Raw genomic sequence first — 60948 nt, 5'->3', positions numbered from 1 at the left:
TAAGGTGTTCGACGTTCCATGGGTGGGGGAGGTCTCGACCTTCCATGTCCTGAAGTCGGTAAGTGCCTGGTCGGGGTCGGGCTTTCACAATGTAAGGTCCCTCCCACTTGGTTGCCAATTTACCCTCAGTCGGATTTTTGGTAGCAAGAGTTGCTTCTCTCAAGACAAGATCCCCTACATCGAACTTCCTCGGTCGGACCTTGCGATTGTAGTGTGTTCTCATTTTCTGTTGGTATGAGGCCAGTCGGACAGCGGTGGTCTCTCTGAGTTCTTCAATTAGGTCGAGGTCAGCCCGACGGAGTTCTTTGGTTAGTGCTGGATCCGGATGTGAAACCCTGGGAGTAGGCAAACCGACTTCTACTGGGATAACCACCTCAACGCCGTATGTTAAGCGGAAAGGGGTTTCCTTAGTGGGAGTCCGAGCTGTAGTTCGATAAGCCCAGAGTACATTCGGTAGCTCCTCAGCCCAAAGTCCCTTAGCAGCTTCTAGCTTAGTTTTGATGATCTTCAAGAGAGAGCGGTTGGTGACCTCAACTTAGCCATTGGCCTGGGGATGGCCAGGGGATGAGAAACAAGGTTGAATCTGGAGGTCGGCACAGAACTTCCTGTACTTGGCGTTGTCAAATTGTTTACCGTTGTCGGAGATGATGGCCTGAGGAATGCCAAACCTGCAAACGATCGACTGCCAGATGAACTTGGTTGTGTTCCGCTCGGTGATGGTGGCAAGGGGTTCTGCCTCTACCCACTTGGTGAAGTAATCAATGGCGACGATCGCGAACTTGGTCTGGCCTCGGCTAGTAGGGAGTGGACCGACCAAGTCGATCCCCCATTTGGCGAACGGATAAGGGCTGCAAAGTGTGATCAACTCTGTGGGGGGTGCATGGGGGATGTTGGCAAAACGTTGACACTTATCACATTTGAGCACGAAATCGGTCGCATCACGATTAAGAGTGGGCCAGAAATAACCAGTACGGAGTATCTTGTGGGCCAGGGACTTGCCGCCCGAGTGATTGCTGTAGATCCCCTCATGAATTTCTTGCATCACATAAGTTGCTTGAGTCGGATTGAGGCACCGCAGATAGAGGCGTGAGAAACCACGTTTGTACAAGATGCCGTTGACAAGGATGTAATTGGACGATCGTGCCCTGTCTTTAGCGGCTTGCTGGTGGTCATCTGGAAGTTCCCCCGCTGTTAGAAATCGAAAGAAGTCCAACGCCCAAGGGATGGGCTCATTTTGGAGGAATTGTACTTCATGCTGGTCGAGGGAAATGGCGGGGTGGGATAGGTATTCGAGGCAGACACCACTGCTGAGGGCAGACTGGTCTGTGGAAGCCAACTAGGCCATCTCATCTGCCTTAGAGTTCTCTGCCCGAGGAATGTGCTTGATGTGGAAGGTATTGAAGAGGCGAACAAGGGGAAGTGCAAGATCCCTGTAAGTCCGCATGGTGCCCTCCTTGGCGTCGAATTCGCCCGTGATCTGTCTGACGATGAGCTGAGAGTCACTGAGCACTCGGATGTGGCTGACACCAATGTCCCTGGCTAGGCGAAGGCCTGCTATCAGTGCCTCATATTCGACCTCATTGTTACTGGCCTCAAACAAGAAGCGGAGCGCACATTTGAAATAACCACCCTCAGGGCTGGTGAGAATGAGGCCAGCCCCACTACCTTGCCTGCGGGATGATCCGTCGACGTTGAGAGTCCAAGAGTGAGGGTCTTATGGCTCGATGAGAGCAGGTAGGGGTGGAGAGGCAGTGGTTGGGGTAGGATTAGTGAATTCCAAGATGAAGTCGGCGATAGCCTATCCCTTAATTGCTGTTCGAGGCCAGTAAGAGATGTCAAACTGGCTGAGTTCCACTGACCATTGCATAAGTCTGCCGGAAAGTTCTGGTTGCTGCATGACCTTCTTCAAGGGTTGGTTGGTGAGGACCACTATGGAATGGGCTTGGAAGTAAGGACAGAGTCATCTAGAGGCGGTGACCAAGGCCAATGATAATTTTTCTAACAGGGGGTAATTCTGCTCTGCTCCCCTGAGAGCCCGACTGATGTAGTAGACCGGTCATTGGACAGAGTCGTCTTCCTTGATAAGAGCTGCACTGACTGCGGTGCTTGAGACGGCTAAATAGAGGAAGAGGGACTCGCCCGTAATCACTTGTGAAAGGAGGGGTGGATTGGCCATGCACTGCTTTAACTGCTGAAAAGCCTCTTCAGATTCAGTTGTCTATTCAAAAGTTTGCCAAAGAACTTTAAAGAACGGTAGGCACTTATCTGTTGCGCGGGAAATGAAATGGTTGAGGGCTGCAACTCGGCCAGTGAGTCTTTGAACCTCCTTGACCGTCCTGGGAGACTGCATCTCAATCAAGGCCTTGACCTTTTCAGGGTTAGCTTCAATGCCCCGCTGACTGACCATAAAACCCAGAAACTTCCCAGATCTTCGCCGAAGGCACATTTCTCTGGGTTGAGCTTCATTTGGTACTTGCGTAGCGTGGCGAAGGTCTCCTGCAGGTCGATCGAGTGATCAGTGGAGAGTTTGCTCTTGACTAGCATGTCGTCGATGTATACTTCCATATTCTGACCTATTTGGTGATGGAAGACGGCATTGACCAACCGTTGGTAGGTGGCCCCAGCGTTCTTCAATCCGAATGACATTATTTGGTAATGGTAGGTACCTCGGTCGGTGATGAAGGATGTATGTTCCCGATCGGACGGGTGCATCAGGATTTGGTTGTAGCCAGAGAAAGCATCCATGAAGCTGAGCATTTGATGACCGGCCGTGGCATCGACCAGCAGATCTATGCGGGGCAGATGATAGCTGTCTTTGGGGCAAGCTCGGTTCAGGTCAGAGTAATCGACACAGAGTCGCCATTTGCCATTGTTCTTGCGGACGAGGACCACGTTTAACAACCATTTAGGGTAGTCGACATTTTTGATGAATTGGGCCTCAAGGAGTTTGTCGACCTCTGCGGCTATAAGAGTATTGTGCTCTGGATGAAAGACGCGCTGCTTCTGGCGGTAAGGTTAGAAATGAGGTTAAATGCTGAGGCGATGAGTTATGAAAGAAGGGTCGATGCTTGGCATATCTGAGTGAGTCCAGGCGAATACATCATTGTGCTCGGTCAGAAGGGCAGTAAGGTCGGCCTTAGCTTAGGGGGATAGCTGGTTGCCGATCCTAGCAGTTTTCATTGGGTTGGTGGGATCGATGAGAATCTCAACGAGGTCCTCCACCGGTTCGCCTCTGACTAGCTCGTCCTCATCTCAAGCGTCAAGTCTTTCAATGATCATGGCCTCTTTCAGCTTGACTTCCTTGAGTGAGGCGACATAACATTCCCTGGCTAAGGTCTGCTCCCCCCGTACAGTCCCGACCCCCTGGTCGGTGGGAAATTTTATGGCGATGTGGTAGGTTGAAGTGACAGCTTGAAAGGCGTTGAGGGTGGTGCGACCAAGGATGATGTTGTAGACAGAGGAATAGTCAACCACAAGGAAAGTGAGCAACTTGGTAGTCTGCCGTGGGTATTCGCCGATGGTGATGGAGAGGTCGATGGAGCCGATGGAGGTCACCTAGTCTCCAATGAAACCGACCAAAGGGGTTTAGAGGGGGGACAGGCTTTCCTCCCCAATTTTGAGCTGGCGGAAGCAGCTGAGGAATATGATGTCTGAAGAACTGCCGATGTCGATGAGGACCCGTGACCTTATAGTTAGAGAGAATGACAGAAATGACGAGAGGGTCATCATGAGGATAACGGATGCCAGTGCAGTTGGCGTCCGTGAAGGTGATGGGTTCTGTCCACTGCTTGGGCTGTTTGGAAGGTTGGTCTACCGTGTCCACTGCTCTGTCCGAGCCTTGCCTTATATTCCTGAGCTCTGCCCTCTGAGTGGAGTGGGATGGTCTGCCATAAGCAAGGCCACCAGAAATGACTCGGATTTCACCAACTGGCGGAGGGGGATTACCTGGGGGCCGAGGCTGTTGTGGGGGGCAGTCACGGCCTTGGTTAGGTTAGGCTGGCTGCCGGGGTGGGGTACGCCGGCGGTTATTTCTGAGGAGCTCGGTTCTTTGCCTTTGTTGTGGACGGGTGTCCGTGAACCGGCTGAGACGCCCTTGGCGAATGAGGGTCTCGACCTGATCCTTGAGGTTAATGCAGTCATCAGTGTTGTGGCCATGATTCTGGTGGAAACGACAATATTTGGACTGGTCTGTTCGGTTGGAAGGGGTTCGTGAGGGTAGGGGCCATTTGAGGGGGTAATCCCGTTAGATCTGGTGAATGACTTGTTCCATGGGAGAATTAAGGGGCGTGTACCGCTCGAACCGACCGGGAGGTCGGGCTGGTGCCGACCTTTCAGCGCGAGGAGGTCAGTCGGTATATTGGAGTGTTTGGCTGTTATACTGGGTGTTTCTGGCTTCCGAGTCTTTTTTCTTTTCTCTGGGGGTCGGGTTTTTGAATATTGGATCCTGCCAAGCGGCTAGTGAATCTTTGGCATTCGTATACTTCTGGGCCTTGGATAATAGGGCTGCCATGGAGGTCGGGGGGTTTTTGGAGATGGAGAAAAGGAAATCGGACGATCGTAGCCCGGCCATGAAAGCCGTGAGGATGACCTTATCGTCATTATTCGCTACTTGTAGGGCTTCGGTGTTGAAGCGGGTAACGAAGCTGCGCAGCGACTCCCCCTCAGTCTGACGGATATTGAGGAGTTGGGTTGCAGGGCGGCATTGGCGCTGGGCTCCCATGAAATGGTTAAGGAAGAAGTCGCTGAGATGTTGGAAAGTGGAGACAGAGTCCGCTGGTAACTGACTGAACCACAGTCGAGCTGACCCCTTCAGTGTCACGGGTAAAGCCCGACACATGATCCCGTCAGGGAAGGCATGGAGGATCATGAGGGTACGGTAGGTCTCCAGATGGTCGACTGGGTCCGTCGTACCGTCAAAGGAGTCAATGGTGGGCATCTTGAACTTGGCGGGCAAGGGTTTGTCCCGGATGGAGGCAACAAATGGTGAATTTGCCGTGGTAAAGGGTTTATGCTGAATATTCTGCATGACCCTTTGGAGTTGGAGCTTCATTGCGCGGAGCTCAGCGTCCTAGAGGGGAACGTGGTCACCACGGTCAGTCAATGGAGGTTGGACGCTGCTAGCCTCCCCTTTAGGGGCTAGTGCTACGACTGACGGGTGTGGGGGTGGTGGTGGATTTATATGTGGATGGGGAGGTTGCAAACCTTCCAAGTTGGGTGGATGGAGTTGTGGAGCAGTATGGCTCGGGGTTCTTTCTTGGTTGGGGGGAATATCTGGAGGTGGGGGATGAGGCATTGGAAGGTTCCTTTGGAGTAAAGCATTTATCAAGGCCTGGTTTTGCTCGGCCATTCAGTTAATGCTGTTGGTAAGCTCGATAAAATACTGTGGTGGGTTGTTTGGATTGGGGGGGTCGGCTTGATGGTCGGCGGCATTATTGTGAGAAGCCATGGATCTAGTTGTGACCATGCACTTTGACGGGTAGGAGAAAAAGGTTGTTGGAACGGGGCCTCCGGCGACAGTGAACACAACTGGCGCGAGGAGCAAAGCGTTCCCACAGACGGCGCCAACTGTTGATACAGTTTATCCCCGGTGAATGGAGCGAACTGGTCCAAGCTCCTCAAGCCCAAGCCCAAATGATCGAGCCCACCGGATACCCTGCAAACAAGTTCAACGGGGAACGGGGTAGTCCCCCAGTGAACCCTCCGACGATCAAGTTAGGAAGAGAAGTAGAGTATATAGAAGGAGATTAGAGATAGAAAGCTTAACCTTTTTCTTGTCTACAACGTTCGCTTATATCCTTTGGCAATCATTTCGCTGTCCCTTCCAACCTGCTCTCCTTGCCGAAAGCCTATGCTGTAGCTTACCTTGCTCAGGGTAAGGGGGTCCTGTTCCGGTGGAGAGGTGTTGTCGTAATAAATGCTGTGATGGGCTGCATTAATGGTGATGCGCAGTGGCAATAATTTTGCAGATCTTTGTCTGCTGATGTGGTTCGTCCTTCTCTTGCCGTGTGTCTGAATGTCATTGGCTCTTTATGCCATGTTGGACTCCAGCTGTCCTGGACCTCGTCAGCTGGGTTATGCACTGGGCTTCAAGTGATGGGCCATAGGTGATTCATGGCCTTTATGGGCTTATATATGTCAACAATCATGTACCGTTTATCTTTTTCTTTTTCTCCCTCCTTACAACAAACAAACTTCCTGTTAATCATAGCACCATCTTTTCTACTTTTGCTATGGTAATCTCTTCTAATGCCAAACCCCACAATCCTTCCATATTCATTATAGAATTGATATGCGACTTCTTCTAAATGAAATTCCATGCCAAGACATGGTGTTTTATCTTTGGTCAACTCCCTCATATCTTTGCTACAATTTTCATGCCCATCATTCTCCATTCCAACACCAACAAATCTAAAAAATTGAGAACAAATATAAAAGTAAGGTAACATTTTTTGAGATTGTCATGACATAAAATTTATATAGATATCACTGTAAAAAAATAAAATAAAATAAATGCCCAAGTTTTACTATTAAAATTTTTAGAATTATCTTTTCTAATTTTGAATTAGCATAACATATTCTCTAGAACAAAATGCCTTCTAATTAAAAAATAATAATGTTTCTAACCTCAAAACAACCTAACATTCAAGGGCAGAGAAAAAATTGACAAAGAACAATCACTAATTGACCAATTGAAAGAATTAAGATTCACCTTTTTTTATTCTACAAAATTCATCATTACAATAACATTTTGTTGACAAATAAAATGATAAAATATAATACGGTATAACAATACGATAGATGTAACATTATTGTTCGTAGTTTTGAAAATATAAAATAAAAGTTAAACAATAAAAAATCTTAAATCTAGTCATTCATTAATTTTATAATATTTTATATTAATTTATTTATATATTTTATTGTTCACTTTATTGATGTCAAAAAAAAAAAAAAATGTATAGACTCAACAAAGCAACACACAAAGGGGCAACAATAAAGGTGGACACATCTAGCATCTAGTATTAATAACCAAAGCAATAGTTCTAAAGATAGAAAAATAAAAAATAAAAAATAAAAAAATAACTTGTAACATTCTGCAGGAAAAAAAACCAACCAATTACAATCACAATAGTGAAGAAAATTATATGTTTTTTCTTGAGGCCTACCAACATTCAAAGAGAAAATATGTTGTATTCGTACAAACCTGAATAGTATGATGCAAGCGATACAGAGTCTTCGACGAAAGTGTCCGGCATAGGTAGATAGATGGTTGACCGATCAGAACAAACTTTTTCGAGTTTTGAGACACTGATAGTTGAGGGTTTGTTTGAGATTATAAAAAAAAAAAAAATAGAGTAAAATAAATTGTAAGATCTTAATGGTGTAGTTTTGATTTTTAAGATTTTTTAAACAAACAAAATTCCAAAACGGAAATACTAACAAAATTTCAAAACGGAACTACTAACAAAATTAAAAAACGGAACATATTTTATATTTATAAGGTATAAATAATACATATGTCTTTAGTAATAGTAAGTATACTAACTGGCGTAGTGATAAGCGTTGGCACCTTTCTTGGACAGGTCAGGGGCTCGGAGCTGTGGAATTAATTTTAAAATCACTTTGGCGCCCAAAACGACGTCATTTTGGGCGTGCAGCAGTTGCGCAGCAGCATCCCCAAATCCGTAGACTTGGTGCTTGACAATTGAATTTTATTAAGTAAATTTGACTGAATCTAATGATTCCATTCATGGCTATCTCCTTTAATGTTCATATATGGTAAATCAACTATTATTCATGATGACTTAAAATGCGATAGTATCTAATGATTCCATTTTTTTGCCACTCAACAACATGATCTCAAGCACAAAATGTGACTTTCATCCAATGATTCCATTTTGATGATTCTCATAAACATAATCTCAATTACAACTGTTGTTGTCCAGTTTTTTTACCATCAGAACATGCTCAAAATGTTGTACAATCATCATTAGTCATCCAAAGATCACATATAATAATAATAATAATAATAATAATAATAATAATAATAATAATAATAATAATAATAATAATAATAATAATAATAACAAACAAAAAAAATGATGAAAATCGGAGAAGAAGAAGAACGGCGAGAGAGGAACAGAGAGTGTGATATGATCTCTGTCTGTGTAAACCCTAACTCGATATATATATATATATATATAAAACAAACAAAAGGCATGAACTCTTACCTTTTTGGTGCAGATCAACGGAAAACAGAGAGGAAAGGAGTTCGATCGGCTGATCTTGAAGATATGAAGGAGTTCGATCGGTTGATCTCAGAGATGTGGAGGATCTTCTTCAGTCGCCAAGAGAGGAAATGAGAAGAGGAGTGTGAGGAGAGGAGCGGGCTAAGGCAACGAAGAGGGTTTATATAGTGGAAATTCTATAATTATTGAAGTTTTGAAAGGGCATTTAAGTCATTTCATCCCCCTCCAATCAGCTGCACGCTTAAGCTGTAATTCTAAGAATCCCTCGAGCAGCTTCCAAATTTAAGTTGAAAATAGCTTTAAACAAGCTATAATTTGATAATTTAAGTTGTACCAAACACAACATTATAACTTAAATTAAGTCAAAAGCTGAAACAAACAGCTTTTAAGTTCTACCAAACAGGCACTAGGTCACATGTCTAAGGGAGTATTAGGGGCGCAAATTGCCTCTCTAAACCATCTTTGTCCCTAGTCACTTTTTCAAACCTTTAGTCTCATATAGTTAAGGAGGGCCTTCTCCCTTTGTTAGCAGATTATTTTTGGTTGGATGTTTGAAAATTTTAACATTGTGCATTCGCAATCACACAATTTATTTATTTATTTTTATTTAAATAATATTAAATTGTACAATTGTGAGTCATAAAAAGATAGAAGGACATATATAGTTTTAGAGATATAAGATCATGTTCCTTCAATATATTGTATAAGTTACACAAGGGCTGCATTGAGTTTTCCAAGACCTTAGAATTTAACATATTAAATTTTATTCATTTATGAAAACCACAGCGGTAAGATCCTCATTTTACATATTATCATTGTAAAGATCAATCAAATCCTAAATTTTCTGTAATATCAAGTGAGCACTATGTTGGGGATTCAGTGTAAAAACATGGGAAGGAGCGTGCACATATGATGGGGAAAGCTGAAATGAGAAACGTTGTAAAATCATTGCTAAGGCTATTTTTGCTTCTATCATTGCAAAGTTTTGTCCAATGCAGTTACGGGGACCCCCACCAAAAGGAAGGAATGTGCCTGGGGTCTTTGTTGCCTTTGTAATTCCTTCAGAAAAGCTCTCAGGCTTGAACTCCATTACATCTTCACCCCAAGTTTCACGATCACGATGGATTGACATAACTGACAACAAAAGTTCCAGTCCAGAGGGCAGAACAAAATTTTCGACCTTTGTCTTCTTGTGTACAGTTCGAACAAGTATAGGTACTGCTGGGTATAACCTAAGAACCTCGTAGAAAATCATGGTCATCTGCAATGAAAAAATTGTAGAAAAATTATTATTATTATTATTATTATTATTATTATTTTTTTTTTTTCTAGTGGGGGTTATGCTATGAAGGCATAAATTGATCATAAAATTAAACACAAAATACATATGAACAAATAAAGGCTCCGTTTGGTAAGACTTTCTAACTATGATTTGAGAATATGAGTTGTATTTTGAATTTGTGTGTTTTGAAATTATGATTTGAGTGTAGAAAATTTGTTTGGTTATGATTTTGAATAGAGTGTTGAATTGAGTGTGAAATTAAGTATTGAAAGTTTGATTTGACATGTGAAGTAAGAAAATTTATTTGGTTATGAGTTTTGGAAAGAGTTTTCAAAAACTTAATTCAAATTGTTATAACTCATAACAAAGCACACTACTTTCACACTATTAAAAATTCTGATCAACACTCATAACCAAACTCTTTTTAAAATTCAATTAAAAAATTTATTATTAATAGAAAATAACATTAATCAATTTTTTAATTGAAAATACTACAAATGAAATAAATTTTTTCAAAATAAATATTCAAAAAATTTAAATCATAAATATTTAAATAATTTAAATAATCTAAAAAATTTAATAAGTAAAAAATTAAAATAAATATTCAAAAAATTTAAATCATAAAAATTTAAATAATTTAAATATTCAAAAAATTTAAATAATTTAAAATTTTAATATTTTAAATTTAAAAACAACTCTACACTCAAATCGTAACCAAACACATAATACAAAACTCACTTAAGAAATTATTTTTAAAACTTATAACCAAATACATAACTCGAAACTCCATACTACTTTCACAACTATACACTCAAATCGTAACTAAATACATAACAAAAAAAATTAAAATAAATAAAAATATTTTTATAAAATAGAGTTTGAATTTATTTTTATAAAATATTTTAAAATTTAAAAAATTAAAATCGTAATATGTAAAAATTAAAATATTTGAAAATATTCAAAAAATTAAAAAATTAAAAAAATCGTAACATATTTAAATATTAAAATATTTAAAATCTTAACAAAATTAAAATATTTTAAAAATATTTAAATTTTTAAGAAATTAAAATATTGATTTAAATTGAGTTTTGAAAAGAGTTTTGAATTATGTCTTTGGTTATGAGTTTTGAATAGTAATGATTTTGTTTTGAATTGAGTTTTGAGAAATTGGTGTAAAATTATGATTTGAAAGTTCAAAACAAAATCACACTCAAATTAATTGGTAAAACTATAATTTGAGAGGCTTACCAAACGGAGCCAAATTTTTTCAAAAGTGGATTTCACTAACTGTTGGAAAAAATGGTTTTATATAGGCATATTTTTTAACCCATTTTGGGTGAACCCCAAACGTCTTTTGGGGTGGGTCCGAAGAGGTGAAGTGTTCCTTGCCGCGTGGCAAGTCACACGGTGAAGACAGAACGTCAAAACCATTTATGAGTGAATGGGAAGTTGACATCGTTTTCGAGTCTAACATTAATTTTTATTTGATAAAATTCTTTTGAATTTTTTCAATTAAAAAATTATTGTGAGAATTTAATTTAATTCTAAATTCAAATTTTGGGTTCCTAAGTGGTTTCCTAAAGTTTGTAATTGTGGGAATTTTATTTTAATTCTATATTCAAATTTTTAGTTCCTAAGTGAGTTTCTAAAAATTGATTAAACTATTTAAATAGTTTAATAAAATTATTCCATTCAGTGAAAGATTTTATTTAATTAACTATTCTAATAGTTTAATTTAAAAAGCTTTAAACAGTTTTATAACTGTAATACCTTCGGTCCACTTTTCATTTGTTTGAAAATGTATTCAAACCAACAGACACTTTTCATTTTTTTTGAATTATAAGTGCGTCTGTTCTTTGGCACCTATTCGACAGGAGTTTGGCCTATATATACCATCTATTCTAGCAGGTTTGGATCCGAATTTTTTACATCTGAAAATCTGTCTAAATTTGATCTCTTTGTTGTCCAGATTTTTCCTTCTTTTGCATTATTCTTCATTCTAGTTTTAGAATAAATATTCAGAGAGTTAGATTACAGGTTTGGTTCGCCGAACAATTTGTTTTGGAGTGCTACTACAAATTGATTAAAGATCATTGTATCCTGGGAGATAGGCGCCACTCAACCGTAAGCACCATAGCGGGGCGAATCTGTCTTAAGGACAGAGTGTCACACACTCGACTTGGTCTTTTTTATTTTTGTTTGGTTCAACAAAATATTTTCTGTAAGTTTTACTTTATTTTGTTTGAATTTATTTCAGTTTATTTTATTTACACAGAAGATTGTTTCAACACTAACAAATTCTCCTTGCAAAATACGGAGCCAAAATTTTCCGAAAGTGGATTTCACTAACAAATTCTCCTTGCAAAATCTTATCCATCAACGTATAACTATTTAATTTTGCAAATAGGTTGCTTTGCTCTAATGTAGAAGAACAACGTTCCGTAATGTTAGATTTTCTTGTTGATATGCTTAGAGTTGTTGACTATAGAGTACATGGCAATTGATAGAGAGTTAATGAGTATTTTAATGGAATAAGATTTGGACCTAAGGCTTGGATAAAATGAAATTACAAGAGGTACAATTTTCATTTCAATTCAGTGATGAAAAATAGTGCATCTTATCTTATTATTTTCAGATTTGGATGTCTAATCCAACTAGGTGGGCCAAAGTTTAGATTCAAAATAGGGCTCTCAGCAAATTCATAAGTAAAAATTCAGAGTGGCCAATCTGAAGGGCCCAACCCAAAACGAGGAATTCGAGATCCAGAACAAACTCTTCTTCTCTTAGTCAGCCATATTAGAACTCGAGAGCAGCGACTCAAGCTCAGCTAGCGATCATCAGCGAAGACTCGAACAGCCATGTCCGCCGGTGAGTGCTTCCTCTCTCTTTCTTTATCAGATTTTAATGGAAGAACATAGTTGTTGCCCTAATTTAAGCTCTAATTGTGTGCCCTAATTTTTGTGCATTAATGGAATAATCTCTAATTTTTATGCTTTAATGGAAATCTCTGATCTTGCTGTGCTCTAGTTTCTGAAAACATATTATTTGTCTCTGTTTTGGTTTGCTCAAATTTGTGTGCCTTAATGGAGTAGCCTCTAATTTTTATTTTTGTTTGTACCATTTTACCCAAACTTTTGTTTTGAGGGTAAATATGTGAAAGGGCCCCTCTTAAGAGCTTGCCTAGGGCTTGTCTAATCTAACTTGAAAAGGGTTAATCAAACTTGAAAGGGGTTGTGTCCTGGGTTATAAGATAAAAAAATAAACAGAACAGAAAAGTCACTCTTGGTTATGTTGCTTATGTAATATGTTAATGAATAAGCTAGTCGTGTGCTTGTTGCAATGTATATGTTCATGGAATTCTTCTTCCTGTGGTGCCTTGTTTACGTGCCTAGATTTTTGTTGATATGCCAACCTGTGTAAGTGATTTTTTGGGGGTTTTTGAGAGAGGTTGTAAATTGCTTTAACTGTGTGTGAACATGGTTGGTATATATCATGTAGAAATGAAATCTTCTTCCTAATTTTTATTATCTCAAAGTATTTCTTTATTTTGGGTTAGTAAAATCTCTTTCTTCACATTTTTTTTTTTTAAAAAAAAAAAGAAGTTTTTGTAGATCTTACTAAAATGTTGCATATTTCCCGAGTATCACCTCCTTGGAAAGCTTTACTTTTTTTAAATGTCATGTGACCAAGGAAATCAATGTTAGCCCACTATTTTTTATTAGGGTAAATTACTCTAATATCTTTTTTAAGCTTGAAGGAAATACATCGAGTCCAACAATTTCAGCATAATTACATTGAGTTCTCATAAGGTTTCAATTTACTTAACACTTACTCCTCTTTTTCATCACTAATCAATCCTATTAGCATTTTCACAGTCCATTCTCACCTAAGAAGTACGGACACGGATATGGATATAGATATGGACACGGATGCGAACACAGGATGCGGCGATTTTAAAATATGGGGCGATTTTAAAATATCTTATTGAAACTAGAGCTGCTGAAATCAAGCACACCTTGCATGATGTCAACAAGGCGGCCAGTCCAATTCAGTATAGCAAAATTGTTATCCGTCATATCATGCCCATTTCTAATTGTTATCTGTCATATCATGCCCATTTCTACATGGGGCATTCATCCGCATACTACTCGGGCCTTACGAACAGTATACCTATGGACAACTTTGCCAATTATTCAGATAAATATTATTAAGAAAAACATGCATTTGCCTGCAGAAGGAAATGTTAAAGACCCATACAAAAGACACTCGACTTGAGAGACTCTTTAAGTAGTACAGCAAAAAGAAACCATCATAATAAAAAATAACAATAAAAATAAATAGTCTTCAAAGGCCTTTCTTAACCAGTGCCACCAAAAACAGCCTTGAGCTTCTTGACCTGAGCATGATCAAGGAAAGTTACCTTCTCCACCACTGTAGAAGGCAAATTGTTGCCAAACAACGCACCATCAGTGAAGTCGACACCCGGGTTTGCGCTATTGAGGCTAACAATCGCAAGAGCCGGTATATTTCCAGTATTGAATTGAAAATGCAATAGCCCTTGTGGGAAAACCATAACATCCCCTTTGTGAAGAGTTTTAAAATAAGCAGTGTTGGTCGAAGAAGATATGAATCCGCCACAAATTGTTCCTTCCACCACAAAAATGATTTCTGAACCTCCACGGTGCGTGTGGATTGGCACAACTCCACCCACGGCTAGATCTAAACGTGCCATGGAAAGGTCAAGCCCATTCAAACCAGGAAATTGATCTACAAATGCTGTTGTAACCGCAGCTTTGATAAGACTGCTAGTGTTACCAGCAATGCCTAAACCTGAATAAACAAAATCATTAACCGTCACGTTAGCAGGTTTCTTGCAAGAGTAGCCTGCAGGTCCATCGGGCAATGAGAAGTCTGCCACACAGAAGTCTAGCACTGAACCATGAGAGTAGGAGAAGAGAAGCGAAACGACGAAGAGGATTGGAAGATACATCTTCATCTCCAAGAGGAAGGGATATTTTTTCTAAGTGTTGGTTGTGTTCAATATGGGGACATACCGTACCCATTTATATAGAATTTGAAAGCATGAATATTTTTTTTTTGGGTGGATAAAAAGCATGGATATTTTTGTTTGGAGCATTCCTATTGGTTGTCTGACATATTGGTTGGTTGCATTGTTGTTTGATTTAATGCCTAATTGAAAACTGTACAAATGTTTGCTTGTAGATCTGTTGAAATGTCCATGCCTTCCAATTTAGAGCTGATATTTAATAGGTGCCACACTTGACCGATTAGTTTCCAGAAAAATATGTTAATATAACTATTTTAAAATTTTCAATCATAACATGTATATGCTTATTTTATTTATATAAAGGAGATTAACCAAATTTTGGATAGTCCAAAATAATTTGATATTTTGTTATAACGTCTATGGTGTCAGCATTTTTTTGCAATTAACAAATATTCAATCTCTCACTTTCTATTAGTCTAATATTTCTAAAATGAGATTGCATATATAGAACACTATCCTGCCATCACTATCACCATTCCCTCTCCACCCTAACTCCATGCCACAATGACGACTTGAAAACCACAACCAGATTAAACATATTCTTGAAAGTGATCTTTATTGCCAACGAATTTCATTACAAAACTTGGATTAAACTGCTTGGGTAAACTAAGGGTTGGTTTGACAAGTTTTAAAAAAGTCAAAAAGTCACTATCCTATTTAAGTCACATCACCTCTCTAACACATCACTTCAAACCCAACCCAAACTCAACCCATATTTCATACAAAAGTAAAAAAAATACACTTATTTAGATCATCTCAAACAACCCCTAATTCTTAATAGTGGTTGAATCTGTCGTCCATTCATCTGATGTGACAGTTTTTTAAACTAATGGTTAAAATCAATCATCTGACATATTGGTTGGTTGCATTGTTGTTTGATTTAATGCCTAATTGAAAACTGTACAAATGTTTGCGTGTAGATCTGTTGAAATGTCCATGCCTTCCAATTTAGAGCTGATATTTAATAGGTGCCACACTTGACCGATTAGTTTCCAATTTTGACCTTCCAGAATGTTGGCTCTTACTCTATTCATGGATGACTGCTATTTTAATGTTTTGGGTTTGCGTGTAGATCTGTTGAAATGTCCATGCCTTCCAATTTAGAGCTGATATTTAATAGGTGCCACACTTGACCGATTAGTTTCCAATTTGGGTTTGCGTGTAGATCTGTTGAAATATCCATGCCTTCCAATTTAGAGCTGATATTTAATAGGTGCCACACTTGACCGATTAGTTTCCAATTTGGGTTTGCGTGTAGATCTGTTGAAATGTCCATGCCTTCCAATTTAGAGCTGATATTTAATAGGTGCCACACTTGACCGATTAGTTTCCAATTTTGACCTTCCGGGGGGGGGTGAGATCAGAGCTAACTAATTAATGATTGAGTCAAATTAAAAATAGTGGGCTTGTTTAGTAGTGTCGTAGGCTTGAGTTGTAAGTCTTTATTCTTTTGCCTAGGTTTTTGTTATTTGCTGTTTTTTTTGCTAGTTTTTAGTTTGTTTTCCTAGTGTTTTTTGAGGATGTTGCTGTTTGTAGTGACGCCTATTAGGACTGGTTCTGAACTTTGTTTTATATTTCTTCTTTTGATAATAAAATTTTTATTTACTTAGCAAAAAATAAAAATAGTATTTACTCTTCTTTTTCTTTTTTTTTTTTTTTTTTTTTGTATATCTCCCTATTTATTGTTGAGCCGCCTCCCTAACTTCTTTCATTTTTTATAAATGTCATATAATCATATCCTAATATCACAATTCCTCAAAATAAGCCTACACTCTTATTAATGTTTTTTCCCAAAAGTCAACTGTCTAGCCCCTCTGTATCTATTTTTTTTATCAAGCTCATGCTTATCTAATTTAATTAAAATAATGCTTCCTCTCTCTTTCACTCAGATTTTTTGCATAAACTAAATATATCCATCAAATATCTATATACATTTCTAATCTCTCATCATACGTCAGTCAACCAAATAAATTGTTCTCAAATTTTAAAATAAATTGATGAAATCATTTATATAATTTAAATTATTTTACAAATTATTGTTTAACATATTGTGTTAATTATATTTAAAGATTATTTTCAACAAAGAATCTTTTAGCCAAAAAAATTTGCATCTAGAACTTGAAAAATATTTTTTATCCACCCAAAAAAAAATATTCATGCTTTCAAATTCTATATAAATGGGTACGGTATGTCCCCATATTGAACACAACCAACACTTAGAAAAAATATCCCTTCCTCTTGGAGATGAAGATGTATCTTCCAATCCTCTTCGTCGTTTCGCTTCTCTTCTCCTACTCTCATGGTTCAGTGCTGGACTTCTGTGTGGCAGACTTCTCATTGCCCGATGGACCTGCAGGCTACTCTTGCAAGAAACCTGCTAAAGTGACGGTTAATGATTTTGTTTATTCAGGTTTAGGCATTGCTGGTAACACTAGCAGTCTTATCAAAGCTGCGGTTACAACAGCATTTGTAGATCAATTTCCTGGTTTGAATGGGCTTGGCCTTTCCATGGCACGTTTAGATCTAGCCGTGGGTGGAGTTGTGCCAATCCACACGCACCGTGGAGGTTCAGAAATCATTTTTGTAGTGGAAGGAACAATTTGTGCCGGATTCATATCTTCTTCGACCAACACTGCTTATTTTAAAACTCTTTACAAAGGGGATGTTATGGTTTTCCCACAAGGGCTATTGCATTTTCAATTCAATACTGGAAATATACCGGCTCTTGCGATTGTTAGCCTCAATAGCGCAAACCCGGGTGTCGACTTCACTGATGTTGCGTTGTTTGGCAACAATTTGCCTTCTGCAGTGGTGGAGAAGGTAGCTTTCCTTGATCATGCTCAGGTCAAGAAGCTCAAGGCTGTTTTTGGTGGCACTAGTTAAGAAAGGCCTTTGAAGACTATTTATTTTTATTGTTATTTTTTATTATGATGGTTTCTTTTTGCAGTACTACTTAAAGAGTCTCTCATGTCGAGTGTCTTTTGTATGGGTCTTTAACATTTCCTTCTGCAGGCAAATGCATGTTTTTTTTAATAATATTTATCTGAATAATTGGCAAAGTTGTCCATAGGTATATTGTTCGTAAGGCCCGAGTAGTATGCGGATGAATGCCCCATGTAGAAACAAAATTATAATTTAGTTATATGCCTTGATTTAGTTATAATAAAATACCTGGATAAAAGCATCAATATAATCAAATTCTAATTTAGTTATATGCCTTGATTTAAAGTACTTCTTTCTTATATTTGACCTGGTGTATAATAATTAAAAATATATTAGTTTATGGGTAAGGGAGATGAATTTTGAATTTATAAAACTTTAGTCATTTTCCTTTCCTGGATTCAAGGAAATCCTAGATTAGTAAATTGTAGAATAGGATAAAAATTGTGAAGACTTTTCTATCTTTTTCAGAATTTATTTTTAATTTTTTTTTAATTGGAAACTAGTATGATAAAAATAAAATATTTTAAAATTTTTAAAAATTGTTTCCGCACCAAAAAAGAGAATCACAAGTGAAAATAATGAGTTCTCTTTTATTTTATTTTATTTTTTTACCAAACTAATTTTAGAAAAAAAAAATTAGAAACAAAATTTGAAAATTAAATCAAATATAGCTGACTTCTCATTTTCTGCTTTTTATTAGGAACACTTCGTCTTCTTGATTTTCTTTTTAGATTGTCTTAATTACACTTTTGTCAGTAAGGAACTATCAGAGTCTTAATCATCAAATCATTTATGCTGTGTTTGGTTGGAGAATTTGGAGAGAGATTTGGAAAGAGAAAGGGAAAAGGTGTGTGAAACTAGATAAAATATAAATATGTTTTATTTACATTTCACATATCTTTTTTATTTCTCTTTCCGAATCTCTCTTCAAATCTCCCGACCAAACATAGCATTAGTATTGTTTGTTGACATAAATAAAGCTTCCAGATTTCAAAGTTGAGCGGTGCCAGGGCAAAGCAGGAGCTGCAATAACTTTTGGAACATTATTTATGTGATAATATTTTGATATCATGTAAGTATTATTTGATGTGATATTTTATATACAGTTGACTACATTATTTGATGGGCTCTACATATGTGATTGATTGGTGATGGGTATATGAAAGATGCCACATTATATTATATGATATCCAAATTTGATCACTAAAACATTATTCAAATATATGAGATGTGATGTCTTATATACAGTTGACTACATTATTTGATGGGCTTACATATGTGATTGGTGATGGGTATATGAAAGATGTCACATTATATCATATGATATCCAAATTGGATCACTAAAACATTATTTAAATATATGAGAAGTGAAACTATTTACACCCCCAAAATGGTGCATATGGTATGTACCTATAACTGTCACAGTAGTTGATAAATTTCATCAATCATTCATTTTTTATGAGGGGTCTGCATCTGTTTAGACGAACAATAAACTTCTGTTTGCTCAAAACGATTAAGAAGTGAATGAGAATTTGACTCTTAATTCAACATTTGATATTGGTTAAAGAATGGTAAACTAGTCTATCCCACATTGTTGCAGTGTTTATATAGAACATCAATGGACTTGGGTTTGGGCTATAAAGGAGACTTAGGTTTTGCAAATGGAGTAGCTAGCCAACCTAGGCTAGATCACGCACACAAGCCTCCACCGCCCTTGTGACTAATTGTGTTTTCTGCTTATTCAATTTAAAATTAATATTTTATTTTTTTAACTTATTTTTTATTTTTTATTTTTAAAACCAGAGTTTGAAATAAATTATAAATACATGTTGCCAAATGGACTCGATCTAGAGAGTGGCTTGTAGGTAGTTCTGGGTCCAGAATGTCCGAGTTCAGCACTGACCCAACCCAATTTAAGGACTCTCAATTTAGTGCCCTGAAATGCCAATGCTAATGCAGACAATAACTGAAAATTGAGATTGCTATTGAGGCTCTCTTAAATGGCTTCCTATATAAATATGTTTATAGTATGGTGAGACCATGTAAAATATTCTAAATAGCTTTTTGGAGAGGTGCTTTTAGAGACTCATTTCACATCACATTTCTGAACCACTCAATTTATATTTGGATTGATGTCTCTAAAATTATAAATTTGTAACAAAACTAGGTATGAGTTTATATGTAAGGAGTATTAGAGATTTGTTTTATATTGTCTCTAAACAATCCATACTTAGGCCAAGTTTGGCATGATTGAAAAAAAACAAAAAGTCAAAAAGTCACTATCCTATTTAACTCACATCATCTTATTTATGTCACATTACTTTTCTAGCACATCACATCGAACCCAACCCGAACCCAACTCAAACTCAATCCATATTTCATAAAAAGTCAAAAAGTACACTTATTTAGTCTTTTCAAACTAGGCCTTAAATAGTCCATGGGCCTCTCCATCTAAAGTAAATTGATTTTGGGTTGGATTCTTCTAAATTCTAAGGGGAGTTACGGGCCGGTCCTATGGACTGGTCTTATTACCCAGCAGGTCTACCCAAAAAAAACAAACAGTGTTTTTTATTTTTACCCCTAGCTTCAACACTGCAAATTTACCATTGGTTTAAACAAATTTATCATTGGTTTAAATAAACTTATTACTGATTTATCACTAGTTTAAACAAATTTATTACTGGTTTAAATAAATTTATCACTGATTTACTACTAGTTTAAACAAATTTATCACTGGTTTAAACATATTTATCACTGGGATCTTCCTTAATATACAGAGAGAGAGAGAGGGAGAGAGAGAGAGAGAGAGAGAGAGAGAGAGAGAGAGAGAGAAGACCCGACAACAAAGAGCGGTGGAAGCAATGGTAAAATTGAAAGAAGATGTTGGTTGAGGTCACCAGCAATGACGGTAGTGGAGGCGGCGACGGTCTTTAAAAAGTCTTGATCTCACTAGAAACCTTGTACAGTACTAGATTGGAGCTGAAGATAGTAGATCTGCATTGAAAATACTTAGATCTGAAGCCATCCACGAAGTTCGTCATCAAAGACAATAGATTGGTAATGGAGGAATGTGGCAACAGAAGTGATATCGATGGCAATCAACGAGGGAGGATGACAATGGTGTGGGGTGAGCGATGATGGTAGCAAAGGAGGAGGACAAGAACGATGGTTGATGCGAGCACCATTGATGACAACAGAGAAAGACTTAATGGTGTTGGTAGGTGTAGTGAGCGTAATATGGACAGTTGAGGACTTAATGGTGTATTTAAAATGTCAACAAGACTTATGAATAATTAATTTCATTTAATGGGATTGGCTAGTAAATATCCCAAAATTCTAATATTGTATCAGAGCTGGGTTTTGGATATTTCTTATAAGTTAAGTATCTGTACCGAGGCTTTTGTATTATCTCTCATTTGTCTATCACTTTCACCAGTGACTAGGCCACATGTCTAAGGGAGTATTACAAATTCACATTGCCTATCTAAATCACCTGTCCCTTATCACCTTTTAAAACCATCCAACCCAATCCATATAGTCAAGGGGCTTCTCCCGTTACTACCAATTTATTTTTGGTTGGATGCCTGAATATTCTAACATTCTGTTTTCACAGCCAGACAATTTATTTAATTTAATTTAAATAATATTAAATCGTACATCTGTGAGTCATATGAGATAGGATACTTTTTTGGAGATAGAAAATCATGTCCCGTCAATCTATATTCTGTAAGCTACTCAAGGTTTGTATTGAGCTTCCAAGTGCTTAGAATTTAGCATATTAAATTTTATTCATTTATGATAACCACAACTATAAGATCCTCATTTTACATATTGTCATTGTAAAGATCGATCAAATACTAGATTTTTTGTAAGATCAAGCGAGCACCATGTTGGGGATTTAGTGTTATAACAAAGGAAGGTGCGTGCACATATGATGAAGAAAGTTGAAATGAGAAGCGTTGTAAAATCGTTGCCAAGGCTATTCTTGCTTTCTCCATTGCAAAGTTTTGTCCAATGCAGATACAGGACCCCCACCAAAAGGAAGGAATGTGCCTGGACTCTTTGTTGCCTTTGTAATTCCTTCAGAAAATCTTCCAGGCTTGAACTCTGTAGCATTTTCATACCAAATTTCACAATCACGATGGATTTACGTAACTGGCAACAAAAGTTCCACTCCAGGAAGTAGAACAAGTTTTTCCGACTTTTGTCTTCTTGTGTATAGTTCGAGAAAGGATGGGTACAGTTGGGTATAACTTAAGAACCTTGTAGAAAATCATAGTCATTTGCAATGAAAAGATTGTAGGAAAATTATTCAAAAACAAAATTTCTAGTGCAGTTCTGCTATGAACACATTTTGATTGAAAAATGGGACAAAATGTATAGAGACAGACAATTTTTTTCAAAAGTGGTCTCCGCTTCACAAATTTTCCTTGTAAGATCTTAACAGTTTTCAACTCTAAAATGTGGAAGAACAATGTTCAGTTGAATATAATAGCGATGTTTTCTTTGTTGATGCTTATAATTGTTAAATGTAGAGTTCATGGCATTTGACGGAGAGTATTATTTTAGTCCAGATGATGTATATATAAATGTCAGAGCATAGTTATAAATTTTATAAGAAAATTCATTTATAATGATAACATTTGTGTTTAGGAGATTAAGAAGCGGACGTTATGTTTGTAATTTTATATGTCATATATATATATATATACATATATGTGAAAGCAGTTTTTGTAGGATTGGAGTGTGAGAAGAAAGCACCGAGAAGGTTGGACTGTAATTCCAATCTAACCGTAATACATACGTTTTGGTATATCTAACTTGCATATCTATCAAGAAAAATAAAAAAGACAAGGTCCAATTGATTGGTGCTAAAAAATTGGTGTACACCCCATTGGCTAAATGGCGTTCGCTAGAAATTTTCTAGCCCCACAATGGGAGTTTTCAATGGTGCACAATGGAAGTCTTCAATGGTGGTTCTACTTGGAAATTATAATCTGAAGGAATAAGGTGGATACTGTGTGACTAGAATCTCTTGTGGCAATGTTTGATGATCATTAGTGTGGTGGAATAAATGGTGATGAAGATCGATGTGTTTTGGTCGAAGAATCAAGTCAAGGAGGCACGGTGGAAAAGAGGTTGGTTCACAGTATTTGTTGATAATTTGCCGGACAACATTTTCAAGTGGTTGGTTTGAATTTTTTTGGAGGTATGTGATGTCTATGAAAGGTCATCATTTGGTTTGCAGGCCAGTAGCTTGGCCCAAGCCTGCCCATGCCGATGGGCGAGGTTGTTTGGAATGATTTAAATAAGTGTATTTTTTAATTTTTTATGAAAAGATGTACAAAAAAATATAAAAATAATGTGATTAAAAAAAAATAAAAAGTGTGTTTATATAGCACACCTCAAACAAGCTCGGCAACACCTAGGCTTAGGGTCTAAAGCCCAACTTTTTAGCCTGGGAGAGGTAAACCATTGGGTCACCCTACAAGCCGGTCAAAAATTATGAAAAAAGAAGGGGGAAAAAATGAAAAAACAGTAGGCCTTAAATCTTAGTTCATTCATTGGGCTAAGACGGTGAATCCAACGTTTGTCTGTGATATATGACCCATCAATTATGCTTGCAAGCTCAATTTTTACTCATCCTTCAATCTGGTCTGAATCCATCAAATAAAGAGTGATCTTAGGGTCCGCTTTCACAGTTCAACCCACCTTGCCGATGTCTACTCTACATGCCAACTTAAAAACAAAAGTAAAAACATGGGTGTTTGATATTGTTTTGTTAGGTTTGATGACGTGGGTGGGGCTTACAATATGGTACGTCAAAATGGAACTTGGTTGCTTGACAAAAAGATTTTGGAGGGAAAAAAAGGCAGATTATGGGCTGAAGGAAAAATCAAAGAATGCTGAGGGAATATTATTGGATATAATGATACAAACCTTGTTTGGGATTTAATATTTTTAATAAGTTTTTTTTTTTTTTTTGACTCTTATGTGGTGAAAAAAATTAATGGGTTTAAGAATGGTATTTTTTATTTGTATAGAAAAAATTGAAAAACTGATTTCAATTTTTGTTTTTACCTGTTTAGGGATATTTACCAATAAATCCTATCTCACAAACAGTTTTACCGATTGGTCCTAAGGTTATTTCTCTTGTTCTGATTAGTCCTATTAGTGGGGAAATATCTTACCAGTTGATCATATTTCCTTTGTTTAGTAACATTGAGTGGTCAATTATACCCTTCCGTGTGTGTGTTGCATGACATACATCATTCCAAGGCAAAAAGCAAAAAGCATAAAGAGCCTTAGTGTACTTTGTTGATGTGTGGCACCTATTGTGTGTGTCACGTGATCACTTTAAGGCAAAAAGCATAAAGATGGTTAGTGTACTTTGTTGATATGTGACACCCATTGTGTGTGCCACATGACACTCCAAGACAAAAAGCATAAAGAGCCTTAGTGTACTTTGTTGATGTGTGACACCCATTGTGTGTGTCACGTGACACTCCAAGGCAAAAAGTATAAAGAGCCTTAGTATACTTTGTTGATATGTGGCACCTATTGTATGTGTCACGTGACATATTGTGTGTCACGTGACACACCCTCATAAAGAGCATGCATCTAATAATATCTAAATGAGGGCATTAAAGTCCCTCAAAATATCCAAAGACTAAACGGTTTATTAGAAAAAAAATTAAAACTAATTGGTTCATAAGTTTAACATTTGAGATTTATTAGTAAATCTTTCAATTTTTAAATCCCCCCCCCCCCCCCCCCCCCCCCCCCTCTTTTTTCTCTTAATAAACAAGGCTTAATAGGATCATTGTCCTATTCCAGGCCCGGTCTGGGGAGAGGCAAGAAAGACGGTTGCTTGGGGTCCCAGATTTGGGATCGAAATAGGGCCCAAATTAGTTTATAGTATATTGGATTTTAAAATAATCCTAATCTATTGAGGCCCAATCTAACAAAAAAGGCCCAAAAGAGTGTCATTTCTATATAAACGAAACTCTGTCCAGATCTTCTCTATCTCTTCCAACCAACTTCCAGATCTGGTGAATCGACCGTAAGCTACGTCCGGTGAGTCTCTCTGTTGTGCCCTAATTTTTTTTACCGTAATTTATGTGCCCTAATGAGGTAGTCTCTAATTTTTGTGTCTCAGTGGATTGTGAATTTCTGTGGATTATTGATCATATAGTCATGTTTCCTAGAAAGTGTATATGAAAATTGAAAGAAGAAGCACAAAGTAATTCAGATTCAGTTGATGAAGATTTGATGATTGAATAACCTAATCAATGAATAAATGATAATAATAATGAAGATTTGGTGAGTCAAGAACCAACTCAATATTTTACCAGATTTTCGTCCTTTTGAATTCTTATAATGTAATGTTTTCTTCTCATCTTAATTTATATTAGTAAATTTTAGTTATTATAAGTAAACTGTGTGCGGATATGAGCATTTATATATATATATATATATATTATTTACCATTTTTTTTGGGTGTTAAATATGTAAAGGAGAAGGTTTTTCTCCAACCCAAGATGTAGGAGCTCCTACATCCTAAGTAATGTGGAATGGGTTTGGAATCCTACTTATCTTAGGCAACTTATTTATGTTTTTTGTAATTAAATTTTTATCTAAAAAAAATTCAATATTGGCAATTTTTTGATAAATTATCGGCTAATTTTTATTTGTTTATTTTTTATACGATCAAATTGCTCTACAATTAGTATGGGTTAAAAATTTAGATACATAACATTGTATGTCGTAGAATTTTGTTAACAAAAATAAGTATGTTTGGTTTTATTTTGTAAAAATAATTTTTAGTTTTTTTATTTCCTCTTTTTATTTTGTCTTCAGTTACTTTTTCATATTTTAATCAAAATTTTAAAATTTTATAGATGCGATGCAGATTGAAATATTTTCTGAAAAATCTGATTTTTTTTTTATACTAAAAACAAATAAAAAATAAAAACAAAAATTGGCACATTTAATTTTTTTATTGAGAATTTTTTTTCTATATTTCTACAACATACAATGTTTCTTAATGTATGTAGGTTTTTCAACGGATATTAATTATGTAATACAATTGTGGAACAATTTGATCATGAAAAAAAAAAAAAAAGAAAGAAAAAAGTTCAAGTGATGGGTCATCCAAAATTAACCAAAATTAAAATTTATAATTTTAAATAATGATTTAATTCCAAAAAAATACATAAGTTACCTAAAATAATTACGATTCTAAACACATGTATAATCTCTTAACCAATCTTAGGGTGTCATATTATTTGGGTTGTAAGAGCTCCTACATCTTGAGTTGGAGGAAAACTTTTTCCATATGTAAAAGTGCTCTTTAGAGTTTGCTTAGGACCCTGTAAAACTCAGGGTCGGCCTTGGGTTTTTCAATCAATTTTTTTTTTTTTTTTGTTACTCTTTAGAACCTATACTAGCCTAATTTAGCATGATTACATTAGGGGCCATAAGGTTTCAATTCAAATAACATTTTGCCCCTTTTTTCATCAGTAATCAATCCTATTAGTTTATTCACATTCCACTCTCACTCTCCCTCTCCCTTTATAAGAGGCTAAAAAAAGTGTGGTAGTCAATCCTATTAATTTGAGAAAAAATTCAATAAAACCTCCCAGTTTTGAGCTGATTTAACCCTTCAAAGTTTGGTTTATTGTCCCCAAATACTGCCAAAACCTCGTCTCTAGCTAGAGCTTGCCACTTTTGATGTTTACTCAACAAGATCATTGTCCACACAAGCAAAGCAGAGGTGGTCTCTTGCTCAGCAAGGTAGAATAGCTTGCACTCCACAATCACCTCTTCCATTGTCAGTTTGATGTTCTTCTTGTTTCCTTGTACTTGACTTTCTTTTGAATTTGTTTTCAATAGTATTCCTAACAAGTCATTATCTCCATGATTTCCCTTCAATGTCCGCTCTTTGTTTTTGATAATATTGCTTAGTAGAGCTCTCACTTCATTATGGATTGTTTTCATCCTCACATTTGTCTTTGTTGGTAGAAACCTACATGCAATCAAGTAAATCTCAGTGGAATTAAGACATGAAAAAAGGACTCAAATAGAAGGCTCAATCTTTGTGATTGGTACTACTTGGGATGGAAAGACAAGTAAAGTTTCAACTCTATTTTCTTTAAAATGAGATGAAGCATCATATAAAAATGGGCAGATAAATTTTTTTGTCCCCCCCTTCGATCGTTGGATTTTTTTTTTTTTGTACTTTTTCAAGAGAAAACTAACAGTGTGTCTGGGATTGGGTTTTTTGTTGTTTTTTATTTTATTTTTTTATCTTTAGTTTAGTGAACTAAAAAAAAAATCAAAAAGCTTGTTTTTAGGTTTTACTTGACTAGACTGACCAAAAAACTTTTTAAAAAAATGACAAATTATTATTAATTTTTTAGTGAATTTGTTTTTTGGATTTTGTCATTTTTTAAGAAACTTTTTAGATTCTTCTACACTAAACGGACTGGGAATATAAAAATAACTGGTCCAAATTTGAAAGAAATCACTAAAGACAAAAAATGTTTAAAAAATATGTGGCCTTTTTAGCTAGATGCCAAAGCCACTCATTTAAAAAGTCACTTTAATTTTATTTTTTTTGAAAATATGAAATGAATGCTTTTAGCATTTAATATCTACCAAAACACTTGTCTACAATCCTTTGTTCAACCTTTATGTAAATGAAGATATTAGGTATGTAATGGGATATTCACACCTATGCACACTAATGAATACAGATTTACTTCTGGGTGTAGCTCAAGTTCATGCCAACTTGAAGTTGCATGTGTGGGGTTCTGGAAGAATCTTAGGATTTGCTTAAGGTATGTGCCAACATACTTGGTATATGCTATTTGACCATGAAACTTTTTCTTAATATTTATTTTCTTGATGTTGCTCATTATGTCAAATTAATATATATATATATATATATATATATATTTGCTGATTTAAATTATAAAAAAAAAAAAGCCATTACAAAAACATATCACAGATCCATAGGTGTGAGAAAAATATTTAACCACATTAATTGAAGAATACAAATTCACTTTCATCTCTCTGCCAGCTGACGATTCTATATTAATCTCTCTAGAATTTCCTACTAAATTTACTATTTTTAGGCAACCCTAGAAATCTCAATCTCAATACACAATTACAAAAATCTGCACATTGGACTCTTGGTGAATTTCTGATTCTACAACCTATCCTAACTTAACCCAAAAATCTTTGAAAAGAACTCAAAAATTGTATGGCACTGTAGAATACAAAACATACACTCAACAATAGGAAAACAAGTTGGTGGAGTCTTTTCTAGGTAAAAAAGAAAAGAAAGTAATTCTAACTTGTGTTTTAGTATTCCTTCATCTCTTTTGTAATGTTCTATTATCATTAATAAAATATTACTTCTTTGCTAATAAAAAAAGAAAAACGAATTCTAAAGTATACGTGTAACGTGACTTAGAATTGGTAAGCAGCTCTACCATAAAAGTACTTGTTTGAAGCTAAGATATACCTCCATCCTGGAATATAAAACGACCGCGTGACTTGGATTAAATATCACCAAATATCTTTTTTCCTTCTTCATAGTAACTACCAAATGTCGTCCGAAAAATCATGTCAGCTGTCACATTCTGAAGATATGGCCATACATCAACCTCGCATGACTCTTTTGTTGAGACTAACACTTCCCATTTGCTTATCATCTCACAACAACTTGAGCACATTGCTGGTACCATATGCTATATAACAAACACCAAGGACACAGTTAAGCACTGCCCAAGAAGGCATCTAGTTTGGGATGAGGCATTGTTGAGTTTCATTAAACAATTATGAGGAAGGTTTTAAAAAGCGGCCGCAACTATTACGTAACGCCGTTACGTAGCGGTTGTGGTGGTTACCGCCACCCGTTACGGCCGCTATAGCGGTGTGACAGAAATTCACATGTATAACGGCCGTTTTGGTGTTACGTAATGGCCGTAGCAATACTGTAACGGCTGTAACGGTCTGTTAGACAACGTCACATCCTTTTACAATATTCTGAATAGCTTCATTTTCCACCAAAAAAAACAAATACTTAAGTGATCCAAGCCTAAAGAAAAAATCTTATATAAATTTTTTTCCTTTATAATTTTTTTTAATTCATGGCACAATTTTCATTTTATAATCCTTTCATTTAATAATTGTGAATATTTTTTATTCAGTTAGTTCATGTATTAGCAAAAAATAATTTGTAGACATTTAAAATCAATTATTCTTAAAATCATTAACTATTGAAATAAAATGTAAAAGACTCCTTTTATAGTGATTTGAAAATATGAAATATATTGAATCATACTTAAAAATTAAGAAAAATTGATCAAAATTTATTTTAAACCCCAATAAATGTGCTTCTGAAAAAAAAATGTGTATGAGTAAGTTTTCTTCAAATTGTGCGAAAAATAAAAAAAAAATCACGGATTGCATAAAAAAAATCACGGATTGCTTCAAAGGATGGAGAAGATTTTCAAGCCTTCTATCATGCTCATGAATTGCATTGTCCATCTCACCAAGCCTTCTCCTTAGATCATTAATTTTTTCTGTACTTGAATTTGTCTGAGGTCCAGCATTGGCACGGATTGTGGAGGTAACGTCGTCGTCGTCATCATTTGCGAACCTGAAGTAATTGCAGTGTTCGTTCGCATTTTACAATGTACAAGAATTAGTTAATCAATAAAAGACAAATGAAATTTGTAAAAAGTAAAAGATTAATTTATATAATAGATACTTACATATTTTGTTGGGCAAACAAAAAAGACACGTCCTTCACTTCCATTTTCATTGGTTCGTACAATATGCATGGAAGTTGTTCTTCCACAATTACACAATCTTGGCTTTAATCTTATATTCCTATTATTAATAGAAGATGAAGTCATTTTTTTATCTGCATAAAAAATACCAACAGATTCAACTACCGATTAGTAAAAGATGATGTTCTTCTATTTTTTTTATCTCCCAAGCTGTTCTACTTATTAGTAGAAGATGATGATTCAACTACCAGTTAGTAGAAGATGATGATTCAACTACCTATCAACAGATTCAACTACCTACCAAGCTGTTCTTCCATTTTTTTTATCTTCCTATCATTAGTAGAAGATGTTGGAGTTCAATCTTGATAACAGATTTGTTTAAAGAGTTCAATCTTGATAAAGAGTTCAATCTGTTTAAAATAGAGACAGGTGTGTTCAAGATTGAACTCTCTTATCAGGTTAATCTTGAATAAATTTTGATAACAGAGTTCGATCTTGATATGTTGAATTAACCAGGTTAATCTTGATAACAGAGTTCAATCTTGAATTAATTTGGTTAACAGGTTAATCTTGAATTAATTTTTCACAGAACTATGTTTAGTCTGTTTTTCACACACAGAACATTAAATTATTCGTTGAATTAATTTTGAAATTATTTAACATAGGAACATTTCATAAAGTTCAGGAACATTTCATCAATTTTTCACGGAACATTTCATCAAGATTAAAAATCAATTCAAGACTAACCTGTTAACCAGGTTAATCTTGATAACAGAGTTCCATCTTTAATTAGGCAGACCACCAGGTTAACCAGGTTAATCTTGATAACAGAGTTCATTCTTGATAACAGGTATATTTTGTATGACCAGATTGAACTCTAACAGAGTAGGTATACTTTGTATGACCAGATTTGCCTTTATACCTGTTATCAAGATTTTGATAATAGAGTTTGTTAGGTCCCTGTGTTGTCAAATCCGGAGACAAAATCTTGTGTTGATTCAAAAAACTATGTTTTTCTGTTTTTCTGTTTTTGTACTGTCCGCTCGAGCGGAGACTCTTGAGCTCGAGCGTAGATTAGCAGGTCACAGTAGTTTGACAGGGCAAGCACAGATACTGGTGGACGTGATTTTACGCTCGAGCGGAAACTCCTACGCTCGAGCGCATCTCTGTTTCTTCGTATGCAGTTTTTGTTCAGTCCGCTCGAGCGGGCTATGTTGAGCTCGAGCGGAGATCGCGATTCAGATTCCTATTTAAAGCTGCGAACGTTGTTTTGTTTGGGGACGTTTTTCTAGATCTGATCAAAACAAACTAGGGTTGTGTTTAAAGTCTTCTTGGGAGATTTTTGAGAGTTTTCCTTGATGTTCTTAAGAGAGTTCTAAACTTATGCATTGAGATTCATACATCAAGGAGGTTGCTTCTTAAGTTTCAAGTGAGTTCTCTTCGGTGGATTCCGAAGATCAAAGCGTAGGATCCAAAAGGCGTTTGAGTCTACGCAGTCGTTAATTCGACAAGTGAAGTTGTGGTGTGGAATCAACTTCAGAATCAATTCCGTGACGAAGGTGTGGTGAAAAGAGTTACAGAAGATTCAGAGACAAATTGACTAGTGTTGGGTAATTTGTATGATTTCTTTGTAATCTTTTTGTTCTTCAGTAGTGGATTGATAGTGGCGGTTCGCCCGTGGTTTTTGATTACAATTGAAGGCTCTTCAATTGTGGTTTTTTCACGTAAAAAATCGTTTGTGTCAATTTATTGTTTATTCTCAAAAACAAACAAACTAAAATCACTCTCGTAAGTGTTTGATGATTTTAGGTTGAGTGTTTTGATTTTTTTGGGATTTGGAATAAGTTAATCTTGATCTAATCATAAATCACATAGGATTTTCAATTGGTATCAGAGCGGGTCACTCCTTGTTTTTTTTTATAAAAAACTATAGGAGTGTGATTTTATGTGATTAGTATCATGGATTCTATTCGTGAAGGTAACTCCACTTATAGACCCCCTTTACTTGACGGAACAAACTATTCTTATTGGAAAGCTCGTATGAGAGCATTTTTAAAATCCATCGATGAGAAAGTTTGGCACTCCGTAATCTTTGGGTGGAGTGAACCTACAATCACCGTTGATGGGATTGATATTCCTAAACCCCTTGATAAATGGGACACAATCGATTACCAGAATTCGAGTTGGAACAGCAAAGCACTAAACTCCCTCTTCTGCTCTGTCACACCTGAAGAATTCCGTCGAATTTGCACGTGTGAAATAGCAAAAGAGGCGTGGGATATTCTTGAAACGATTCACGAAGGTACCACCTCTGTTAAAAGGGCAAAACTTCAACGTCTCACGTCCGCCTTTGAAACCCTTTTTATGCGCGACGATGAGACGTTCGATGAATTTTATGCAAAACTCAGTGATATCGTGAATTCCTGTTTCACTCTCGGTGAAAAAATCCCAGAAGCAAAAGTTGTTGGAAAAAATTTGAGGTCCCTTCCCGAGAGGTTCCAACCAAAGGTGACAGCCATTGAGGAGGCTCAGAATGTTGATACCCTCAAGCTCGATCAATTGGTTGGAAATTTGCAGACTTATGAAGCCCACCAAATTTCTAAGAAAAAGCAAAAAGAAAATATGGCTTTCACGAGTGCCCATGAGACTGCAAAACCTCCAAAGACTGAATTTGATTTAGAGTCTGAGATGACGGCTATGCTTACAAAACAGTTTAAAATTTTTTTGAAAAAGAAGCCGAATTTCAGAGCCCCTACTTCAAAAGAGAAGAGATAATCTGTCAAAAGGATGAAGAGCTTCGGGTTGCTAGAGCCACTATTGCCATGTGGAACAAAGGTTCAAAATCTTTAGAAGACATCCTCGGGTCTCAACAAATGGGTTGCGACAAAAGCGGGTTAGGCTATGGTGCAACAGCACACAAGGGACAGGCCTCTACTTCACATGACAAGAAGACTCAAGCAAAGGGAAAATTGAAGGTAGACCAGGCTGATCTCTCTCTCCGTCTACCGAAAGCTGGTAAAATCAACAAAAAGGAGGTAAAACCGGTTTTTATTTGTCATCACTGTGGTAGGTATGGCCACATTCGTCCTTACTGTTTTGAACTTTTTGGTAAGGTGTCTAAAAAGGGTAGAAATTCTAATACTTTTTGGGTTAGGAGACAACCTTACATGTCTAGGCTGAACACCAAGACTAAAAAGATTTGGATTAGAAAAGAGGATTTGACTTGTTTTGTTGCTCACACTGCTCTAAAAGCACGTGATTCACACATGTGGTATCTTGATAGTGGGTGTTCTCGTCATATGTCAGGTAACAAATCCTACTTCACCTCCCTTGAAAAATATGAAGGAGGAATTGTTACCTTTGGAGATGGCGGCACTTCGAGAGTCATTGGTAAGGGCTCTATAAGTGTTGCTGGTCTTCCCAAGCTAGATAATGTTCTACTAGTTGATGGTCTTAAAGCTAATCTTTTAAGCATTAGTCAAATGTGTGATTCCCATCATGAAGTATTGTTTTCTAAAAATAAATGTGAAATTTTGGATAAAAAAGGAAATACTGTCTTACATGGGGTTCGCACATCTGATAACTGCTATGGGATTGTTACAACTAATGATCTCACTTGCCACTCTGCCATCATCAGTAACATTGATTTGTGGCATCAAAGATTAGGTCACATGAATTTCAATGACCTAACTAAGATAGCCAACAAAGAGCTTGTGAGGGGAATACCTAAACTAGGTAAGAATTTGAGCCATGTGTGTGGACCATGTCAGCTTGGCAAGCAAACCCGAGCTCCTCATAAAAGGGTGAACAGCTTTACAACCAAACGTCCTCTTGAATTAGTTCACATGGATTTAATGGGTCCTACTCGCACTGAAAGCATCGGAGGTAAAAGATACATTTTTTTAACTGTTGATGATTTTACTCGATTTTCGTGGGTAAATTTTTTGAGGGAAAAATCTGATACGTTTGATGCTTTCCAGGCTTTAGTCCCTCAAATCCAAAATGAACAGGGTGTTTCCATTGGGCGTATCATAAGAATCCGAACCGATCATGGTCGTGAATTTGAAAATAGTTCGTTTTCGGATTTTTGTGATATGCATGGAATCAAGCATGAATTTTCTGCCCCTATTACTCCACAACAAAATGGAGTTGTTGAGAGGAAGAACAGGGTTGTTCAAGAAATGGCTAGGGTCATGCTCCTTAGTAAGAAACTTCCTCCTAAGTTTTGGGCTGAAGCCTTAAATACTGCTGTGTATGTCATAAATCGCGTATATTTAAGGCCCGGCACTTTACAAACTCCATATGAATTGTGGAAGGGTTTGAAACCTAATGTAAAATACTTCAAAACTTTTGGGAGTAAGTGTTACATCTTCAAAGATAGAGAGCCCTTGGGCAAATTTGACTCCCGAAGTGATGAAGGTATTTTTCTAGGGTATTCAACCACTAGTAGGGCTTTTAGAGTCTATAACCTGCGAACTTCATCTTTAATGGAATCTATTAATGTGGTTATAGATGACACAGGTGCACCTACTCCAGCAACACATGAGGATGATAATGATGAGTCTCCAATCTTGGACACGGAATCACAAAATCAAGGAGAAGGTGTGGACCCATCACAAGAAATGGTTACAGAACCATCTGCACAGGTAAGGTCAAGTCCAAAGAGTGCTCCAAGGGACATCACTCCTGTTGCCCCGGTCACCGCAAGTCCTGAGCTTAAACCATCAGCTAGGGTGAAACTGAATCGTCCAGCTCAACAGGTGATTGGAAGTGTCTCGGATCGAATGAAAACCCGAAGACAGATTCGGGATGAGGTATCACATATGTGTTATGTTTCTTTAATTGAACCTAAAAATTTTAAAGAGGCCTTGCTAGATGATAGTTGGGTCAATGCTATGCATGAAGAATTAGGTCAATTTGAACGTAACAAGGTTTGGACTCTAGTTCCCCGACCTAGAGACATGAATGTGATAGGTACCAAGTGGATTTTTAAAAATAAATCTGATGAGAATGGTACAGTTGTTAGGAACAAAGCTAGGTTGGTTGCTCAAGGCTACACACAAGTAGAGGGTGTTGACTATGATGAGACGTTTGCCCCAGTTGCACGTCTCGAATCTATTCGTATTTTGCTTGGTGTTGCATGTTTTCTTGGCTTTAAATTGTTTCAAATGGATGTGAAAAGTGCCTTTTTGAATGGGTACTTGAGAGAAGAGGCATATGTTGAGCAACCAAAAGGGTTTGAGGACCCTAAATGTCCGAATCATGTCTACAAGTTAGACAAGGCTTTGTATGGGTTGAAACAAGCCCCTCGAGCTTGGTATGATAGACTTACTACATTTCTTCTTGACAATGATTTTCAAAGGGGTAGTGTGGATAAGACCTTGTTTGTGAAACATACTAAGTCTCATATTCTTGTTGCTCAGATTTATGTTGATGATATTGTGTTTGGATCCACTGCTGAACATCTTGTGAAATATTTTTCGGATTGTATGACACATGAGTTTGAGATGAGCATGATGGGAGAGTTGTCTTATTTTTTGGGTCTTCAGATTAAACAGTCTCCTTCAGGTATATTTGTGTCTCAGTCTAAGTATGCGAAAAATCTTGTGTCTAAGTTTGGTCTTGAGTCTTCCAAACATGCACGCACTCCAATGAGCACCAGTCTTCACCTCTCCAAAGACTCCTCTGGTATTGATGTTGATCCTACCCTTTATAGGAGTATGATAGGGAGTCTTTTGTATCTCACAGCCAGTCGTCCTGATATTTCTTTCAGTGTCGGTGTTTGTGCTCGTTACCAAGCCAGTCCTAAAGAGTCTCACCTTCTTGCGGTAAAACGCATCATCAAGTATGTTAATGGGACTTTGGGGTATGGGGTTTGGTTTTCCACTGACACTACAGCCGAAATTACTGGTTTTTCTGATGCCGACTGGGCAGGGTGTGCTGATGATAGGAAAAGTACCTCCGGGGGGTGTTTTTACCTTGGGAATAATTTGGTTTCTTGGCATAGTAAAAAGCAGAATGCCATCTCTCTTTCCACTGCTGAGGCTGAGTACATTGCTGCAGGGAGTTGTTGTGCTCAAATGTTGTGGATGAAGCAAATGCTTCATGATTATGGGATAGAACTGAATACCCTCACTCTTTTTTGTGATAACACAAGTGCCATAAACATTTCAAAAAATCCAGTCCAACACTCTCGCACCAAACATATTGACATCCGTCATCATTTTATTCGAGAGTTAGTGGAAGAAGGCATTGTTGTTTTGGAACATATCCCTACTGAGCATCAAAAAGCTGATATTTTTACAAAACCCCTTGATCTTCTTCGATTTGAGTTTCTTAGAAAGACCTTAGGTGTAATGCTCAGTAACTAGATTGTTTCCTGTGGTCGTGAGATGAGTGTGAGTGGGTGACTTACTATTCTTAGATATGTTAATCTCACTGTGATTGAGTCCTGGTATCTTTTGCATCAAAATATTAAATGAACACTGCTCATGTTTCTTACAAGATTTGCTTTACATCTTTGTTCATAGCTCATTCTGAATGCCCATACTCATTTACTTCGTGATCTCATTCTGTACACATTCTTGAGCTAAACTGTTGCAGGGGTTTCCGCATAAGTGATCAAAGTTCTCTATGGACCACTGAAAGTGTTTCTTGAACTTTTGCGGAGAAATTGACCTATACTAGTATATCATGGGTGATGTTAAGTCTCTTAACCATCTACCGCCTTTGTTCACTTCCATGGTTTCTCCCTCAGTACATGATTTCCGGGCATTAGGAAAAGGCTACCTCAGAGGCACCAACCAGGCCACCATTTTGAATTCATTCTTCTCTGGTTGGAATCCATACTCTTGAGCGTGCATGCCACCAGTGAGTGCCCACAAGAAAAAAATAAAAAATAAATAAAAAATAAATAAAAAAATAAAAATAAAAATGTCTGAGGGGGAGCTTCCGCATTTACTTAACAAATACCTCGTGATTCCTAGTGGTTTGACTTTTCTCTGTGATAGTCAGTTACTCGTGTCGGAGGTCCAGCCATCCGATCACTGCTAGGATTAACTCTAGCTTTGTGGCTCTCAAGGATTGCACGCACACACTTTTTTACATGAGCTCTCATATGTGTTTTTGAGTTATGCATTCTCATGATGCGTATGGCTTTGATTTAATACTATCTGTGTTGTTCATGAGCTGGTGTTTCATCTCTTTTCTAAAAATCTGCAGGACTCATAATTTGATGGATTTTCTTGTCTTTGTGGTTTAGTCTACACTTGCTCTTCTTCATTGTTACAAGACTTTCTAGGTTTTTTTTTTTTTTTAAAAAAAAAAAAAAAAAAAAAAATGTTTTTGTCCGCTCGAGCGGACTGTTTTACGCTCGAGCGTATTTTTCACTCTTGCAGCAGTTTGTTCGTGGTTTGGCAGTTCTGAGAGATGGTTTTTTGAGCTCGAGCGGCCCTTTGCACGCTCGAGCGGGAGTCTGCTTGCAGTTTTGTACGCTCGAGCGGTATTTTGTACGCTCGAGCGTCCCTTTTTCATACTTAACTCCCTCTCTCGACTCTTCGAGTTATTTTTTTCTCTTCCTGGTTCATTCTCTCGATCTAGGGTTTGTCGCGTGGCTGCATTCTGGTCGTTGTTTCCTCCCATTCATCATCCTACCCTCTGATTTGATCTTTGGTAAGTTTTACCCCCTTTTACTTTCGTTTTTTTTTGTTCTATTTGGTTCTATTGATTGTTGGGTTTGTAGTTTTGTGGGGTTTTGTGTGTCGTGTTTTGTCTCTCTCTCTCTCACACACTTTTTCTTTGTCTGATTGTCTGTTATTTTTGTGTATTTGTCTGTGTTGTGTCTGTGGTATTTGAAGTTATCTGTGTTCCTACTGTCATGGACTGTTGAGGTCTCTTTGCGTGGGTATCACTTTGGGCTTAGATACATTGCTGTGATTTACTCATGATTCATACTTATCCTGTGCAATTTCTCTCACATTTTGTGTATTAATTATGAGTTCTTCAATACCATGCTGTCATGCCCTGTTTTTTGGTATGCCCTGTTTTTAATTTGTTTATTGCACTCATGTTTTGTTTTGGTTTTGTTTTGGTGTGGGTTGGTTTTTGGGTTTGTTGGTTTGTTGGGTGTCTTAGTGTCTTCTTCGGTATGTCTGCTTCTGCACCAAAACGCCGAAAGGCTACCGTTTCTCGCCCTACCTATAACCCTGAGAGGTTTCAGTCGGCCTCTCAATCCAAGTCATTCCATAAATCTTTTGTGACTCGAACAGTTCATTTAGAACGTAATGTTCAACCCGATACTTTTGAGTCCATCAAAATTCGTCCATTGTTCGACCCTCTCGGTGGTGATCATGTTTTATTCTTTTCGGGGCGTCAGAATCTCGATTGGGTTCGAGAATTCTATTGTAACATGGAGGGTATTAGGGATTATGAGCCATCTTTCACCACTTGGGTTAGGTCCAAATCCATTTCTGTCACCCCTGCTTTGATTCGCCAACTTCTACAGATTGAGCAAGTTTTTCCTCAATACTATCCGTTTCCTGTACCTGATCGTCCTACTTGTGACTTTGATGAGGTGTCTTTGGAACTTTGTGGTGTTGCCCGTCATTGGCCTAAAGGCGGTTTGTTTAAACAGTTTGAACTTCTTCCGGAGTTCAGACTGCTTAATTTGATTGTCTGCGCCAACATCATTGTCACCACACATTCTTCCGAGGTCAAACAAGACCAAGGATTCATTTTGTCTTGTATTGCCAATCACCGCTCTATTGATCTCGCCTCTCTTATTATCACCAAGATGATCAGTGCTCATGGCCATTCCAAGCTTGGCCTTCCTTACGGTTGCTTGATCAACCGACTTTTGTCTGACCTTGGGGCTCCTATCCTCGATGATGATGAGTTTGCCTCTCCCTCTCGCCCTTTCACAAAGAAAACTGTCTCACAGAGTCGGGCTCATGTTAAGGGGGAGTCCTCTCGGGCTGGTCCTTCTACAGGTACCGCTGCTGGTCTTGCTGAGGAGGCTGAATATGATGCTGCTGCCGCCGGGGGTGAGGAGGCTCCTACTCCACCTGTTCCACCTAGCTCGTTTCCTGATCAGCTTCGGCATTTTGAGGAGGCCATGACTCGGAGGTTAGACTTTCTTGATGCTCGTTTTGACGCCTTTGATGGTCGTCTTGGTCAGCTGGAGCAGACTGCTGCTCACACTACTTCGCAGCTGGATCACATCATTTCCTTACTGACGCTTCAGCCGCCCCCTCCTCCATCTGGTGCTTGATTTGTTGCTTTCTTCATTCCCGGTCAAAAAGGGGGAGAGTTTGGTTCCTGCTGGATTGGACATGGTCGACATGGTATATTTTGTTCCTGCTGGATTGGACATGGATATTGATGGTATATTTTGTTGATGGTACATGGATATTGTTGGTATATTTTGTTTTGTATGGATATCTTGATATTTTGTTCCGTTGGTTCTATTGAATGGATACATTTTGCTATATTCTTATACAGTTCCACAAGTTTTGGTTTTTTTGGTATGTTGCTAGTTTTTTCACAGGTGAATGGTGGATGATGACTTGGATTGATGAATTGATATATGGCAAGATTGGAAAGCTTGTTTATTCATCGAATTGTTTTGAGTATTTTAGTATTGGTTTTTGAATTTTGTCTAGTGCTTGTGTTTAAGGACTTTTGTTTAGAAAAGTTTTGTCCGGGAATTGACAAAGGGGGAGATTGTTAGGTCCCTGTGTTGTCAAATCCGGAGACAAAATCTTGTGTTGATTCAAAAAACTATGTTTTTCTGTTTTTCTGTTTTTGTACTGTCCGCTCGAGCGGAGACTCTTGAGCTCGAGCGTAGATTAGCAGGTCACAGTAGTTTGACAGGGCAAGCACAGATACTGGTGGACGTGATTTTACGCTCGAGCGGAAACTCCTACGCTCGAGCGCATCTCTGTTTCTTCGTATGCAGTTTTTGTTCAGTCCGCTCGAGCGGGCTATGTTGAGCTCGAGCGGAGATCGCGATTCAGATTCCTATTTAAAGCTGCGAACGTTGTTTTGTTTGGGGACGTTTTTCTAGATCTGATCAAAACAAACTAGGGTTGTGTTTAAAGTCTTCTTGGGAGATTTTTGAGAGTTTTCCTTGATGTTCTTAAGAGAGTTCTAAACTTATGCATTGAGATTCATACATCAAGGAGGTTGCTTCTTAAGTTTCAAGTGAGTTCTCTTCGGTGGATTCCGAAGATCAAAGCGTAGGATCCAAAAGGCGTTTGAGTCTACGCAGTCGTTAATTCGACAAGTGAAGTTGTGGTGTGGAATCAACTTCAGAATCAATTCCGTGACGAAGGTGTGGTGAAAAGAGTTACAGAAGATTCAGAGACAAATTGACTAGTGTTAGGTAATTTGTATGATTTCTTTGTAATCTTTTTGTTCTTCAGTAGTGGATTGATAGTGGCGGTTCGCCCGTGGTTTTTGATTACAATTGAAGGCTCTTCAATTGTGGTTTTTTCCACGTAAAAAATCGTTTGTGTCAATTTATTGTTTATTCTCAAAAACAAACAAACTAAAATCACTCTCGTAAGTGTTTGATGATTTTAGGTTGAGTGTTTTGATTTTTTTGGGATTTGGAATAAGTTAATCTTGATCTAATCATAAATCACATAGGATTTTCAGAGTTCATTCTTGATAACAGAGTAACACATCTTGATAACAGAGTGTTACTGTCATACAAAGTAGGTTTGGGATAACAGGTATTGAGAATCCCAAATATACGGTTTGGGATAACAGGTATCGAGAATCCCAAATATACCAGGATAGTAACACATCTTGATTACAGAGTTCATTCCCAAATCTCAAACCTACTCTGTTTTATATCTATTATAACAGAGTTCATTCTTGATATAATGTATAAAGACAAATCTCAAACCCTAACACATCACAAATTAAAGCTAAATCCTAAACCCTAACACAAATTGCAAACAAAATCCAACCCCAAACACTCACAATCGATTAATTTCTACAAAAATTGAAGCCAAACGTAAACCCTAACTTTGCGATTTCAGGTTTACCTCAGATTCGCTGTCGCAGGCTCCCATTTGTCTTCCGTCGTCATTCGTCGTCCATCGTCTCGTCGTTCTTCGTTCTTCTTCAAGAGACAGGTGAGAGAAACGAGAGTGAAGAGATAGAGAAGGATGAGGCGAGAGTGAGAGAGAGGTGAGAGTGCTGATTTCTTGCAATTTGTTGAGAGGCGAGAGTGAAGAGATATAGTGAACTACTAGGCGGAAAGAGAAATTTGTTGTTGAGAGGCAAGAGTGAAGAGATATAGTGAACTACTAGGCGGAGAGAGAAATTTGTACTTTCGAGTCATTCGAGCCCGAAGTATTCAAGCTACGGATCATTTTTGAAGATTTTATCTATTTTTTTTGTTTAAATTTCAAAATCATATATTTGGTTAACTGACATACGATGATGTGAGCTTTTTAAAAATAAAAATATACATATTTAATTGATATATTTAGTTTATGCAAAAAAATTATGATGAAAAAGAGTGGATGCATTATTTAATTAAATTAGAAAAGTACGAACTTGATAAATAATATTATAAAAAAAAAAAAACTAAATATAGGGAGACGCAAGACAGTTGACTTTAGGGGGGAAAAATTGTGAAATTTAGAAAGTATAACTAAAGAATGAAAAGGGGTGGAAAAAAAAAAAAAAAAAGTGTGTTAGGATTCTAGAACAGGATAAATAAAACACTTGTGAGTAGGAAACTAATTCGATGAAATTAAATATTAACAAAGATTAAAAAAAATAGTTATAAATTACTTCCATCTCAAAGAAGAGTAAATCACAAGAAAATTTTTCAGAAACAATTTTTGAAAACTCAATAAAAAAATAAGTAAATCATCTTGTATTTTGAGAATTCCATGTTAACTGTGTGCCCACCCAATAGCATGAGACTAAGTAATTACATGGTTCAAAAAATAAGAACATAGTGAACAAAATACAAAGTGTTATTAGATAAACACCAAGACAGCCGAACCTATTAGATAATTTCTGATAAAAAGGAGTTATTATTATTATTATTATTATTTAATAAAAACAGCAGTATATATATACTGGGGAAATTCAACAAAACTTTTCTATAAACTATATTAGATGTTTTATTTGTTAATTATATCTTTTGTCAAGAGAAAAAAAAAAAGAAAAAAAAAAGGAACAATCAAATAATCTTTTATCATCAAAACATTAAATTTAGGGAACACCTCATCTGTGGCATAAGGCTTTCACATTTCAGTTGAGCTGTGCCAGCACATAACTTTTTTAAACATTAACATTTTTTTTTTTGACAATAACTTTTTTAAATATTAGTTACATCGATAATGTTAGGATGTTGACATTTTAATTTTAATATCTTATATAACACTGACTATACTAGCTATTTATTATATAATATATGTGATTGAGACATGCAATAACTTTTTTGTTTCTGTATAAATTTTCCTAGTAAACTTTAGGAAATGGGTTGGATGACTTAATGATTGAGGCATTTAGAGATTATTAAAGTCCATGGAAAAAATTTAACTTCAAATTTAAAATTATTTTTTTTTCAACTCAAAAAATTATTTTTTCAAACATAGTTTTTAAACTATAAATACATCCTGCCAAATGGACTTGATCCCGAGCGAGAGAGTCAGAGGGGCTATAGGTAGTTGTTGTGGGTCCAGAATGTCAAATTTGAGCACTGGCCCAAACCAATATAGTGGATGGGGCAATGGTACCGGGCTTGGTGATGGGTTCGAATTGGGATCCTCTCCTTGAATCCTCTCCTTGACTTCCTCCTTGCAGGGCCTTCGGGCCCATTTTTAGGCCCAATTTTGATAATCCGAACCGTTCATATTTTAAGATTTATTCAGTATACCATACCTGTAAAACATCAAGTTGATCGGATATCAGAAAGTATGTGTTCGGAAAACTATTTATTAAAAAATAGTTTGTAGTTCGATTTTTCTGAACATACTTTTTGATATCCGATCAACTTGATTTTTTACAGATATGGTATACTGAATAAATCTTAAAATATGAATGGTTCGGATTATCAAAATTGAGCCTAAAAATGGGCCCGAAGACCATGCAAGGAGGGAGTCAAGAAGAGGATTCAAGGAGAGGATCCTTGCTCGATGGGTTCCGGTGGTTGGCCAGTTGGGCTGGACAACCTCACCTAGAATAGAGGGATACCCGCCGGGAAAGGGGGCAGAAATCTCGATAGATGTTTGTACTTTTATTTAAACTTCAATAGTGGAAACAAACAAAATAATATTTTTGGGCTCAACTTTTTCACAATCTTGATCAAATGATGATTGTTTCTTGATATTTGTTAACATATTAATATAATTGTTAATATAATATGTTAATATATTATAGTATGTATATAATAGGATTCCTTTAATATATTATAGTATGTATATAATAGGATTCCTTGTCCCTGTTTTCGGTCGCCGCCTTCTTTCGGCCTCCTTTTCCTTATTATATTGAATTATATCATAATGATGTTTTGTATCCAGCTCCTATATTATGGAGCCTCTATTTGGTTTCAATATACAGTTTCAATTACAGAGAGTTCTCTTTCAATATCACTCTCTCAACTCTCTCTCAACTTGTTTTACATGGTATCAGAGCACAGGTGTTTTTCCTAAGTCTCTGCATCACATTTTCTTTTCTTGGCAGATTGCTGCGTACCTCGTCCTTACCTAATATACAGATTGGACCACACCAGCACCTTCGTCTCTTTACGACGAAGCCAACGCCACCAGATTCATCATCATCTGAAGTCTCACGCGCCCCCATGCGCCGCCAAAACATTAGGCAACGCGCTTCCTCGTTTCAGACGCGCTCTACGCGCCTCCTACACTGTCCGGTGCTATTGTGTGCCACGGCCTCATCTGCTAACGTGAGCCGCGTGTTTCTGACGTCAGCCGACGTCAGCCCTGGCTGCTTCCGTGCGCCGCGTGTTTCTCACCTGCTAACGTGCGCCGCGCAACTCTATGCTAACGTGCGCCGCGCCTGTGACATCAGCCCTGCATCATCCTTGTTTGACCAGATTCGATAACTAATCCATTTTCTGCCTTTCTGGTCATATTTTTGGTCCGTTCACTCCTTTTCTGACTGATTTTGACCATCTGAATTCACTGGTAACCTCGATTTTTTTAGATTCTACCTCAATTGTGCTATTTTTCTCTCATGGATCGCCTGGACTCCTCTAACCACCCTATTTCCGTTATTCTTGATGGGACTAATTATGTCCTATGGGCACAAGCTATGTCTGGCTTCCTCAAAGGAAAGAAACTTTGGCGCATCATCACTGAGGATGTGTGCAAACCCGTTCAAGGGACCACGGATTCCGCTGCCACGGACTCCGCTGCTAAATATGTCGACCGACTGGAAGATTGGGATAGTAAAAACTATCAGATCATCACTTGGTTTCGCAATACTTCTATTACATCTATCAGCCTTCAGTTTGGTCGGTTCCAACTTGACTCTGCTTCCTCTCCTGCCAAAGCCATCTGGGATTTTTTACAAGAACGCTATCAGACTACTGGCCTTGCTCACCAATATCAGCTTCTGAGTCATCTTCACTGTATGCGCCAAGAAACAACTCAGAACATTAATGATTTCCTCTCCCAAATGTATTATGTCTGGGATCAGCTCGCTCTTTCTGAACCTCTATGGGATTGTACTAAGGATGCTGCCTTGTTTACTACTTACCGTGACCAACAGCGCTTGGTTCAGTTTCTCATGGCTCTCACTCCCTGATTTGAGCCAGTACGCGCATCTCTCCTTCATCGCACTCCTTTACCCACCATTGAGCAAGCAATTTCTGAACTCCTGTCAGAGGAAACCAGATTTGGTACTCTCCATCCGCACCCTGTGGACTCTGTTCTTGCCACTCCTCAGATTCGAAGTTCTCCTTCCCCACCTTCACCACAGAATCAGATTCGAAGTTCTCCTTCCCCACCTTTACCACAGAAGTCCAATGCCTGCAATTACTGTAATATATTATAGTATGTATATAATAGGATTCCTTTAATATATTATAGTATGTATATAATAGGATTCCTTGTCCCTGCTTTCGATCGCCCGCCTTCTTTCGGCCTCCTTTTCCTTATTATATTGAATTATATCATAATGATGTTTTGTATCCAGCTCCTATATTATGGAGCCTCTATTTGGTTTCAATATACAGTTTCAATTACAGAGAGTTCTCTTTCAATATCACTCTCTCAACTCTCTCTCAACTTGTTTTACAATATTCATTTTGTTGCCATACCTTAACGTTAATGGATAAACATGACGAGGAAGGAAGAAGATGAAGTTGGTGGAAGAATAGAGAAGAATAGTGGAGGGAGGTAATCTATATTTGAACTTTTGAAGAATATGAGAAATATTATAATAAAATAATGACATGGTACTAATTATGATAACCACTACATAAAGATCCTCATTTTACATATTATCATTACAAAGATTGATCAAATCCTAGATTTTTTGTAGGATCAAGTGAGCACCATGTTGGGGATTGAGTGTTAAAAAAAGAGTAGAAGCGTGCACATATGATGGAGAAAGCTGGAATAAAAAATGTTGTAAAATCATTGCCAGGGCTATTTTTGCTTCCATCATTGAGAAGTTTTGTCCAATACATGTACGAGGACCCCCACCAAAAGGAATGAATGTGGCTGGACCCTTTGTTGCCTTTGTAACTCCTTCAGAAAATCTCTCAGGCTTGAACTCTGTTACATCTCTGCCCCAAATTTCACGGTCATTATGTATTGCAAGAATTGGCAATGAAATTTCCACTCCAGGAGGTAGAACAAGTTCTCCTACCTTTATCTTCTGGTGTAGTGTTCGGCTAAGGACGACTGCTGGTGAGTATAACCTAAGAACCTCGTAGAGAATCATGGTCATCTGCAATACAAAGGTTGTAGGAAGATGAATCAAAAACAAAAGTTATAGCACAGTTCTGCTATGAATACAAAATCTTATCACAAACCTACACACAAAATGTATATAGATGGATAAGATTTTTAAAAAAATTTATTTTATACTTTGCACGGCACAAACCAATTGTTAGCAAAGTTAGCATTATATTTTTCATCCTTTGTATAAAATAAAAAAAATGATATGGCATTTCATCAAAAATAAAAATATGTAGCTCATGATAGGCAAAAAAAAAAAAATGAGTAGACAGTTCTATAAATTTGAGTAAAAATCCAAAATTTGATTTATGTAGAAAATACTAACAGTTTTGAGTTGATTTAATCCATCAGAGTTTCTTGTCTCCAAACACTGCCAAAACCTCTTCTCTAGCTAGAGCTTGCCACTTTTGATACTTACTCAACAAGATCATTGTCCATACAAGCAAAGCTGAGGTGGTCTCCTGCCCAGCAAGGTAAAATAGCTTGCACTCCTCAATCACCTCTTCTGTTGTCAGTGTGATGTTCTTCTTGTTTCCTTTTTCTTGAATTTCTTTCAAATTTGTTTTCAATAGTATTCCCAATAAGTCATTATCTCCATCATTCTCCTTTATCGTACACTCTCTTTTATTAATGATATTGCTCAACAAATCTCCCACTTCACGATAGATTGCTTTCATCCTCATGTTTGTCTTTGTTGGTAGAAACCTGCATGCAATTAAGTATATCTCATCAAAGAGATGAAGGTGGGTTCTACCCACAAATTTTATAAAATCTTAACCATTCATATTTATTTTGTATTTTCTTTATGTTTTTAATTTCTATGATCGTGACAGAATTTCAAACATACCTCCAGCCTGGAATGTAAATTGATTGCGTGAGTTGTATTGTAAGGTCAATTTGTTCTTTTTGGAGTTGGAATATCCTTTTTCCTTCTTCATAATTACTACCAAATGCTGTTCGAGAAATCACGTCAGCTGTCAGATTAACGAGATAAGGCCGTACATCAACCTCACATGACCCTTTTGTTGATGAGACTAACACTTCCCATTTGCTTATCATCTCACTACAACTTGAGCACATAGCTGGAACCATATGCTACATAACAAACACCAAAGACACTATTAAGCACCCCGATCATGGAAAACAATTCCAAGGAAGAGAAACAGATGAATGTTCAATCCATGAATTAAACACAGCTTAATTACCTTTAGCTTTTCTAGATGAAAGGCTGGATTGAGAAGGTTTCTGTGCATAGCCCATTTGTCACCCTCCAACGATAGAACCCCTCTCACTAGCAACCTTCCTAGTGGGTTTCTCAGTGGCTTTTGAAAGATTTCATAGTTAAACAATATCTCCTTCATCAGTTTAGGATTTGCAATGTTTACTCGTGGTATTGGGCCCATCCATTCAAAGTAATCTTTACCTGAAAGTTTTGGCCACTATTTGCTGAGGTGAGAACAAAATGAAAGACTTGAATTTTAATGAAGGCATTGAATTTGAAATTAATTGGCACTAACTACATGGGCTCTTAGGCCGATCAAAAAAAAAAAAAAAAAACTACATGGGCTCTTAGAATCCATGCATGCTTAGGTGACATGTTGCCTGGTTCATGTGGAGGTGGCACAGAGATGAGAGAAGAAAAAAATAAATTCATGACTAAGATTTGGCCCTGCGACCACCTAAGATCTAGATTTGATACAATATTAGAATTATTGAATGTATTTAACTCAAATTTGACATTAGCTGGAGAGGCTTTCACTATATTAATCATACCTAGATAAATTAGAAAGGGGATATTGATAATTAAAATATTGGAAAAATTACAATTAAAAAAAAAAATGACCCTAAAATTTGATCTTTATAACAAAATAATCTTTGAGTTTTTAATTTTATTAATTTAAAATTTAAATTTTGGATTTGATTTTTTAATCTAAATTATTAGTCTATTTTTGTTAAGTAAAATTGATAAAAAAAAAATATTTTAATCATTAGCTAGGTGTACATAAAATGCTTAAAGTATTTATTATTATTATTATTATTTTTTGAGTTTAATGTCTAAAATATATATTTTTTCAAACGATTTTATTTAATGAAAATAGATAAATGGTTTATATTAAAAACAAATCAAAAGCTTCAGATTTAAATTGATAAATTCAAAATTTATTTTGTTACAATAATCAAACTTTGATTTTTTTTTTTTTCTAAAATATTTGAAATACATCCTCTTCCAAGAAAATAAGAAATTATGGTTGGTTATTATGACCATATTGAAAAAGAGTTCTGCTAGGTAGTTCGAAAATTGGTTGCCCCGAATGGCTATGTGTTGGCATCTATGGAGTCTGGATCCTTTGCCATGATTCCTTGCAATGGTTCCCAGCGGTGGTGTCAAAACGACGTCGTTTTGGCAAATGTTTGAGAACCAAACTCTAACAGACCAAAAGGTGAGGCGACGAAGAGAGAGAGTAGAGAACGAGGAACAGAGGAGGAAGAGGAAGAGAGGATGTTGGAGACGGCTTCACTGGCCGAATGAGAAGCTGCCGGAGTGGGTTTGCAGTGTTGAATCTCCATCGAAAAGAAAGAAATGAAAAAAAAAAAAAAAACAGAACCTCCTTTCTCTTCAATTTTCTCTTCTTCATCCTCTACTCTCTCTCTAAAATTACCAAACCCACCAAAAAATTGAAGCAAATCCACTTTCTCTCTCTAAAAACTATCAAACCCACCACAAAATTGAAGCAAACAGAACATGGGTTATTCAATTAACATTAACAAATAACATAAATCATCCAGGTTCAACACTCTGGCTCTTGTTTCTTCAATTTCTTTATTTCTTTTCTCTTATTTTTTCATTTCTTTCTTTATGTTGTTTTTGGAGAGTTATTGATTTGTACATGGGTTTTGCTCTGAAAAAATAGATCTGGAGGAAGAATGAGGGAGGGTGGTGTTGGGTCGGCTGAAGCTAATGGGGTGGGAAAGAGGAGGCTGGAGGGTGGGTCTGAGAGAGAGAGATAGAGAGGAGAGAAAAATTAGGACCATTCAAGGATTAAAAGTTCGAGTTACAAAGCTTTATTCATCGAAGAAATGGTCATAGTTTTTGGAGAAGGGTGTTGCCTAAAATATTTAGTTGAGCAGAATTAAAATAAAAATATTGTTATAATTAATTTTTTAAAATATTTATTTTGCATATTTGGTTGAGTAAAAACCAAAAAAAAAAAAACTCATACCATGAAGGTGGACGCTATGATGGTGGGATGGCAGGACGCGTGGGATAATATCGTCTGAAGACGTGTCCATGGGTTTGGATCTTGATTCTCTCGTCATTGATATCATCTCTGAAAAATCTAGAAATCCCCTAGATGTTGATTTGTGATTATGTATCAATTTTAAGCAGAATATAACAATCCCAATCAAACAATCAAGACAAAGAGACACAACGATTTTACGTGGAAAAAACCACAACTGGACACCTCCAACTGTGATAAAAAACCACGGGCAACAGCCACAAGAACAATCCACTAAGAAGATTTAAAGGAATTACACAGGCATACTCTCAATTACCTAGCGAATCCACAACGCCTAATTGAACCAACCTCTATGTGCCTCTTCCAACCCCATCTTCACCTCGGAATTGTCTTTACGATGAGCCACCCCGGAATCCACCAAAGCTTCAGGCTCGAATTCTTCAGAATCCACTGAAGAACAACTCTCTCTTTTGTATAGCAAACAAAAACCTTTGATGTACTCTCTTTTAAACCATGAGTTGAATACTCAATAAAACATCAAAGAAAACTCACAAAGTATCCCCAGATATAAACCCTAGAAACCAAAAAGAAGATCTGAAGTAGTTATCCTAAAATCTGATCTAACACGCGAATTTATAGAATCTGTCCCGCGATCTCCGCTCAAGCGCCCAACAGCCCGCTCGAGCGTCGTCAGCAAAATATGCGCGTCATATAACAGAGGTCCGCTCGAGCGCCAGAAAGCCCGCTCGAGCGCGAAATCACACAGCTCAGTACTTTTGCAGGCGACCAAAACTGCTGGAACCAAGAATTCTCCGCTCGAGCGCGGGTATGTCCGCTCGAGCGGACAGGCAATTTTGAATGCATCCCCGTAATAATCAGCGAAGTGGCAATCTTGAAAATATTTGTATCACAAACTTCTCTGAAAGGCTCGATTCGGGTTGGATTCGCATCTAAACACTCATAGCCTCACTGAAATAAATGTGCGAAAATAAATACAACTGAAAGGAGTTTTGTCAAACGGGATTGCCAAGAAATAAAACCTAACAATCTCTTTTGTGTCTCCATACAACACTTTGTAGGGATTTCCCTTGAAACCGTGCTCTCTCAACCACTTCTCTAACTGCTTTGGCCTCAACCACACCCAGTTCACTACCCTCCATGCACATGTTAGCAAAGTTACCAAAGCTACGGAGGTAACAATAGAGCTCACTGTTACTTCCATGTTGGAGGAGGAACAGAAAGATAAGAAAGAGAGAACAAAACCACCACAAACTTTGTTGTCCAGCAGATGTCCTACAATAGGTTGGTATATATTGGATTGGTGGGGCCGATCAAAAAATATATATATATATTGGATTGGTGGGTGTCACACGCATTAATTTAGATAAGTATAAGAATTATAATATATATGTCAGTTAAATGGTAAGAATCCCACGGTCTTGGGTTTAAATTTTATTCATGAATAATGCTTTTTATTTTAAGATAAGGAAAATTTGTCACGTAATAAAAGAAAAAGCCACCACACTATTAAGGCCTAGTTTGAGAAGACTAAATAAGTGCACTTTTTGACTTTTTATGAAATATGAGTTGGGTTTGGGTTGGGTTTGAAGTGATGTATTAGAGAGGTGATGTGACTTAAATAAGATAGTGACTTTTTGACTTTTTATCTTTTTTCAATCTTCCCAAACTAGGCCTAAATATCAAGTCATGTACTCACATATATAATAATAATAATAATATATATATATATATATATATAATAGGATGCTGTAGAGATGGATTCTATACACAAAACAAACCAATTAATGGACAGGTTATTTTGAAGTCCAAGGCTGTACTGTACTGGTGGTGCTCATCTTTAATTATAAAAAATGTTAAAAATCTATCTCAACTTAAACATAAGGGTTTGGATTCTTGTCATCCGTTAAGGAATTTGAAGACAGATTTCGGAAAAAACACGGAAAGTCTGTGAAATTAGGTAAAATATAAGTATGTTTTATTCATATTTCACTTACTTTTTTCATTTTCCTTTCCAAATCTCTCTTTAAATTTCCTAACCAAACGCAGCATAAGAGAACCTTTGGGCTTGATGAGCTCATTTTGGAGCCAATCTTATTGATTTAAACTGTTCACTTTTCAGAATTTATTAAGTAATTCATATAAAAAAAATCAAAATAATCAAATATCAGTAATTATATATTTAAATTATATTTATTTAAAAATAAATAAATGACAAATCTAATTTTAAAAATAGTCATATTTAATCATTAAAAAGGTAAAGAATCATAAAATATATTTTTTTTAAATGTAGCTTAAAATATTTGTGTGGTATATATATTTAAAGTTAGTGAATAGTGAGAGTTGGTTGATTCATTTTTTAAATATTTTTGTGAGTAATTTTTTAACTATATAATATTATTGTTTAATTATTAGTTAATGCAGTAAAGTTCGTTATTTAAAATATATATAAAAAAAAGTATACAAATCCCGTTCCAAAAAATATATATATAAAAATAGCAAAAATTTCAATCAGTGAAAATTTGGTGACCTTTTTTTTTTTACATAGGTAGTGGTGACTTCGATGATGGAGATGTTTCACTGCTTGTAACACCGCTCTTATTTTAATATTTATATTATCTTCTACCGTTCTTATTGCATCTCTCTATAATATGTATATATATGAGTTGGAAAATCACGCGATTTGGCCGTCACGCTCCTCTGTGGAGGTGACTCCGCCTGTGGCGGTGGCAAGAGGGTGGTTTCAAATGCCGATTTTGGTAAGATCTTGTTCATTCTGAGTAGATTTGATGAATATTTTAGTGTTTTATCTGAATATGATATCTTTTACTAGACTTTCTCATGGAATACTTATTAAAATGATTTAGGGTTCCGGATCATCAATACTAATTTCTCATTTTATATCATGGATCATGCATTTGGTTATAGGTTTGGATGAGTTTACTATGAAGAGATATTTTTAAAAGATAGAAAAAAAAAAAAAAATTGAATAAATAATTTTTTTGAACAGTGGATATGATCTATTCAAAATGAGAAAGAAATACAAAAATGGATAACAATGGAAAATCAATGGCGAGGTATCAAAAAACTTTGCCCTTCTAATTTTTTTTAAAATTCATTCAAGCACAGAGTCTCGTAATATATGCATCCAATTTTGTTTAAACAAAATCCGAGGTTAGGGTTAACTGCCTTCAACTTTTCTAGATGAAAGGCTGGGTTGAGAAGGTTTCTATGCTTCACCCATTTCTCACCATCCAACATTAGAACCCCTCTCACTAGCAACTTTCCAAGTGGGTTTTGCCCTGTCTTTTGAAAGACTTCATGGTTCAACAAGATCTCCTTTATCAATTTAGGATCTGAAATGTTTACTTGCGGTATTGGGCCCATCCATTGAAAGTAATGTTTACCTGAAAATTATTATACTTCATTTTGTCATTAAATTTTCAAATATCAAGAGAATTATATCGAACTAGACAATCCATTATTTAAGAAAGTCCAACAGTATATATTGTCCACATTCCCAACACCAAAAGTTCCCTAACAGAGAAGAAACAATCAATTCAATTGTTGTTGATTGTCAGTTGAGAGTTTATGGGGTAAAAAAATACACAAAATGTATGCAACAATCAATGGAAAATAACCAAATATAGAAAATAAGGGAAACTCCCCAACACTTATGGCTGCATTAGTCAGACAATTAGTACAATTGTTCATAACAAATACTAAAAAATTCACCTCCTTAGTTATAAATATTGGGTATAACAATAATGCGATGTGACAGTTTTCCGATGAACGAGAAATCTCACATCACAGTAGTGGAGACTGTATTGTTAGGTTAGTGAAAGACGACGTATCTACTTAATTTCACTTATAGTAGTGTAAATTATGCTTTACCCCCTCTACGTTTTAGTATTTTATCACGTTGATTCTTAAATTATTTTTTCTTACTTTGGTCCCTAACGTTTATAATGTTTGCCAGTTTACTCCAACAGTTAATCCTTGTCCAAATTTGATCTGAAAATGCCATGTCGCACCATGTGGCATAATAATACACATTATTATGCAAATTAGAGTAAATTATGCTTTGCTTCCTTAAGTTTGAGTGTTTTCCCACTTGGCCCTTCCAAGTTTTTTTCCCCTACTTTGGTCCCTAGCGTTTCTAATTTTTCGTAATTTGTTCCAATAATCAACATCAATTTGTTCCAGTAGTTAATGTCTATCTAGAATTGAATGAATGACAGTGATCTTGCCTCCAATTTGAACCTCACACTCTCCCATCCTCTTTTCTCCTCCAGATCTACAGAAGTGGTACTCACTGCTCAGATTTGAAAGAGAGATGTTGTTTGATGATGGTATTTGATGGTGTTGATTTGAAAAAGGTTGTGATGGTGGATTCTTGATGGTGGCTTTGAAGTGTTGGTGTTAGCAGTGAGGGAGTAAGGTAGCGGATGATAATGTTGTTGCGTTGGTGATGGCAGTGAGGAGGGAGTTGAAGCATATTAAAAAATACATGCACCAAACACAATAAAAACTTGCATCCAATGTGTTAATGTAAATTGTAAATGTAAATTGTAAATCACCACTACCACCCACTCCACCTACCACCTCCACTACCACCCACTCCACCTACCACCTCCACTTCACCTACTCCACTACACTACACCTACTCTCCACCCACTCTCCTATATAAGGAGCCCATCACCATTTGTAATTATAACAATATACATCAATCAATAATACATACAATTTATTCTCTCTCTATCAATTTATTTTACATGGTATCAGAGCAGGTTTAGAACCTAGTATTTTCGCTTCACCGGCGGGCGGCAACCTCACCTTGGCCGCCTGCCGGACCTCAACCTAGTCTGCTAAAATTCTCTACACATACCTTCGCTTTCCTCTTCTCTTCCAGCACCTTCTCATACTCTTCAAGTGTCATCTCCTTATCCTCAGGTTCTTTTCCTCCAGCCTCATTTGCAGTGTTCTCCTTGTTGACATCTGTTGCATCCTCCTGAGGCTTCTCAGCACCCTGATTTGTCTCACCTTCATTGACAATTTCCTCGGTCACTTGAGCAATTTCATCAGTTGTTGTTCCCCAGTTTCTTCGACCAGCTCCTTCACGTTTGAAATCACTTCCTCGTCCAGTTCCACTGTGGCGTTCAAAATCACCACCGGAGTTTGGCCGGAATCGAAGAGTTTTGATGATTCCGGTATGCCGGACGTTCCTTCACGGTGGCGAGGAGAGTGCGAGTTGGCTTCTGATTTCAGCACTAAACTCTGCAACAAAAAAATTGATCGGCGCTCGAAGCTTCTCGAGAGGCTACCATATGGCTTCGGGGAACGATCCGATGCTCACAGCCGGAGGAGCCAATATGGCTAACGCGCACCTCCTCGGCTACGCCAGCAGGACGGCGCGTTCACGGCAACGGAAATGGGGATCTTCGTATCTTGCTCGGCTGGAAACAGCTAGAAATCTCTCTCAGATTCTTCTCTCCCTCCGCGGCCCCTCTCACTCCCTCGGTGATAACCACATTGTTTTTCTTCTCACTACTCACCCCATGTGATCCACTCTACCACAAACAAATAAAATAAATAAATCAATCAGCAAATGCATTGAACCTCCTCGGGCCACCCAATTCCCTATTCTTATTATTATTATATATATACTTTTCCCTTTTCACATATTTTCCACCCCACACCATCATTACATTTTCCACCGCCTAAACATTATTTATCTTATATATATATATTGTTTTTTTTTTTTTATTTCTTTTTCTTCTTTCCACCGCCCCATTTTTCCTTGAACCTCAACTTTTTATCTTTTCTTTAAAAACAACACAAAATAAATAAATAAATAAAATAAATAAATACAAAATAAAAAAAAATACACAACCAAACAACAACAAAAAAAAAAACACTCATTCCATCTACTTTTTTCTGCTCCGTCTTGTACCTTCACGCCATTCGGATTTGCACAATACACTCATTTTATTCATATCGGGATCAACCCCGATCCACATTTTACACAAAAAAAAAAAAAAAAAAAAAACATCACAACAACAACAGATTTGTTTTCTTTTCTGCAGACGGCCACCCACCGACCTCACTTCTTCGCCTCTTCCGCTGGTCTCTTCTTCTTGCCTCCGTCCTGAGCGGCCCTTGGCGGTGCTGCCTCCGTGCTTCCTCGACCACCAAGCCAGTTGCCTCCTCCCTGCTCCTCCACTCCCGCATCTGGTGGACCTCCAAATCAGAACATCACGGTGGCCTTCCGCTTCAGCTCCTTGTTTTCCGCCTTTAGCACACTTATCTCTGCTCGCGCATCCTTATACATGCGCTGGAGCAGAGCCAGTTGGGCGTTTAACTGCTGCACCTCATTTGTCCTACTCTGCAGCCGGTGTGACAAGTTTGTGACCGCCGTCATGGTCTCCACACATGACTTCAAAGTATACTGATTGGCCTCAATATCAGTTTGCACTGCCATTTTTTGCTCCACAGACCGCATCGGAAAGCTCAACGGCGCAAAACCAGAGGCGCTTGGTTGCGGTTCACGGGCCACTGCATCAGTTATCTCTCTTGTTGACTCGTTGAGGTCGGGAAAGAGAGTGAGCAGACCACGGGAAGACGAGGCCATTTTCTGGGCAACAGAGTGTTACAGAATATTACAGAGTTTCTCTCTCAGAACACGAAGAGTTTTTCAGATGTTTCTCTCAGTTTTTTTTGTCTCAGCCTCTGCTTCAGCCTCAGCCTTCGTCTTGGTTAAATAGCCAAGGCAGCCACGCGCGTCATGCGCCGCTCGGCGCTCGACGACAAACTGGGCGCGTTTTTTGATGGCACGCCTTTTGAAAGATTGGGCACGACTTTTGAGGGCTCGATATCTATCTCCATGTATATCTTTTGGGCAGCCTATATACACACTCATACAGTGTCTTCTACACCGGTCAGCTTTATCAATCCCTTTGTTTCAACCTCAAATAGGTTTCTCTCTTCACACCTATTTGCGTTTGAGGGGGGGTTATACACAGTATCATGTATAAGTCGCTCATGGCGCACTCCCTAAGTCGCCCCCTTGGTGCACCACCACAACCTGCTACAACGGTCCGACATGATCCCGTAAACTGTCCCGACATTGATTCCGGTCAGCTTCTACAACGGTCCGACATGACCCCGTAAACTGTCTTCTACACCGGTCCAACATGACCCCATAAACTGTCTGCTACAACGGTCCAACACGACCTGCTACAACGGTCCGACATGACCCCGTAAACTGTCTTCTACAACGGTCTAACACGACCACACAGTGTCCGCTACAACGGTCCGACATGACCCCGTAAACTGTCTGCTACAACGGTCCGACACGACCATACCGTGTCTTCTACAACGGTCTGACACAACCATACAGTGTCTCCTATCCCATTTTTAATTTTATTTGTCAGCTTATTTTTTCTGTTTTGTTGCTCTCTCCAAACTCAAGTTGGCTAGTACCTATCCTCCTTGAGTTTGAGGGGGGCTGTTAATGTAAATTGTAAATGTAAATTGTAAATCACCACTACCACCCACTCCACCTACCACCTCCACTACCACCCACTCCACCTACCACCTCCACTTCACCTACTCCACTACACTACACCTACTCTCCACCCACTCTCCTATATAAGGAGCCCCTCACCATTTGTAATTATAACAATATACATCAATCAATAATACATACAATTTATTCTCTCTCTATCAATTTATTTTACACAATGAAAGTGAAAAAATTTGAATAAATTTACACGAGACATAGCGTGAAGGTTGACGTTATGATGGTGGGGTGGTAGGACATGTGGGATAATATCGTCTGAGGACGTGTCCATGGGTTTGGATATTGATTCCATGATCATGGAAATCATCTCTTTGGTGTCTCCATACAGCAGTTTGTATGGATTTCCCTTGAAACCGTGCTCTTTCAGCCACTTCTATATCTGCTTCGGCCTCAATCATACCCAGTTCACTACTCTCCATGCACATGTTAGGAAAGTTACTAAAGCAATGGAGGTAACAATAGAGCGTACTGTTACTTCCATATTGAGAGAGAGAGAGAGAGAGAGAGAGAGAGAGAGAGAGAGAGGTACCTCAATAGGTTGGTATATAGAGGACAATAGAATGTTGTACAAAAAAAAGGAGGGGGGGTCTACATGCCGGTGAGTAAAGGGAAAAAATTTTATTCACATGAGAGTGCAAGTGTGTTTGGAGGGGGGGGCTACATGCCGGTGAGAAAAGGGAAAAAAATTTATTCACATAAAAAATTTATTCACATGAGAGTGCAAGTGTATTTGGTGGGGTCTACATGCCGGTGAGAAAAGGGAAAAAAATTTATTCACATGAGAGTGCAAGTGTGTTCGGTGGGGTGCAAATGAAAGACTCTATGAGTGCAAATTGCACGCCTTCCTGTGTTGATTATTTTTTTTCCTTTTCTCACCTGCTTGTAGTTTCCCAAAAAAGAAAGAGAGAGAATTACCACTATTTTTAATTATAATTGATAGAAGCAATTGATTTTTAATTAGCTGGGTCAACCATTTTATCCCCATAAAGCCAGAGAATTATAGATAACAAAAGCAAGGAATTAAACATCGAAATAGAAGTCATCCTGTCCTCAAAAAAAATAGAATTCATCCTCAATAAGAGTATTCTCGAATCCAACATCAAAATGCAATTAAAAATTGCATGAAGGGGTTGTAATTAAGACAATGTCAAAAAATAATCTCTATTAAAATGTAGGGGTGTGGATGTAATTTACTCCAAATTTACATCCATCATAATTGGGTGATTTGCTTGTATTAGGGTTTATCTACAACTATAAGCAACACAGCATGTTAATAACGAATTTATAAAATAATTTAACTTATATGAAAGATTTTATCTATTTTTTTAAAAAAATTTCAAAATAATTAATTTGGTTAACTGACATATGATGAAAGAGAGTTTTTTAAAAATAAAAATGGTGCATTTACATACAAGTTCTAATTTATGAATTTATACACCATTAAGTTCTAATTAAGATTTTTTAGACTTTCAAGTTCCATTAAATTTTTAATAATCAGAATTGTCCTTCAAATAATGATTGTTTATTAGTTATGATTATTCATAAAGTAAGATGATGATTTGACATTTATTTTGGTTTTCAAAACTTTCTAACAACTTTCAAATTTAAAAAATTTTAAAAAAATAATAATGTGCAAAAAAAAATTTTTTTGAAAAAATTGAAAAAACTAAATTCTTTTTTGTGAAAAAATAAAAATTGTCTCTATAAAGAAGTATGATGATGAAATATTGATGTGTAAAACTTTAAAAATGTAAAAATTGATAATGTTTTCAGTTTTAAAACTGAAAAAAACTAATAATGTTCTTGGTTTTATTGGATAGTTGAATCAAAACCAATAGGTAGATGGACAAAAATATTTAATCTCATATTTTGTTTTTTTCACCAGTTAGTGAAATAATTATCTAAAATATTACTATACAGAATTAATAATATTCTTAATTTTAAAAATTGAAAAAAAATAGATAATATTTTCAATTTTATTAAATAAGACTTATCGATTCAAAAAAAATTCAGATGTTACAAAAGTTATTATAATATTTATAAATAAGATTTTTAAATAATTAACCCAACATTAAATTGAGGGAACACCTCATCTGTGACATAAAGCTTTCACATTTCAGTTGAGCTGTCCGGCACGTAACTTTTTTAAACATTAATTTTTGAACTTTTTCAAACATTAATTATATTGATAATGTTTGCAGGTTGACATTTTAATATCTTATATAACACTGACTATGCTATTTATTATATAATTTATGTAATTGAGACATGCAAGGTCTTTGGTAATAATTTTTTTTTTTTTTTTTTTTTATAAATTTTCCTAGTAAACTGTAGACAACGGGTTGGATGACTTAATGGTTAAGGCATTTAGAGATGATTATAGTCGATAGAAAAAAAATTAATTTAAATTTTTTTTTTTTTTTCGTCTCAAAAAATTATTTTTTCAACCAGAGTTTTTAAACTATAAATACACTCTGCCAAATGGACTTGATCCCGAGCGAGAGGGTCAGAGGGGCTTATAGGTAGTTGTGGGTACAGAATCTCAAATTTGAGCACTGGCCCAAACCAGGCAATGGTACTGTTTAGGGCTTGGTGATGGGTTGGACCTCACCTAGAATGAATGTTTGTACTTTTATTTACACTTCAGTAGTGGAAACAAACAAAATAATATTTTTGGGCTCAACCTTTTCACAATATTGATCTGATGATGACTGTTTCTTGATATTCATTTTGTTGCCATACCTTAACGTTTATGGATAAACATGACGAGGAAGGAAGAAGATGAAGTTGGTGGAAGAACAGAGAAGAATAGTGGAGGGAGGTAATTTAGTATTTGAACTTTTGAAGCTATAGAAACTATTATAATAAAATGATGACATGACAGGATAATATTAGGTGTTGTAATACACTAATTATGATAATCACTACATAAAGGTAATTATTTTACATATCATCATTACAAAGATCAATCAAATCCTAGAGTTTTTGTAGGATTAAGTGAGCACCATGTTGGGGATTGAGTGTGAAAAAAAGAGCAGGAGCGTGCACGTATGATGGAGAAAGTTGGAATGAAAAACGTTGTAAAATCATTGCTAGGGCTATTTTTGCTTCCACCATTGAGAAGTTTTGTCCAATACATATACGAGGACCCCCACTAAAAGGAATGAATGTGCCTGGGCCCTTTGTTGCCTTTGTAACTCCGTCAGAAAATCTCTCAGGCTTGAACTCTGTTGCATCTTTGCCCCAAATTTCATGGTCATGATGGATGGCAAGAATTGGCAACGAAAGTTCCACTCCAGGAGGTAGAACAAGTTCTCCTACCTTTGTCTTCTTGTGTGTAGTTCGGTTAAGGACAACTGCTGGTGGGTATAACCTAAGAACCTCGTAGAGAATCATGGTCATCTGTAATACAATGGTTGTAGGAAGATGAATAAAAAACAAAAGTTGTAGCACAGTTTTACTCTGAATACAAAATCTTATCACAAACCTACACATAGAATGTATACAGACATAAGATTTTTCAAAAATATTTATTTTATAATGTGCATGGCAATTGTTAGTATTACTCTAAAACTATACTATTGGTGAACTTTCAGAATTACATTCGTGCATTATATTTTTCATCCTTTCTATAAAATAAAAAAATGATGTGGCATTTCATCTAAAATAAAAATATGTAGAGCATGATAGGCAAAAAAACTGAGTAGACAGTTCTATAAATTTTAGTAAAAATCCAAAATTTGATTTATGTAGAAAATACTCACAGTTTTGAGCTGATTTAATCCATCAGAGTCCGGCTTCTTGTCTCCAAACACTGCCAAAACCTCTTCTCTAGCTAGAGCTTGCCACTTTTGATGCTTACTCAACAAGATCATTGCCCATACAAGCAAAGCTGAGGTGGTCTCTTGCCCAGCAAGGTAGAATAGCTTGCACTCTTCAATCACATCTTCTGTTGTCAGTGTGATGTTCTTCTTGTTTCCTTTTTCTTGAATTTCTTTCAAATTTGTTTTCAATAGTATTCCCAATAAGTCATTATCTCCATCATTCTCCTTTATCGCCCTCTCTCTTTTATTAATGATATTGCTCAACAAATCTCCCACTTCACGATAGATTGCTTTCATCCTCATGTTTGTCTTTGTTGGTAGAAACCTGCATGCAATTAAGTAGATCTCATCAAAGAGATAAATGTGGGTTTTACCCACAAATTTTGCAAAATCTTATTCATTCATATTTATTATGTATTTTCTTTCTATGATTGTGATAGAATTTCAGACATACCTCCAACCTGGAATGTAAATTGATCGCGTGACGAGTTGTATTATAATGTCAATTTGTTCTTTTTGGAGTTGGAATATCCTTTTTCCTTCTTCATAATTACTACCAAATGCTGTTTGAGAAATCACGTCACCTGTCAGATTATCGAGATAAGGTTGTACATCAACCTCACATGACCCTTTTGTTGACGAGACTAACACTTCCCATTTTCTTATCATCTCACTACAACTTGAGCACATAGCTGGAACCATATGCTACATAACAAACACCAAAGACACTATTAAGCACGTCGATCATGAAAGTCAATTCTGGGTTATTTCTTATTCTGGAAAGCAATTCCAAGGAAGAGAAACAGATGAATGTTCAATTTATGATTTAAACACAGCTTAATTACCTTTAGCTTTTCTAGATGAAAGGCTGGATTGAGAATGTTTCTGTGCATAGCCCATTTGTCACCTTCCAACGATATAACTCCTCTCACTAGAAACTTTCCAAGTGGGTTTTTCACTGGCTTTTGAAAGATTTCATAGTTAAG

The 60948-nt window shown here is 36.8% G+C and overlaps 4 protein-coding genes, 2 long non-coding RNA genes and 2 pseudogenes across 8 annotated transcripts in view; 3 read left to right on the top strand and 5 right to left on the bottom strand.

The window, feature by feature from the left end:
- Positions 1 to 9081: 9081 nt before the first annotated feature.
- Positions 9082 to 9507, bottom strand: LOC114310967 (cytochrome P450 72A397). The gene has a single exon (XM_028257062.2). The coding sequence runs from the start codon at positions 9505 to 9507 to the stop codon at positions 9082 to 9084; it is 426 nt and encodes a 141-aa protein (XP_028112863.2).
- Positions 9508 to 12114: 2607 nt separating this feature from the next.
- Positions 12115 to 18782, top strand: LOC145797316 (uncharacterized). The gene is made up of 2 exons (XR_014338698.1): positions 12115 to 12396; positions 18527 to 18782. It is a non-coding gene; the product is annotated as an uncharacterized LOC145797316 (long non-coding RNA).
- On the bottom strand, positions 13710 to 15003 carry LOC114310965 (auxin-binding protein ABP20-like). The gene has a single exon (XM_028257061.2). It carries the CDS (start codon positions 14522 to 14524, stop codon positions 13886 to 13888), a length of 639 nt encoding a protein of 212 aa, XP_028112862.2. The 5' UTR covers positions 14525 to 15003; the 3' UTR covers positions 13710 to 13885.
- LOC145797315 (auxin-binding protein ABP19a-like) lies at positions 15935 to 17663 on the top strand. Its single transcript, XM_082884124.1, has one exon. It carries the CDS (start codon positions 16841 to 16843, stop codon positions 17477 to 17479), a length of 639 nt encoding a protein of 212 aa, XP_082740250.1. The 5' UTR covers positions 15935 to 16840; the 3' UTR covers positions 17480 to 17663.
- A 5723-nt stretch (positions 18783 to 24505) lies between the features above and the next one.
- Positions 24506 to 40757, top strand: LOC114310968 (uncharacterized). 2 transcript variants are annotated; one of them, XR_014338697.1, is made up of 4 exons: positions 24506 to 24616; positions 26564 to 26670; positions 27316 to 27381; positions 40389 to 40757. It is a non-coding gene; the product is annotated as an uncharacterized LOC114310968 (long non-coding RNA). The 2 variants fall into 2 exon arrangements; XR_014338696.1 differs by having other exon boundaries at positions 27298 to 27381.
- Positions 40758 to 44742: 3985 nt separating this feature from the next.
- LOC145797314 (cytochrome P450 CYP72A219-like) lies at positions 44743 to 48624 on the bottom strand (annotated as a pseudogene). Its single transcript, XR_014338695.1, has 5 exons — positions 48521 to 48624; positions 46505 to 46722; positions 46147 to 46394; positions 45625 to 46004; positions 44743 to 45288 (listed from the first exon to the last, which is right to left on the bottom strand). The product of XR_014338695.1 is annotated as a cytochrome P450 CYP72A219-like (transcript).
- Positions 48625 to 52230: 3606 nt separating this feature from the next.
- LOC145798290 (RGG repeats nuclear RNA binding protein A pseudogene) lies at positions 52231 to 54116 on the bottom strand (annotated as a pseudogene).
- Positions 54117 to 58963: 4847 nt separating this feature from the next.
- Positions 58964 to 60948, bottom strand: part of LOC114310963 (cytochrome P450 CYP72A219-like) — a 7197-nt gene continuing 5212 nt past the window's right edge. Inside the window, exons 2-5 of the mRNA XM_082884122.1 lie at positions 60808 to 60948; positions 60417 to 60667; positions 59903 to 60287; positions 58964 to 59540 (exon numbers count right to left, since the gene is read on the bottom strand). The exon at positions 60808 to 60948 is cut by the window's right edge and continues 77 nt beyond it. Coding sequence (XP_082740248.1) covers positions 59115 to 59540; positions 59903 to 60287; positions 60417 to 60667; positions 60808 to 60948 — 1203 coding nt within the window. The 3' untranslated portion in view covers positions 58964 to 59114. The remainder of the gene's footprint in view (positions 59541 to 59902; positions 60288 to 60416; positions 60668 to 60807) is intronic.

The sequence above is a fragment of the Camellia sinensis genome, chromosome 8, assembly GCF_055761805.1.
Source record: "Camellia sinensis isolate YWXY chromosome 8, ASM5576180v1, whole genome shotgun sequence".
NCBI classification, from domain to species: Eukaryota; Viridiplantae; Streptophyta; class Magnoliopsida; order Ericales; family Theaceae; genus Camellia; species Camellia sinensis.
This window is presented reverse-complemented; position numbering and strand designations above follow the sequence as displayed.

Excerpts from the sequence above, each read along its gene's own strand:
- LOC114310967 (XM_028257062.2), bottom strand. The coding sequence starts at position 9,507 with ATGACCATGATTTTCTACGAGGTTCTTAGGTTATACCCAGCAGTACCT.
- LOC114310965 (XM_028257061.2), bottom strand. The coding sequence starts at position 14,524 with ATGAAGATGTATCTTCCAATCCTCTTCGTCGTTTCGCTTCTCTTCTCC.
- LOC145797315 (XM_082884124.1), top strand. The coding sequence starts at position 16,841 with ATGAAGATGTATCTTCCAATCCTCTTCGTCGTTTCGCTTCTCTTCTCC.